Source organism: Protopterus annectens, chromosome 2.part0, assembly GCF_019279795.1.
Source record: "Protopterus annectens isolate FY-2018-M chromosome 2.part0, PAN1.0, whole genome shotgun sequence".
Taxonomy (NCBI): Eukaryota; Metazoa; Chordata; order Ceratodontiformes; family Protopteridae; genus Protopterus; species Protopterus annectens.
The window spans coordinates 1121798173-1121870261 of record NC_056728.1 but is presented as its reverse complement, the minus strand read 5'-3'; positions in this window follow the sequence as shown (position 1 = coordinate 1121870261).

Below are 72089 nucleotides of genomic sequence, written 5' to 3'. Positions count from 1 at the left end.
CTGGTCTTGTATTAAATTTTTTTATCAGTTTGTATGAATTTGATAACATTTTCACTGATGTCGATAAAGTTCTAATTATCGTATTTAAATTATCTAGGTCATGTTCTGTAGGATTTATGAGGTCATACTTAAACATAATTACCTCTCTTAATTGGCGTAAAATTGTAGAATATTTCCAATTAACTTTCAGAATCTTACGTAAATTTGCTAGGGACAAGTCTTTATATTTCAAGATATCCCAGACATTAAAATTTTTTATAAGAGGATAATTTGTTAGGTTAAATGGTGAGTTATCTAACATTATGTTAGGATTTAGATGAAGTGGTTGAAAAAGATGAAAGAACTTATCAAGATTACAGATTTTTATTAACTCCTGAAAAGCTTTGATCTTTTGTTTAAGAAAGATAGAAATTTTAATGGTGCTCTTCATATATAAAGAAATAAATGGGATGGACTCTGGATTTATGTTTTTAGATAGAATGTAATGATACCATATCTTAACCCAGGACGGGAACTGAATACCTTTACTATTATTTAATTTAGAAATGGTTAATAGCTTATTTGCTGAAACAATTAAATAATAAAGGTAGAAATTTGGTAAACCCAAACCACCTTTATCTTTAGGAATTGACAATCTAGAATAAGAGATCCTAACCGATTTAGGGAACCACAAAAATTTAGTTAACTCTTTATTAACTATCTCGAAAAAGGATTTGGGAATTATCTGATCAGAAGAATTGAATTGATACAAAAATTTTGAAAGAATATTCATTTTGATTATTGAAGCTTTTGATAAAAGTGATAAATTTAAATGTTCCCACCTACTCATGTCAGACATTATTGTTATCCAAACTTTATTCATGTTGTTTTGAAAAGAAGATTGATTATTGTGTTCCATGTTAATACCCAAATATTTCACACCAAAAGTAATCTGGGTTTGTGAATCAGAGAACAAGTAAGATTTATGAACCTTATGATTTAAAGGAAAAATATGAGTTTTTAAAGGATTTATAAGATAATTTGAAGCAATAGAGAAACGTTCAATAGAGTTTGTTATTTTACTAAAGTCAGTTATAGGAGTTTGGAAGTATAATACTAGGTCGTCAGCAAAAGCAGAAAAAAAAATTTTTGTATTAAGAATCCTAGGAATCTTATGAAACGTGTTTTGAGTAATAAATAACAGCAATGATTCTAAGTATATATTAAAAAGAAAAGGGGATAAAGGACATCCCTGCCTCGTACCTCTGGTAATCTTTATAGGGGAAGATGTGTAGCCATTAATAAAAAGTCTGGTAAACATATCTTTATATAGAGTTTTTAATAAATTTATAAAGGATATGGGGAAATTGAAGCATGACATAGTCTGAAAAAGAAAATCCCAACACACTCTATCAAAAGCATTTGATGCATCAAGAATCAATGCGTACATTGGGTTAGTATCATTTTTTGTGAGATGGATAATAGATTCCAAAGTCAGGGTGTTATCCCATACATGTCTGTGAGACATAAACCCTGTTTGGTCTTGGGAAATAATTGAAGGAAGAACCTGTTTCAATCTATTGGCCAAAATAGATGATAAAATCTTTATGTCTAAATTAATTAAAGAAATGGGCCTGTAATTAGAAGGGATTGTTTTCTCTTTATTATTTTTCAAAATTAGTATAGTTTTATAGGTGTTCCAATGAAGATCCGATATGTCTTTGGTTTTTATGTGGTTGTACACTTTAAAGAGAAAAGGAACAATTACCAACTTAAAGGATTTGAAGAATTCTAGTGTAAAACCATCTGGACCAGGAGATTTACCAGATTTAAGTCTATCAATTGATTCCGAAATCTCTTGAAGAGTTAGAGGAGCAGAAAGTAAATTTTGTTGATTTTCATTTAACTTGGGAAATTTTAAAGAGCTTAAAAAGCTATTTATATGATTGTTAACCATCAAATTTGATGGTTTAGAGTATAACTCTGTATAGAGTAGTGTAAAAAGATGTATAATTTCCTTGTCTGTGTTATATAATTTATTCTTATGCAGTAAAGATGAAATTTTAGGCCTATCAAAATTATTATAATTATTCTAGCCAAGGTTTTAGAAGGTACTTGAGCCGATTCTGAATATGTAGCTAATAATCTTTGATCTACTATTGAGAGGTTGTTTTGATGGAGTAAAATTAATTCTTCTTGACAATCTATAATTTGCTTTTCGAAAGCAGGATCTTGATTCAGTCTAAATTGGTTTTCGAACGAATGGATTTTAGACTTTAGAAATTCTTCTTTCTTATTATAATGTTTTTTAAGATATGCGGACTTACTAATAAACATTCCTCTTAACCTCGCCTTACAAGCAGCCCATTGAATATCATAAGGAATATCTGTTAAGTCTAGTTCATTTTCCATTTCCTGGATTGTTTCTGTACACCATTTGCATATATCTTTATTTAAAAGTAAATTGTTGTTCAATGTCCAATTGTTTTTTTTAATAATATTTTCAGCATTATGAGTAATGTTTAGTTTTAGTAAAATTCTAGAATGATCCAAAAAGAATCTAGGTTCAATATTAAAATCCAATATATATTTTGAAATAGTATTAAAACCAGAAAAAAATCTAATCTAGACCATGAACGATAACATTTTTAGTAATATGTGTAAATCCCTTTCTTATTTGAGAGTTTTATAAGATGTAATGGGTCTATTAAATTATGTTCCAAAATTAAATCTTCGAGAGCAAGAGATGCCTGATGATTATAAGAAGTGGAACAACTAGTGTGATCAATTTCTGGGTTTATTACGGCATTCCAGTCCCCACCTGCTATAATATAATGGTCTTTATATGAAGTGAGTATATCATATATTTGTAAGATAAAAAATGTTGTTGACTACAAGGACCGTATAAATTTAGAACTAAAAGTGGTTTATCAAGATTATGAATAGTAGTGGTAAAAAGGCACCATCTACCCTCATTGTCATATTTTTCATCAATAATATTCCCTATGAATTTTTGTTTAATAATTATAGCCACTCCCCTAGAATTAGAAGTATCCCCAGAAGCTACTATCTTTTTGATCCATTTTTTATTTTTTTCTTTGTCCCAATCATCCCGGGGAATGTGTGTCTCTTGAATAAAACATATATTTGCTTGTGATTTAAATATCAAATGAAATAATAAAGATTTCTTGGCTTTATTTTGGATTCCTCTTACATTCCAGGAATCAACTATTAAGTAATTTGTCATAAGTGTAGTAAAAGATTGACATTGATTGAATGAAAATATAGTGTATTACCCTGATCGTAATTAAAATAATCCAAAGAAAAAAAAAAACTATTCTGGTCTTGTTTAAATGAAAACTCTCAGTTAAAAACAAACTCAGAAAAATAATAATTTTAAACTTACACACTTCCTTCTTCCTTACCCTAGTGCCTGCCCACCATTCCCCTACTACAGAAGGAAGATCAAAGAGAGACAGAATAGAATTAGTACTTTTGGTTACCAAAAACTTCATACTAGCAGAATAAACTTTAATTAGAGCCCTAAAAAGGGCTAAGACCATATTAATAAAACTAAACATATTTACACATCTGCCAAAATTCAAGATGTCCCACATACTCAATCCCCATTCAGTATATAACCACAGGCTCCTATATTGCAGATAGATATAAAATTTAAATGATTTTCCTCATGTAATTAATATGTATCATTTAGCCTAAATAAGCATATAGTGTGCAATTTGTCATATGAATTACAATAATTATAAAATTATAAGATTGCATTACCAGCATGTATCTTGACTAATTAACTAAAATTTTCATGTGCAATCCAATATAAGACTACATTATCAGATAATAAACATAATAAGGTTATCATTAATACAAATTAAACACCAACCATCAATCTAAAAATATGCTACACCCCACTAAGTTATGATTAACAAAAATATAAGTTAACATTTTATAATAATGTATACTAAAATTTAATATAACATCACAATAAAAAACGCTTACATTAAATAATTTTCATTCCAATTTAAATAAATTGTATATTAATGTGTTAACATGGAATTTTCTAACTAATTATCTAACTAACATAAAGAGAGTGTTTCTAATTTTAGTAAATTAATATAGGGCTAATGACATCTAATCTACAAGATAGAAGAAACCCTGTCTCCAAAGCAACAACTCATGCCATTTTTTAAGTCTATAAAAATTTATATCAGATACTGAAAAACCTAATACCAAAATTTACAACCATGACATCACCTTCTTATGTTAGATGTTAACATCAATTCACCCAATAAAGGCCAATAAAAACAAGCCTGGACTCACTCTGCAGGAAAACCAGCAGATACATAACCAACGAGACCCATACACTTCAATGAGAATGAAGCCACAACTCCCTTTACAATCAAAATAGAACAAAAGATCAAACGCCAATTGTAACACACTGGAACTGATCTGAACCATCAAGCTAGGACACTCAAGAAACAGTACATGCGTCCAGGACTGCTGCAATATCAATTCCCACAGCTGTCACGCCACCCGAAGACCCCTCTTGGCACACTCAGCCTCAATTAGAGGTGATCCTGCACCTATCTATGGCATCGGAAATACACAAACTATAATACATGCAATAGGGAAGACAGCAGAAGCAACGTGGACCACCATCAAAACTATAGCACAGATCAGCAGAATCCCTAAAGAGCGCTGCATACTCTGCATCAATCTCGAACAACACTATACAACTCAAATAATCACTGTTCCTTTAAGCATATAACCACGGAATGAGCAGCATAAACAATAAATCAGACTAACCCGATATCATTAACCAAATGGTAGTGCAGCAAAGTGCACAATATAACAGTATAACCGCATGACACTGCTGACAGACGCTATTGCCAAAAGCGTAACAATTATCACTAAAATGGCCCAAATAATGCTGAGAAGTGAAAGCTTCACAAGAAAAAGGACAAATATAATATTTTGGCAATCGCAACCATACCAGTATAAACCTTGAACACACAAAGTGTTATGATATGGATAAAAGGATAATGTTTTAAACCAATAGAATCTAGTGAACATATATCTTGAGCCAAAATGACAGATTACATTCTACATCAGTCGGAATGATCTCCACATTAAAACACACCAACTGGGGATCATCCGAATGAAATGTAACTTGTTAGACTTGTATCCTGAACAATAAAAAACACCTGTTTACAGCCTTCAGTTTAGAGAAAGCTCTGACCATGTTAAAAACAAATAGCATTACCGCTCCATTCTTGTGAGCGAAATGTGGTTACTTCTGCATTCGTGACGATGCCAGCTGGAGCTTTTGAAAGATAGTCACTGTACATAAGGCTCCCGGCAACATCGTTGATCTTTAGTCAACATTGTAAGTATAGGAGACATATAAAAAAAATAGCAGGCTTGTTTTTGACATGAGGACACAGCACAAACATAAAGCGTAGACTGTAGAACATTAAAGTTATACTAATCAGATGTCCGTAAGTGTTCATCTTTCTTTTTCAGATGATGATGTCACTCTGAAGTCCCGAAGATCCACAGAAGGTGCGTGCATAGACCGGAGATGTAGCTGAGACGAAATTTAATACCCTGACAATCTGTAAAGTCTCGAGGCACATAAAATTTCCCTCCAATCTGCCCACAGACTATTGTAGACAAAAACAATAGGACTATGCAATGTATTTCAGGCTGTTTCCTCGCAAAACACTGTTAGCATAAAAGATTTGTGAAGATACTAAAATACTATAATGGTGACAACTCTAAATGACAATAAAAGCAAATCGACCATATTAAGAAAGTAGCTTGGTTAATCTACTATATAAAGACAGTCACCACTCAATTAAGTATTAAAATAACAAGATATTGAATGAAAGCATACTAATTGAAACATACCACCACTTTTACAGCTGAATATAAAATGTAATATTATGACACAGATTCAGGAAGCTTCTTGAATATTTTAGGGAATATGTCTTTTGCTTCTTTAGGTTCTGTGACCACAAATCTTCTGTCATTATAAGTAAAAGACAGAGTATTTGGATAACTCATACGAAACCTTATCCCTCTTTTAATAAGATCTGCACAATAAGGTGAAAGTTTTTGTCTTTTCATTTTTATTTGTGGAGGTAGATCCTGTGAAAATGACAGTTTATGATTTTTCCAGATAAACTGTTTTCTGCTTTTAGCTGCTTTTAGGATCTGGTGAGTGTCTTGAAAGTTTAGTAACTTAGTATATATGATCCAAGGAGAGGTATAATCCTGACTGGCACGCAATGCTCTGTGCGCTCTTTCTACAATTACAGTTTTTGAAGTTGCCTCACAGTTTAATAAAGCCTCAAAGATCTGTTTAGTCACTGATAATAAATTTTGATTCTCATAAGATTCTGGTAAACCTCTAATAATGATATTATTTCTATGGCTTCTAGCTTCTAAGTCCAGTAATTTAGCTTGGATTTCTGTAATAATCTTATCTTTAGCTTTTATATCTCTTTCCACTGAGTCTGTTCTTATTTCTAAGGCTGTATTTTTACTTTCAATAATGTCCATTCTTTCACTTATTTGTTTTAAAGTTTTACCAAAATCAGTAAATTGTTCAGAGAAACTTTGTATAGCACTTTGAATAGGTTGTAATGCCATTTTTAGTTCATCTAAATGAAAGTTTGAGTCATTTATGTCTTTATTACTTACTTTAGTAGTTTCAGAAGATTGTTTAGTGGTTCTTAGTCTTTTTGAACTAGTATCCTTCTCAGGTGAAAGCATAGAAGAGAATTTGGCCTTTGTTGTCTGTGTCTCCATGGAGTCAGATTTAGCAGCCATGCCCAGAGTAGAGGTGTGAAGTCAGGATAGCTGATTCTGGGAAGAGCCTTCAAGCTGCACGTGCCCAAGACTATTGAAGCCAAAAAATATTCTGAGGTAAAATAATTCCAAAGCTGAAATTTCCGAAGAAATAAATAATCCAGATACGTAGAAAAAATCTAAGAGGAGCTTTTTGTAAAAAAAAAACTGAGGAAAAATATCACTCCAAAGTTGTAAAAAAAAGCCGGATATTACATAACTGTGAGGAGCTCAGTGAATAAGGACTAATCTAGTCGGCAGCCATCTTGGAATCAAGTCAGAAGTGTACTAAGTTGAAGTTGGAGAGGACATTTGATCCTTCTGTGACCAAAGATGCAGTAGTCAGTACTGTAATAGTGATCTAAATGAAGAACATTTACTGTGATTTCACTAATGCATGCAATGTTCACTTTAAGGTATTACAGGACCTTTGCTATTTTATTAATTATGTTGTCTATTTAATACTTACATTGTGTTAGTACTGTAATCTCTCTGAAGGCATTACCTGAAGATATCAGTGCTAATACTATTGTGAATCATTTTATTGCTTCATATTCTGTTAGTCACGGTTTGTTCCTTCCTTTTTCATTACTTATGGAATTGTGACATCTAGGGGTTAAGCTCAAATGAAGAAATCAAATATGAAGCCATACCTCTCAACCTCCTAGAGCATGAAATCTGGACAAAGCCATAAATTAAAGTGGGACCAAGGCCGAAAAATTAGGACAATTTTTAAATATCACTCTTACAAACTTAGAAAGTTGATACAATAGCAGGTTTTACATTAGCATGAATTTTCTGAAGGATATGAAGTCTGAAACTCAAATGTCTGTCATTATTTTTGAACTTCAATCTTTAATGATTTACCACTAATTTGCCAGAAAACCAATTTTATGAAAAATGAACTAAAAAATATGGAGCCAAAATCTGGGCATTCTGGGAAATCTGTACAGCTGAGAGGTATGTGATACAGCCAACATGGTAAGTTTAGTTAAGGTTCATAGGCAGGTACTAGGCTATCTGCCTGAGGGCATTTATAAGCCTAGCCACCGTGTGCCAGCTTTCACCATCCCATTGATTAATTAACTGAGTCTCTAAAAAGAAGAGCCAATGAAGTGATCCCAGGGGTGTATTTTTTGTTACCCATCCACTCGTCAAGGTTTCTCTTGAAGAGTGTTAGTGAGGGGCTCTGCCTAATGTAGTTAGGAATTTTGTTCCAAAGCATCGGGAGTCTCTGTGACAGGAATCTATCCCACCAGCATGTTCTATTTATTGTTGTGGCGAGGTTTAGCTCACTAGAGTGGCTAGCAGTGACTTGGATTTCTTTAGGTGGAACATGTCCATCAATTCTGAGTTGGGCATGGCTTTGTAAGTCAGGCAGAGATCACCTCTGAGTAAGCGATATGCCACTGAGTATAGCTGGAGTTTTTCCAGTCGGGCTGCATAGGTCATATGTTTGAGGCCAGTAATCCTCTTGGTGAGGTACTTTTGTGGTCTTTCCAGCTGTTGGAAGTGTCTTGTGAGGTACATCCCAAACATGTCATTGTATGATGGGTCTGATGAGTGACAGGTAGAGGGGCACTATAACCTCTTTATTTCTAGATGCGAACCCTGTAGTAATTAGATGGGATACATAGAAGGATTTCCTAACCACTTTGGCAATATGATTGTCAAAGGAGAGATTACTATCTACCTGGGTCCCCAGATCTCTTATTACCTCTTCTGTATTAAGGGGGCTGCCACCTATGTGGTAATTTATGGGTGTTTTGATTTTCCCAAATGGGATGACTATGCATTTTTTGACATTTAGCTTGAGACCATGACTTTGACACCAGGTGTCCGTTTCAGTAAGGCCCTGTTGAAGAATGTCCATATCACTCCACTCTACTGGAGGTTTACAGAGGCACCCATCTTCCTGGGAACAGAGTGGACTGAACCTGGATAATTTCACCTCAAACCAGGACAGATTTCAAAGTTTTCTCATCCTTTTCCTCGGTTTTCCTGAAAAGGAAGATCAAAGCTTCCATATCCTCTTCCTCAGACAGTGGTTTAACCATATCTTATTGAAAATGCAGAGGGACAACATGCCAATCCACAGTTAACTTCATGAACCTGTTTCTTCCAAAAATGGGGGTCACGTGTACAGGACCCATAAAGAAAGGAGTTTTCTTCATTGTGATTGTCTCATATACAAGGACCTCCAATACTGAAAATTAACTTTTATTTTACATTTGATGACCGGGATAGTCCGACTGGATGCATGTCCATTTTCAGCGGAGGCCCAGGGAGAAAAGCTCTAAGGGTAAGCAGATACAGTATTACATAATACCAGCATTACATAACACAGACTATCTACAGAGAGATTACATCAGTAAGCAAGTTAAATAAGTTATACAGGTTAGAGTTAATCCCGAGTGTAAATCAGGATTAAATTGAATTACACAGTAAACTGGTTAACAGATTTTTACACATTCTAGAGAGAGTTAGCCAGGCTTGATACAGTGACATAGCCAGTTAAGTGACAAATGTTGTTTGAGTCCATTTTTAAACTGACCTAAGGTGGAAAGTAAGGTAATATCAGATGGAAGAGAGTTCCAGGATCTACTTACAGAGTTTGCAAAGAGAGAGTCACCGGCTGTGTTATTAATTTTGATAGTCTGAATTAGTAATTTGTTAGAGGATCGAAGCGGTCTAGGATTGTTATAGGGGGTGATAATATTTTTAAGTGCAGGAGTATTGTTCGGATTTTATAGGCCATAATCAGTTGGTTATACTGGATTAGGCTGGGTAGTTCAAGCCACCTAAGCTGATTTAGACTGATGGAATAATGTGTCCTAAATGGCAGCCCAGTGGCAAACCTGTCAATGTGGTTGTAGCAAATTGAGAGTTTGTTAAGGGTAGTCTTGTTTAAATTTGAGAGTAGAGGGGACGCATACAGAAGGGTTGAAAGAAGGTGAGAGCGAGCTATGGCAATTTTAGCTGGAGGGGTTAGGAAGGCTTTTATTCTGTAAAATGACCCTAGTTTTTTATTGATGGTTTTGATAGTTTGGTTAACATGTAGGTCGAATTTTAGATTATTATCCATGATGACACCTAATAGTTTTATAGAGGGGTCAGGGGAGATTATCGTGCCATCATTTGAATTTATGGTAAAGGTGAAAGCAGTAGACCTACGTGTTGGTGAAAATAACAGCATTTTAGTTTTTTTGGGATTTAGGATCAGACGACGTTCAGAAACCCAGTTTTCTATTGTATTAAAGATGGTCTGGGTAGCTGACCATAATTCTATTGGAGATGTGGCCGAGCAAATCAGAGTAGAATCATCAGCATATTGGATACAGCTGACTTTTGGGATGACAGTATAAAGGTCTTTAATGAAGATGGAGAACAGCAAGGGCCCTAGTATAGAGCCTTGTGGTACACCAAGGGTGTTAGGTAGAAGGTTAGAGAGTTTGTTCTGCCAGAGGACAGCCTGCTGTTGACCATTCAGGTAGGACTGAAACCATTGAAGGGCTCTAGTATGTAAACAGAATGTTTGCAGGGTGTGGATTAAAAGTTGGTGATCAACCATATCGAATGCCTTGGAAAGATCCAAGAAGAGGGCTGAGGATATATAATTATTGTTGTGATTATGGTTTATTGTATTGGTAAAGGCTAGGAGGGCTGAAGTAGTGCAGTGATGAGGAAGGAAACCATGCTGAGTGTCTGCCATAAGGTGATTCTGGATTAGGTGGTGCATGAGTGGTCTATGAATACATTTTTCTATAATCTTTGTAAGTGGAGAGAGTATAGCTATTGGCCTATAACTGGAGAATTCAGTAGAGCTGCCTTCTTTGTGAAGTGGGATTACATAGGATATTTTCCAGATGGTGGGAATTTTAGCTTCTACTATGGTTCGATTGATTAGTATTGAGATGGGGTAAGCAATAGCATCAGCTGATTTTTGTAGGTACTCAGCAGGGAGTTGATTAGCAGAAAGTGTAGTGGGTTTTAATTTTTTGATCAAGGTACGGATAAGTGAAGTGGTGACTGGTTGGAAGATGAACGCGGGTAGGATTCTAGGGGTGCTACTTTCAGGACCAGGGGAGCTAGGAGGTAGTTGGCTAGCTAGGGCTTGAATTGTCTCAGTAAAGAATCAGTTAAAACTGTCAGAAACATCTTCAGGGGTTTTATCAATAGTAGCAGCAGGGATTGGGGTTGAAGTTTGTCCAGGATGTAGTAGATTATTTAAACCTGCCCAAAACTTCTGAGGGTTATTTTGATTTACTGTCTGTAAATTACAGTAGTATTGTTTTTTGTGTTGTAAAATGGATTTTTTAGTTTCGTTCCTGGATTGCCTGTATTTAATGTGATCTTGGGGGTCTTTAGAAGAATGCCATAAAGCCCATGCTTTATTTCTAAGGGTAATTTTGAGTTTAGATTCTTTAGAAAGCCATGGTGCAGTTTTTGCCTTTGTTCTCTTTGAACGAACAGGTGCAAGCAAATCAAGGATCTCAAGGAATTTGTTGTTAAAGTATGCTACTGCTTCCTCTAAGGGGAGGTGTTTTAGAATAGACCAATTACATGAGCTTAGTTCTTGTTGGAATTTGGCAGGGTCAAAGTTTATATTGTTTTTAACCTTTCTGAGTAAGGGTTGTTGGGAATTAATGGCTTTGTGCTTAATTACATAGGTGAGAAGGTGATCGCTTAGGCCATCGGGGGGGGGGGTACCAGAGGTGTACAGTTGGGGGTGACTATTTATGAGTACCCAGTCAAGTATGCTTTCTTTTTGGTTGGATTTACCTATCCTGGTAGGGGTGGATATGATTTGTGTAAATGCATGCAGGTTAATATGGGTGGTTGGGGATTCTGAGGAACAGATGCCCCAGTCTATGTTAAAGTCTCCAAGTAGAAGGGTTTCTTGGGGGTAGTGAGATGATAGCCAGTGCAGGATATCTTCAAGTGTAGATATATTGTTACCAGGGGGTATGTGCATACAGATGATATTAATGCATTTATTTTTAAGTTGCAATTTGGTGGCAAGAATCTCCAAGTTATTAATCTGAGATGGTTGTATTACATCTATGGTGACATTCAACTCAGATTTATAGAGTACAGATACCCCACCTCCCTTCCTCGAAGCACTATCCAGCCTGTGTATGTTGTACCCAGGTGGTAACACTTCATTGTCTGTAGTGTTAGGTTTTAACCAGGTTTCAGATAAACAGAGAATCTCAGGGGAGTGGACATCCAGAAGTGCATGCAATTCATGTACCTTGTTATTAATGCTTCTAATATTGAGATGGCAGGCTAGGAGAGAGTTAGTTGGTCTATTAATAGTAGGTTTGTAGCTTAGATTGCAAGTAGAGGGAGTATGTGTATCTGAAGTGGGTGGGCCAGGGTTGGGGTGAATATCACCACCAAGTATTAGATTAAGTCTATACTTGGTGATGAACTTCAGGAATTTGTTTATTAGTTTGTGGTAGTGTTTGGATCTAGAGCTAATGTGCCTGGGGTTGAGATGTTGATAGACTGAACAAGATGTTGGATAGGACCTGGTACTGTAAGTATGGTTGAAGGTGGGAGGATGTACAGCTGGGGTGATAGTAAGGCCTTTTGGGACCTGAAATCCCATGAGAAACTGGTTTTCATACAAATTAAGGAGGTATGGTGCGAACAAGAGGGGTAGTAAAGAGGAGTATATCATTATCTGTGATTCAGCTAGTGAGTTAAGGAACTGTTTTACCTAGTGATGCAACACCAGAAGATAGAGTGGTGAGGTAAAGGTACTGGAAGGGGGATGGGAGATGAAAGCTAATAGGTGCTATTAAAATATAGGAGAAGAATGGGGGTGGGAGGAATTATCCCAGATGAAAGCAGATAGGATCTAGAAAGTGGGGGAGTGGCTATAGTACTATAAATTTAGAGGTACTGGGGGCGTGAGGAAATTGGGGGCAGGGAGGGGAGCAAAGAGAGCCCAAGCGCAGCGAGGGCGAATGTAGCGGGGCTATTGCAGTTTACAAGATTTTCTAAGGTGCCCTAAAGCTATAAGGTAAGTATTATAGTTCTTAATGTAAGAGTCAGTTTACTTAAGTTACAGGGGAAGGAGGCAAACACTCAAGTAGAAAAAAGAGCCCTATGGCTGACCAAAATGGTGACCTGCTTAATTACACAGCACTGGAAGTGAAAGCTTAACAAATGCTTTTTGTGTGCAACCTACTCTGCTTAAATGCTGAGAGAAACTGATTGCAGTCCTGTAGACACTGTTTTGTAGGGAACTGTAGAGTTCAACTATTAAAAGAGAAAAGCAGAGATTCTAGGGTAAGTATGAAGGCAACAACAGGCAGCTATTTTATAATAATACATTCAGAAAGGTTTGATGGTGGGGGGGGGGGGTAAAGTAACACACCAGAATGAACTAAGATTTATAAGCAAGAGAGCAATGCAGTAAATAAACACTTGCCAGATTTTAAAGATATACCAGAAAAATTAAATCAATTGTTTACAATTGTACAACTGGAAAATTGCCAGTAAAAGCACTTCAGGTATAGCTAGCCCAAGTTATTCAAGACATAAAAGCACTTCTTCAATGTGTGTGTGTGTGTGCAATTTAAACATTAAAAACACATTTGAGGGGAACTTTACATAGATACAGCATGATTATTTAATGAAGACTATTTATTGCTACCCGGTCAAGTGATGTGGTACAAGGATCATTTCCAGCCATGGCCTGACCCCACAGGTAAATTAACAACACTGAAATATACATCAGTTAATTAGAATATTGTGATAGCAAACCAATACAAAACATTAATGCTGTACTAGACATACTCAGCAATTTCCTAACCCAACTAGAAACAGGTGTGATATGCAATTACCCAAAGCAAAGGAGACAAGTAAATGTCAACTGAGCTGCAAGTGTCCACTGTGCCTCAGTGCTCAAGACAGTACATGCAGGAAGCATTGCTAGATCATGCAAGTTGTCCAAGGATGTAATTTCATGTGCAGGAGGGCAATTTTGCTTAGATACTAAGCAGAACATGCATATCCTATGTCTGGACTGTCTTGGAAGATTTAAATGGCATGAAAGAATACACAGCATTGTCCATAAACCCAGCCACTTAAGTCTTCTCCAACTTCAAGTCAATTGAAAGGAGTATGTTCCTCAATCCACAGAATGAACACTGCTCCTCCATTAAAACACTTGCGTGACTGCTCATGTCTAGATGTGATCATGTTAGGAGTACTCATAAATGAAAGGGTAAAGGCTAGCCCAGAACTGATGCAGAAGGGATAAAACTCTGACCACACAACAGATGGCCCGTGTTTAATTGACAGCATAGTAAGCTGGAATAGCCAGGCAGGAAGTGATGGGAGTGAGGTGGTTCAACCTGCTGCCCAGCCCAGCACCCACACAGGAATATATCTTTCAGAATATTGGTAAAAGAGGGTCTAGGCTGCACAGTGAGACAGGGGTTTTAGACATGATCCCCTGCCAAGAAACACAGAGTAGCATTACACGCCACCATGGAAGAGGGTTAAGGCAGTTAGGGAACACCCCCAAATGAATGACAGCCTGCTCCCAATTCCAGACTCTTAAGACTCTGAGCTGTGTAGTGGAATGAATAGGCTGTTGGACGTCTACCTCAATCCAAGAAGAAATGGGCCAGCTGTCAACCCAGAGGAATGAATACATTATTAGGGTTGGGAGAGGGACCTGAGGGCGGTCACTCTTGTGACAGAAAAAGAAATTGGGATTAACACTCTGGAATGTACTCCTCAAGCTTTTAATGTTTCTCGGTGATACATGTGAGAATGATCACTAATGAATGAGAGAGAGAGCTCATAACTCAAGGGGAAGAAGGCTACTTTGTGAGCAAACTTGGGGGAGGGGGGTACACTAATTCATATCTAGCCTCCGGATCTCTTAACCTATCCTACTTGTTTATCACTCACCTCACATTGGGCAAAGGACCCTTCTGATACTTGGACAATGCTTCACTTTATGCTCCTTCCCGAGGCAGTGAAATCACTATGACTATGAGTCCTATCTAGTAATGCTATAACCTCAGGAACACTTAATTTATGCATTTTATACATCACACACGGATTAATATCAAAACTACGTAAGTAGTAGAAAAGAACTGAGGACATCAAGGGTTAAATGGGACTTCCCAGACTACCATATGAAATCATGACTTGAAGAAGCCAGAGTAACACACAAGCATGACACCTATTGAGATTTAAGAAATGTGCCAAGTGGGGGATATTAGCAGACACAAAACTGCAGCAGTTAACCACTGCAAAAGTCCTTCAAAGTCAGATCAAGAAATTGCGAATATTTCCTGATGGTGTCAATACAATTCCTAAAAAGACATTTAAGAGAAAGGGGTTCACAGAATAAAGACATTTTTGCTAAGCTTCTTGTCCAAAGAATATTCAGTCGCTACAAATAAATGGATGATTCTACCATCTGATACATTTATTCTAAAAGAGATTTATAAGCTGACCCTGTTTTTGCACTTTTTCTGTGAAATCTCCAAGATACGGGCAGAGAATGCCTTGCATATACAGTTTACTTCCAATGAAAACAGAAATCAAAGCAAGTGATACCCTGATAGACCTGAAAGCTCTTCCTCTTCCTACAGGAAGAAAACTGAAGTCCTGTTCCATAAACAGGTCACCTAGTCTGTGACTTCATGAGTCAGGTGAGGATTATAAACGCTATAAAGGGGACCGTGCTTTAAGGACACTCCCTCCAGCAGCTACTGAAAGACTATCAAAAGGAAGATATGCAATTCCCATCAATATTACTGAATGAGGAGTATCTATCAAGCAGATGCATGTATATCATCTTAATCGGATTTAACTTGGAGTTGCTAAGTCAGCTGGTCAATAAACCTACTGTGGATTTGCAGTGCTATACCAAGCCTACCAAGCTGTAGAATAAAGTCATATCAAATGCTTACAGTCAACAGGGTCTTATGAAACCATTCTTCCTGAATATCCCACCTTTTCTTCATAACTTAATGGGTCAAAGATCCAAGCTTAACAAAATGGAAGAGAGAGAGCACCCTGGTCTTTATTTTTATTTATTTATTTATTTTTTTTTTTGAGGGAAAACCTCTTGACAGGAGCCAGCCAGCATGACATGAATTCTGGAGCACTGACAGAGGTTCCCATTCCATTCAAAAACTTAGCAAGCAATGCTGTTTTCAAGGAAACTAGTAAAAACTGGTGGAAACTCTGACAAAAGTCTTTCCAGGCACCCAAAGCAAATAGAAAATTATCCATGCATGTTTCCATGGCCAGTTTATATTGCAGATGTTTTAAAAGTACCTGCAACTAACCATCCTAGAATTAATCATACTTGTCTGTTCAAAGCAGAAACAGAAGAGATGCTAATCAGGGAAGCCTGACCACCGGACTGCTTAACATGGCCTAGGGGAGAAATTTAAGGTAAGTGAGGCATGACACAGTAGCTTATGAAATGAAGGTCAGAGCCCCTTTTTGGCAAAAATGATTACTGGGGAGGTGACAAGACAGTCCAACCCCAATTTTAGTCTAATTGAAATCCTTGGAAAAGTTAGGACTACAATATTTCACAGGTATACAAAGAACTCTTGCCCTGTTATCTTAGACAGCAGACTAGACTTCTACTAAAAACACCTCAGGAACATCCTTGATTAGAGAATCCATCATTGGGAAATGCAGAAACTCTTGTTGACACTAACCAAGACTTGGAAATAAGTAATCTAACCTAGGTACATGGCCCATTCAAGTTAAAAGATTTGTGAGAATTTGGCAAGAGTGAAAATAAGAAACTGTGTGTGTGTGTGTGTGTGTGTGTGTGTGTATACACACTTGCACGCATGTATGTGCATGTGTGTATGTGTGTCAGAGAGACAGACTGAGGTGGAGGAGCGATAGGACCATACCACTCTAACTTCCTCATCCTATGTTTAAGTAGTGTATTAAACAAGTATACCTCCAACTATTAATCTACATCCTTTACCAACATATACTCCCACTCTCCCCTGATCTAACCCTCCCAAAAAGCTCTTATTCTATCTGGGCCAAATGGGGAGCTACAGACATGTTCAAACCTTCCAACGGTAGAAAAGGTCTCCAGACTGGACTGGTAATTCCTCTCCTCACCACTAGCTCTCAGTAGATTTGTGGCTAAAGCCTTGTATTCTGCCCAAAAAGGTAACCTTGAGATGTACTGGTTTTAACTGGGTAAAGTACAGATCTCCAGCTAACCTGTGTCTGCTTTACAATACAATCTTAGAACTTCTTCATGATGTTCTGTGTTCTCTCTGGTAAGCATCTATAGATCAGATTCTAACCTAGACCCTGTCCAGAACAGTGAAATGCCCACCAGTATCAGCACTGGTGCTCAATGGTTAGTTGCAAATCTGGCATGTGACACTGAAGAAATAAATATATGAAAGTTGGAAGTAGGAAAACAAATCTTTTCTAGCCTTAGATGGCTGAAATGAGCAGTGAAAAGCAGCATTATAAAATAATGGGTCTGGCTGCATTCACTAGTCCCCTGTAGTCATTTCTCCAGGAACACATATGAGGGATCTCATTTCATAACTACCACAGCATCACTCTTCAGCAATCATAAACTTATCCTAAGAGGAGACACTTGGCACAAAGAAGATAAAAACGATCTTCGTGATTGCTAGGAATAATTCAAGGGGAAAGAGAGGTTGCTGTGAACATTCTGCTTCTCAAGCTAACAATGGTAGAGACAAATTAGCCTTCTGATTTGTGTCAAATGAAACACCAATTTTCCTTCAGATAAAAGTAATCATTCATTCTACAGTAATGCTACAGTATGAAGAGAACATCTTTTCTACCAATGATGTGAGAAAATACATAAGAAACCATGGTAAGTGCCACTTGTAGAAGGGTTATATCTGGCTTGAGGTGAGATGTACTAAGTGATCACTTGTCCCTGTAACATTCTATAAATATATATTTAATCAGAGCAGTCAAGTATCACCAAAACGTTCCTGTCCATACGGAAACCCTTTTCTGGTAGCGAAGAGAATGGTACAAATTATACCAAAGATAACTGGACCTAAAACCTAGGCCTGTACCAGAAAGCTAAACTTGCATCATACAGATCAACTCTAATACATTTATGCAAAGACTTGCAAAAATAGACAGCTGCTGTATGAAGTGAGAAAATGAATGCCTGAACCCTATACCACTCATGGTATTTAATATCCTCATCCATTATTCACACAAACTAAGGTATCCTTTCTTCAGGTCTCAGTGCAGGCAACTATCGGATTAGCACAGAACATTGTTTCACTATCCACCAATGTTCCCTACCTGAGCAAGATGATCATTCGAACATCTACTGTTATGGTAAGTTTATTTACACAACTGTACTATGTTTATATTTAGTACTGCTGCAGTAGCCTTAGGTATACGAGTAGATTACCCTAGCCTAGAACATTTGGGAGGTGGAAGGGGAAGGGTCCAGGATGCCCTGGAGAATGGTCCTAGCAAAGGCTGATCTAGACCTAGAGAAGGAAGAAAACCTGTAGTATTTCATAAAATCAAAAACAGAGCACCAAATTACTGCTTCTACAATGCTTCTAGAATCCAACCCTTTCTAAAAAGCCACAGATGAAGCCAAAGGCTGGGTTAAGTGAGCCTTGGCCCTGCCTGGAATAGTCCTATTGCAGTGAAAACAACAGAAGGTAATAGACTGAGACAACACCTTGGAAACAGTCTGTTTGGACGCAGGTTGTCCTTTCTTCTTACCTTCACAAGAAATGAGCAACTGACATGGAGATCTGAAAGATTTTTTTCTGACAAGATGGTATCCACGTTGTCTGTTGACATCCAAGGTATGGAGTATCCATTTTTACTCATTTTTTTGGGTTCAGGAAAGAAAACTGAGAGGTGGATAATTTGGTTTAAAGTAAGCTTGGATACTATGTTAGCCAAAAAATAATTAGCTCTCAAAGAAACCATGCCTCTGTGGAAAATGACATAGAGATGACTCACCATAAGAGCTTGCAACTTCAGGCACTTCTTGTAAAGGTCACAGCAATCAATAAAACAGTTTTCTATGTTAAGAACCTCAAGTCAGTCTGATGAGCTGATTCAAATGAATCAAATGTTAGCTTCTCTCAAGGAGGAGCCACTGGTTTTCTTGGCGGTCTTTTATGCAAAATCCCTTTCAAAAACATTTTCACATGAGAACATGGTGAAAGAGGGTGATTCATGATATTGTAAAACCAAAGAAACACTAGCCCTGAATGAGCAATATTTATGCTGCTGGCACCACTAGAAAAACCTTTCCATTAGCTAATATATGATTTTTATTAGAAGGCTTTCTTGCATCCATTAATACCTGCTGCATGTCCTCAGCAAACAGGTGCCTAAAGGGAATTAAAGCTATCATCCAGGCAGTCAGTTGAAGTTGATTGGGGTCAGGGTGTATCAAATACTTTCTGTGCTTGTGTGAGTAGATTCATTCCATGAGGAACTTGTTTTAATGGCCCCTGTCCATTTCCAAAGAAAGGAGAACCACTATTCCCTGGGCCAGAAGGGAGTCACCACAATGATGTTTTTTTTTTTGGGGGGAGGGTCTTTCTGAATCTTCAGAAGTACACTGGATATCAGCGAATGAATGAAAAAGCATACAGAACTTTCCTGTCCAAGGAAAGGAAATGGCTTCTGTCTTCCAGGCCTTCTTGCACCGAGTCCTGCAGCAGAAGTTCTGCTTGAGAAATTACCCACAGATGGATAAAACCATAGAAGACCCACCCAAAACTAGTTTCCATTTTTGAGGGCCTGCCTTTGTCCTGCTCATCTTGTCTGCCACACAGTATTGCTCCAACAAGATGTAGGATGCCTTTAGAGTGAGATTGTGCTGCAACGCTATATCCCAAGCTAACAAGGTTAGTCCACAATAGGGGTAAGATCTGGTTCCCCTTGCTTGTTGATATACCTTATAACTATGGTATTGTCTGTAACAGCTTGAAGAGCTCCACAGGACCAGAGATGATTCACAGAGTTGAGTGCCTTGATTAGAGCAAGCATCTCTTAAATGTATGTGCTTGTATCTGTCTTTGTTGTCCCAGATACCTTGCACTTTATCCCTCTTGATGCTGCTCCCCAAGCAAAGTCAGAAGTGCGTGTGGTGACTGACTGCTTTGGAGAATGGGATTTAGGGATATTTGCTGTCACAAACAAGTGAGTTCTCTTCAGACAAATCTCAGAACTGGGATTTGAAAAGAAAATAGGTGTTGTTGATAGGACCAAAGAGACTTCAGAGACTGTTGTATCTTTTTCATGTGGAGTCTTGTTAGGAGTATCATGAGAATCAAAGATGTCATGAGACACGAAATCCTGAGGTGAGGTATTCCTTGAAGAACAAAATTCTGAGTGAAAACCTTTGAAACAGATCGTGACATAGATCTATTTTTTCTTGTGAAAGAAAAGCACTTTGAACTGAGGTGTCTAGCGTATACCCAGAAATTAAATCCTGTGTGTTGCTGTCAAAAAAGACTTCTGAATTTTCTCTTGAAATCCTACCTTATGCAACAGATCTCTCGCCCATGAGAAAGACTCCTACCACTTTGAAAAATCCTCTGCAAAGATAAGTAAAGTAATGCCTTTCGGCTCTTCCCGGTTAGGGGTCGCCACAGCGGAACTCCGGTGTGCTAATGATTGACAGTGGATTTTTACGGTGCCAAGTTGCCAGCCCGATGCCCGACCTTCAAAGAAGGCACAGCCATTCACACTCGCACCTACCTGCATGTCTTTAACATTACACGACCGCAGGGAGGATATGCAGACTCCACAGAGAAGGCGCTCCAGCCGAGAATTGAACGGGAGAACCTCTTGCTGTGAGGCGACAATGCTAACCGCTGCACCACTGCGGCCTTTCCCCTCTGCAAAGATAAGTTGTCTAAATATCAAAAAATGGGGATATCCAGTAACCTGCAATGAGCTACCTCTGGAGCTAAACACATTGTGAACACTCTTGGTGCAATGGATAGTCCAAAGGGTTAGGCAGAGAACTGATAACGTGTGCTACAGACACACAAAATCTTAAGAAATGTCTGAAATATGGATGAATAGGGATGTGACAAGCATATTTTAAGTCTTAAATGAGGAAGAAGAGGTTAACAGGTTGTGAAGTGACAGCAGTTTGAACTTGTGCACTATCACAAATTGGTTTAGGAAAGAAAGATCCAGAACTGGTCTACAGGCATTTTTTTCCTTTAGCACCAAAAACATACTTGAATAAAAACATTTCCCAAAATGGGAAGGAAGAACTGGTAATATTACTCCCTCAGGCAACATATGTTGAAGGAGAGGTGGAAATCGAGGAGTCTGCTGGATTAGGGATTACTCCCTGAAATGAAGGAATTTCCTCCCACTACCATCTGTGACCTAGGTGAATGATCTGCAGAACCAATATTTTCTGAAAATATCTATTTCCAAAGAATGAAATGGAGATTCAGACTTTCTGATGGGGACAAGGGACTGCCAGGGTGGGAGGGGATGGGGGAGCATGGACCCTTAAACAATAATTACTTGTTAGACTGTCTTTTGTTTTGGGATTGTTCCTGCCTTCTGTTTGGAACCCCCTCACCATTGTTTCTTAAATGTCTATTTGCCAGCATTTTGCCGAAACTATTTTATTTCTTACCAAAACTGGATGAGGTGGTAGAGCACCACTTGGAAAATTTGGAAAAACAGGGTTGAAAAATCTGAGATATTTGGTTTCCCCTCTCATCAATTTTTTTGGTAATCTCTACAGCAGAGGGATCAAAACTAAACCTCTGTTGAAAGGAAAATTTAAAATCTCATTTTCACATCTTATGGGAGGTTCTGAGAATGCAGCCAGGCACAATTCCTCAAAACAGTACCAGTAGCCATAGCCCTGGAAGTAGTATCAAGAGTCATACACACACTTTAAATGATAAGTTGTGACCTGTGAAATGGAAGAAACTAAACCATGTAAAGCAGATTTTTCTTCACAAGAAGAAACTGCAGGCAAAACATACACTTTCACAATTAGTCATAATGAACTTTAACATATGATCCCAATTCAAAATTCTAAAAATCAGTTTCATTTTCCTCATACTTAATTATTTTACTATCCTTGTCAGAAATTGTAGCAAGCAGTTTGCTACAGTTTAAAATAAATATATTTTTTTCTTTTTTTGTTTACAAAACAAGAGGAAGTAGGGCCTGGGACAGGACACAAAAACAGAATCCTGACTATCTGGGGCAGGAGGGAGTGGGGGCACATGATGTACCTGGTCACCTTGTTGGAGTGCTAGTAGAAAGAGCAGACTTTTTTTGCTCTTCACTTAAAGACTAAAGGTGGTGTGGAGTTAATTTGTGGAACCAGCATAGGGCACTGTTGGAGCCAGCTATGCCTCTGTTTTGAGCCCTTCCTTCCCCATGTATTTCTTCCTAAATTCCTACAAATGATGCAGGCAGCACCTGAGATACTGAAGCATGTTCAATGTGCAACCAGCTCACTTAATTCTAGTTTCTGCTCCTGTAAAAACTAATGGACAGTCAGGGAGCTCTTCAAAACCACTTTCAAAAGTAAATATGAGTTCATTCTAAGACACCCTATCCCAGTGAAAGGCCATATATGTCTGTCTTCACAAAACAGCCTGAAGCTCAAAGATACTAGAAGCAGAGATAATGCCACAAGGAAAATGTTTTTCACGGTAAAAATTTAAATGCTACTGTGTACAGTGATAAAACTCAGACAATGACCTAGACAACCTATTTATGATTATCAGCACAGATGCTGGAACAGCCCAGGAGGGGAAGATGTGGGTGAACAGCTGATAGTGACTAACCCATCCTGGGGGGAGGGGATAGCCCATCTTGCTGCTTGGCTAACACTTAAAGGAGTGTGATGTGTATAGCTGCAGTCTCTTTGCCTCGCAGGGAAATGGACAGGTTGCCAATAGTCCCAGTCTGAGAAACAAATGTGCCAAATAGCTCTCACCTTCACTGAATGAATAGGCCAGGCTTTCACTTCTAATGAGGGAACAAATGGCTCAACTAGGTATGAGGAACTGTGGGAAAGAAGCTAAAGTAGTAGCATGATGGAAACTTCAATATTGCCAAGTTTGCTGACTCAGACAGAGGATGGCATAGTCCATCAGCCATAAAGTTCAGGCCCCACAGAACTGAGTTTCTTCAAAGGATGATGATGATGAAGTTAGACCACAGAGATGTATTCCTTTAGGCCATAACACAGAGATGACATATGCACCCTGATCATGGAATCACTGAGGCCCAGGTCATACAGGTGTCTGACGTACATCAGTATCATCCACAACTTAGCCAAAATGGACAGTGTAGGGCACTGCTCTACTAAGACAGAAAACTATTTCCAGCTACAGGCACAGATGTGTACAGAGCTTCCTTACAGATCAGATGAGCTAGAGGACACAGGCATGCACACTTGGCAAGATCAAGGAGTCTACATCAGAAAACAGTTCAAGATGTTGGACTATTTGTCACTCCAACCATGGGGGATGCACCCTTGACCTCCACTTGGGAATTTTCTTTTTTTTTTTTTTTTTTTTTTTTTTTTAAATATCATGATTTTTTTTTCTAAATATCATGAGGGCCTTACCACTAGAAACCATTTCCTTTTCAGCTACCAGGAGGTAACAGAGTTTTGGTCTTTCTTGCTTGAAGTCTGACATGTGTGAGGTATGGAATAACTGGGATTACATACAAGAATTTTCTGTGCCACAGAAAAAGAGGAAATGAATCCAAGCAGATGAAAGTGAGGCGAAACTCCTCTGAATGACAAAAAGGTTGAACTCCAGAGTGACTCACCTCTTAAGGCCCCAAAACCCATCAGAGACTGTGAATCTGCCACTCCATGAAAGAACTGGACGTGGCTCAGCACACCCACTGGCTCATTGACAGACGTGAAACACTTGATAATGCAGTGCTCTGGTCTACAGCTCACTATCAGATGAGTACTGTCTCCCTCCAAAGCTGGTACAACTTTGTCTCTCCTTGCTTCTTCAGATATCACACACACTTTCACAAAAATAGGCAAGGCTCCAAAAGTTTTCTTTTCCTCCACAGGCCTTTACTGCAAGTAGTACTGCTCATAAGCTCCAAATGACTGATATACATCCCCCCTACTTAAAAGTGTAACCACATTCACTATATCCTGTGGGAGCATAGATGAACTCCTCAGTCCGTAAGAAATTCATTTTGTTGTCAGGATCTATGCTGGGCTTGGATGCCAAAGAGAAGGCTTAACAGAAGGTTGGTGGGGAAAGTTATCACTCCTAGGCCTCATGACAAAGATACACCAGAGGCATGTCTGAGAATGCTTGATGGCCTTGTAACAACTGATACCTCACAGTCTGCCGGAACACCAGCATCAAAATGATGCCATAAAGATTGTGGCCACAAGTCAGTTAAGTCCATTAGGCACAGAAAATTCTGAGTATGGACTTAGCCATTGCATAACCCGTGTTAGCCAAGGCCATGTCCTCCTGCAATCTCTGCAGTAGAAGTAACAAACTGAAGAGTGCCCAGCTCTGCTGAAAAAGGCTTTTCTCTAAGAAGGAGTCAGGACTACTAATACCATGCCAGCAACCACATAATGGCTACTTCTAAGAGGTCCCTTGGACAGGGCAACCAACAGCAAGTCATCCTAATATCGCAACACCTACAGATTCTTCTCCTACAAGACTTTGGCTACCACAGCTGAAGAATTGACAATGAAAGCTCATCTAGCAACATTTACACGAAGTGATTCCAACATAGACTGAGCCAAAGTAATCTACTGTGTGAATCCCAAATATTGAAATGCCAAAAGGCATCCAATATGTACAGCAACACGATCCAGGTGCAAAGTGAAGGCTAAGCTATGATCCCCTGTAATATGACCATAGGAAAATAAGACATACAAGAAAGGAAAATAGGCATAATGCACATGGGGGGGGGGGGGTGAAATCACAGAAATACAGAGCAGGCTGGAAATGGTGAAAGATGGAATGGACAAGAGAAGAAAGTAAATCTCCTGTATCTACTCTGATACCAGGACAACAACTGCAGCCTACACAAAAAGTAGTGTGTCCACCTAACCAAAGAGATTCGCTACAGTGAACTAATCTGTCACAGGAACCCCTTTTGGAAAAGGACTGGTGAGCTATAGAACTAACCAAGAAACCTCTTACAATATTCTTTTAAGTTGGGACAGTCTCAAAGAGTTGTGTCCCCATCCCAAAGGCCATCTCAGGCCAGAGTCAAGACTACGGCAGAACAGTTTGCAGAACTGCCATCTTGAGCAAACAACCATGCACCAGACAGTGCAATATTATGCTACAACAAACAGACTTCCTATATTAGAGTTGAGGAGACTAGTAAAGGTGTCCACAAAGGTGAGAGCACGATTCCTCTTCAGGAGGTCACTGCTCACTTCTGGGCAGGCTGGCTTAAAAACGTGGCATTCACACCCTTGTTCTTGAGCTCTTCTTAAGGGGTGGAGAATATCAGCCACACTATCCTTTTGCAACTACCTGCCTGAGGCCTATGGCACTTTTCAAAAGTGGCGGCACAGTCAAAAATTAGAGTGGAATACATAGCACTCTGCTGTAGAAGCCATGGACAGAGTCCCAAGTATGTCCTCCTTAGAACCAGACTCAGAGAGGTTATCAGCCCTTTCCAGTACCTTCATATGAGAGGGAAAGTTGGACAGGTGAGATGAAAAGTTGAGGGCCTTAAGCCTCAGCACAGCAAAGGAGTACACTTATTTGCCACAACTGTTCAAAGACCTACACTCCTCTAGGAACATGCCAGGGTGGTAAAATGCTGTAGTACCTGGAACCTAAGCTAGACTGAGATCACACAAGCATGAGCAATGGCATAGTTAGTGAATTCCTCTATCCACTTAAGTGGAAATTTGTAAAGGGTATCTGCCTTCATAGGGGCAGAAGGGATATAGCCAGGATAGGAATGGATAGCAAGCCTACTGACCAGCTTCAGGGAGAGATAATGAAGGACTCCAAGGACAACTTCCCAATAAAATCTGTCCAGCATTTCTGGAGAGATTGGGAGGGAGAGGAGTTTGAGGCCAATTCAAACTTCCTCATAAATCTGAGCATCCCTCCAAATAAAAAAGTTATCCAGTGCAGAGGAGGATGTCACCACAGGATCTGTCAAATTCTTGAAGGAGCCACAGTGTGATGGTGTACTATGCCACCAACTATATACAACAGTAAGATCACATATGGAACTGTTAGATGTGCAAGTAACTGACTGTTGCCAAAAGCAAGGGACTGGGAAATGGCAGTCAATCGCACATCAATAGTGGAAGGAACATATTGAGGAGATGCTCTCACCAGTCCAGGCATACAAAAGCCTCTAAGTTTTCTAAAAGTACAATCCTGCTAATTTTAGCTCAAGGTCCCTCCACATTTCAAACAACTGTTTGATGTCTAGTCCTAAGATGTGAGCCTGAATGTGGGACAACCCAATAAACCCTCTTGAGCTGGGACCTGCTGGCCTGTCTGAGGCTGAAGGCTATACCAAGAAGACCAACCTCTGTATTACTAATCTGTGACCAAATGACTCAAGGGACAGATCCATAGTATTAAGTCAAATGACACAGGCTCCATCTGATAAACTGGGGACAATGTGTCACAACAGCACTGGGACATATCCTCCTCAAGAACAGAAGCCACGGACACACATACTCATTCTCTTCACCTTCCACAGAAGCAGGGGATAATTTAGTGCTCACATTTTATCTAGAGAAAGGCAAATTCATCATTGTCAAGGGACACTCAGCTGGACACCAGACTTACTTCCAGGACAGTCAAGTCTAATCCTGTTTTTTTAAGTGTTTGCGCTTGTAACAATGCTCCAACTTCTGCCTGGAGTTGCAAGAATGACCATCTTGACAGTCCCTACAGGAAGAGCTCTTCTGAAGACTGACATATGTTCCGTAATAAAGCAGCCCAACAACTTCTCTGTTCCTCATTTCTGAGTACCTGGTAGAACCTCTGGCACTTAGCCATGCTCCTTTCCATGTACTACAGGTATTGCCGAATATCAGTTCAAGATGGTAATTTGCAGGACAAATAGCCACTTATGTTGGTGTTTAGGTATGCTAACACAGCACTGTGCCAGTGATAGTGAGGATCAAGATCTTAAGTATAAGAGCATTAACAAACTGGCGAGTTTGGGGAATGAGCACTTAAAGTGCACTACATCAAGGCACGTGTTGATACTGAAGAGCAGAATGCCCAAATGTGGGATTTTACTCAAAAACGTGCTGAATTCTGAGTGGTAGAGAAGATGTAACCAAGCAAGGGCCCATGAAGTAAGTTCCCACATGTTAGCTCTATGAATATAAATCTGCAGGAAAGCCCTAATTTACCTGATCTACCTGGTAACATAAAAGACTCTCCAAAGCAGTCTGGATCACAATAAGTTTGAAATCTTTAACTTATTGTCTCCTATAGGAACCAAAAGTTAAAACAACTTCCTGATAAATAATGTTTAGTTTTACCAAGTGAAAGAACAGGTTATGTAATTTTTCTCAACAAAGCCTACCAATTGACTGTTGGGTTTTTTCTGTGCAACTACATCCATGGGGAGATTCTGAGAAAAATAAAAAAAGAAGTTATGTACTCACCATAACATTCCATGTGAGTTGCTCATCTCGCCTTCATTCTTACTGATGGGTTTGGAGCTGATCCTCAGCTCTGACTCGGCCAAATGTTAAAGCTCGAGGTCTTCAACTAGCTTGTGGCCTACTCCATATCCCACAATGCATTGATGCTTCCCTCAGATCTTGTTTGCTGCCAACTAACTGACTAGAAAAGCCCCCCCCCCCCAAAAAAAAAAAATAGTATCCAAGGATACACTAGATAAGTGCTAAAGGCAACCCAACTTGTTTCAACTCCTCAGTCCACAAGACACTGGTAGGGGGTAGGAGGGTGGGACATAAGAATGAAGGTGAGATGAACAACTCGCATGGAATGTTATGGGGAGTACATAACTTCCTTATGTGAAGTTGTTCTCTCTCGTCTTTATTCTTACTGATCCCAAACACCATCTTTCTCGGGTGGTTCACGGGAGTATATTCCTCAGGACAGTGGAACCAAAGGAGGCCCTGTCTCTTGAGGCCTTGTCCAATTTGTAATGATTGATAAAGGTATAAGGTCTAGACCATGTAACTGCTGCACAAATAAAATCTATTGGTCGTTTGACCAGAAAGGCTGAAGATGTGGAAACAGCTCTAGTTGAATGGGCCTTTATTTTTTTATGTAATGGTGAATGGACAGAATCGTATGTAAAAGAAATATGATCTGATAACCATTTTAACAAGGTGTTTTTTACCACTGGAGTACCTTTCTCTTGAGTCTGAAAATGAAACAAAGAGCTGTTCTGATTTTCTAAAGTCGTTAGTCCTGTGTAAATAGAATCAGAGCTGCCTGTGGACATCCAACTTGTGCAGTGTATGTTCCATCTTCTTAGAATAATTAGGGGGAAAAAAAACTGGTAATTCTATAGTCTGGTTGAGATTTGTCTCTGAACACACCCTAGGTAAAAAAAAAAAGATGGATTTGTCCTGAGAGAAACTCTGTCATTATGAAATATTAAATATGGAAGTTTTATGGACAAAGAGTGTAACTCTGAAACCCTCTGAGCTGATGTAATAGCTACTAGGAAAATGGTTTTCCATGATAGATATTTCAGGTCACAAGATGAGGCCAGTTCAAATGTGAGTAAAATGGTATGAGAAAGGACAAAATTTAGATTACATAGTGTGACTCAGGACCAAATAGGAGAGGTGTGCCCTTAAAAAAGGCTTTGGAGAGTCTGTGGGACATATTAGACCCTTGATCACCAAGGTGAAAGTTAGAGATTGCCGCTAACTGAACCCTAATGGTTGTGGCAGCTGCTCCTTCATTGAAATGTTTGGTCAAAAACTCTAAAATGGATGAAATTAAAGCTAGATATGGGTCAATATTGTTTTGAGACGCCCATATAGAAAACCTCTTCCATTTACTAAGGTATAGCTTCCTGGTGGATGACTTATGTAAGGATATTATAATGTGCTGAGCTGCAGCTGAGAGATTTTGAAACCTGGCTATTCTGGGAACTGGAGCAGCCAAGCTGTCAATTTGAGGGTGTGAAGTGTGGTATGAAGCGACCCTAATGAATGAGTCAGAAAATCTGGAACTGGGTCCAGGATCCAAGGTTCTTCCAATAGATGAGGCTGAAGAAAGGGGAACCAGATCTGACAAGGCCAGTAAGGGGCTATTAGAATAATGGCCCTTCCCAGAGCCTTTGCTTTCTGTAAAACTTTGGGTATCAGTGGAAAAGATGGAAATACATAAAGGAGACCTGGGGGCCAACTGTGTACAAGCGCGTCCCTTGGGGAGTCTCCTGTAGGGGAGATTAGGGCAAAATAGCTGCTGCATTTTGTGTTCATTTGGGTTGCAAAGAGGTAGCAGCAAGGCTGGTCCCATCTGCGGAATATCCTTCTCACCACTTCTTGTTTCAGGGACCACTCGTGAGGCAATAGAATTGCTCTGCTCAATTTGTCTGCTATCACTTTGGACTTCCCCGGGATGTGTATTGCTATCAGAAAGCGCTGGGTGGAAGTTGCCCATTGCCATACTCTCAGGGCCTCTCAACACAGGGGGTAAGATCTGGTCCTTCTTTGATTATGTACCAGACCACTGACATGCTGCCCGTCTGAACTGCAATAGTTCCTAGAGGAAGGGAGTCTTGAAAGGACTGCAACGCTAGAAGTACTGCTCTCATCTCTAGGACATTGGTATGCAGATAAGCCTCATGTTGTTTCCGCATGTCTTGGGCTGTTCTTCCCTGATAATGTACCCCCCCATCAGGGAGGTGTCCATAGTCACAGTGGCAATGGAAGCAGGTAGAACAAAGGGGGCGACCTATTGTTACTTGATGAGATGTCTGCCACCAGCGAAGGTTGTTCTTGCATGAGTGTTATCAGGATTTGATGAGACATTGGAAGTTCCTGAAAGGACCATTGTGTGAACAGAAGCCATTGTAGTATACACTTGTGCATTCAACCTAAAGGAATTGTAATGAGTGCTGCCGCTATTGTCCCCAATAATTTGAACACCATTGAAGCTGGGGCTTTTTCTTTTGCTAGAAGAATTAGGACCTGTTTTCGTAAAACACAAACCCTTTCCGTTGGAAGTTTTACTGCCATGGAAATGGTATCTATATCTGCTCCTATAAAGGCGGTATGTTTGGATGGTGATAAGGCAGATTTTTCTGAGATTATGGTAATCCCCAACTGACTGCAGAGATTTAAGGTTGTGTCCCTTACTAGTATGAGTTGATGCCTGGTGGTGGCAGTGAGGAGCCAGTTGTCTTGATATGGAAACACCTGGAATCCTAAACATCTCAGGTGAGCCGTGACTACTGCCATGCATTTAGTGAACACTCTGGGGGCTGTAGTGAGACCAAACGGCAGAGCTCAAAACTGGTAGTGACTGGCTCCCAGCCGAAAGTGCAGATGATCTATGGATGGCCTGGCCATTTTGATGTGATAGTACGCATCCTGGAGATCTATCGGGCACATCCAATTGTCTTTCTCAAGAAAGGGAAGTATCAACTGTAGTGTGACCATCTGAAACTTTGTCTTTTTGACAGATTTTAGTCTGCTGAGGTCCAAAATGGGTCTCCAGTCCCCCATTTTCTTTGGAACTAAAAATAACTTTGAGTAAGTTCCGGATCCTCTCTGGCCTGCCAGGACTGGTTGGACGACTCTTTTTTCTAGCAACCTTTGAATCTCTATGGTTGCTTGTTCCTTGTGATTGGGTGGAATGTCCGGGATTTTTCTTACACGGGGTGGTGGGGTGGCAAAGGGAATGGAGTATCCTCTGGATATTATGCTTTGTACCCAGTGATCTTTTATTATGTTCTGCCAGGCATCTGGGTACAGAGATAAACATCCCCCAACTGCCTCCAGAGATGGACAGGCGGACCTCCTTTCAGGAGCGGTGATGTGGCTTTCCAAAGAACTGATCTCTGTCGCCCTGATTCTCAGACCCCCTCTGCCATGTGGGTGGCGTCTTCCATTATTACCTCCTCCTCTGCCTCTGGGGGGGGGGGTTCACCACGAGTGTCCTTTAAAGCTCCTTCAGTTTTACAGAACCAATTCTTCCCTACCTACAGACCTTTGGGGTAAAGTCTGGTAGGGGTGGAAAAATGGACTCCAACAGCAGACAGAGTCTTTCCATCCAGCTCACTCCTGGTAAGTGTTTTCTTCACTTTGGGTCTAAACAGGGAGGAGCCATCGAAAGGGGTGTTCACAAAGGATGACTTAAGGGGCTCCGCAAAGGAACATAAGTGCATCCAGGAATGTCTCCTAAGAGCAATTCCTGTACCCGCTGCCCTGCTCATTCCATCAGCTTCATACAAAATCAGATGCATGGAAGAGTTTACAAGGGAATTTAGGGTAGCAAGCTTGGAAGTTACTTCATCTGAAACTCCTGCAGCTACTGCACCCTGTAGAGTATCTCCCAGCTCTTTAAGGAGATCTCTGTGCAGTCTAGTAAAATGCATGAGAGAGTTCAGGGATCAAAGAGCAAAGGCCGCTGAACTAAACATACGCTTACCATATTTGTCCATAATCCTAGAATCTCTGTTAGGAGTATGAACAGAAGTAGAGGTCTCGGGGGGGGAGGGGGGAGTCATAAATTTGTTAGGCCTCCAAGGGAGAGGTTCCATGGTATCCGGGGACTTCCATACTTTTTGAGAGATGAGTTCCATCAGCTCATCAGAAGGAGGAGACACCCAAGAAGTGGAGGGTTGAGACACAAAAGCCTTTAGGAGAACTGACTCATCATCCGTAGGGTTAATGGCCTTCCAGCCACCCCTCTGTTTGAGAATTTCCAAGATATCTCCAAACAAAATATCATCAGAGGAAGACCATGGGGACCATTCTGACTCATCCAAGTCAGTATCTGATGTGACAGATTCCTGTGGAGAGTGCAGATGCTTCCTCTTGCAAAGTCTCTTCCTGGGAACCTCCTCAGTCGGAGCTTCTGGTGAGGTCTCAGAAGGGAAGGGTTCACACAATGGGGTGACCTGAGGCTCTGGGTCTCTACACTTTTGAACAACCAATGAAGAAGAGGTAGACAGAGGCACTTTGGGGGAGGAGGTTGCCGGTTCTGATGATGTGGGAGCTCGAGGGGACAACACTCTCCTCATGGCATCAAAAGCTCCCCAGCTCCAGTGAGAGGAAACACCTGGATCCGAAGAAGCAGGTGATCTCCCAGCACCAAAGCAGAGGGATCTGAGCCTGAGGTAGGAGACAAGCTCAACTGTGTGGAAGCCCCGAGAGGTAGAGTTGGAACCAAGAAGTCGGTTTGACTATCCTCCCCAAACCCGACCAGTGACTGTTGGCTCCTAGACTCCGCGATCGGCACCGAGGAAGTCAGAGTAGTTGGAACCAAAAGGCCTGGAGCAGGTTTCAGCTCCTGTGGATCCACAATCATCATCTCCAAACACTCTGGCTCCAAAACTTCGAGTCGGGTCAGAGGAGGAACAGAAGTAATGGACTGGGTCTTAGTCGGGCCCGAAGCCCCAAAGGTCGGCCCCGATAAAATCTTAGCTAGTGCCAGTGTCTGCAGCAGCATCTGCCCCACCCAATCCACATCCTTATCAGAGAGCCTTGAGGACCAAGAAGAGGCTATGGAAGAAGCCACTGACTGTAAAATAGTAGACTTAAAGGTAGGAGATACCGGGGACCGGCTCCTACCAACAAGCACAACTGTCGGCTCCAAAACATGTGGTGCCAAGGTAGATGGGCTGTCCAATTTTTTTGGAGTCGTCGAGCTTGTCTTCGGCTCAGATCCAGAAGACTTGGAAGATTTAGAATGCTTGTCTTGGGTTTTACCCTTATCTAATGGGCCCTGAAAAGAAGACTTGACCAGTCCTCTCACTATCAGTTTACTTTTTCTCTCATGAAGCACCCTAGTACTAAATGAGTGGCATATGGAGCAATTTTCTTGGAGGTGAACCTCCCCCAAACAATATATACAATCCAAGGGTCTATCAGTGATGGACATCTTTTGCCCACACTTAGAGCAGTTTTTGAAACCAGACTTAGATTTCTCCTGAAACATATTAACAATCCTACAACAAACAATCACACTATAACCAGTCCTTAAAGCCTTCTAATTTAAAAGGCTGTATTGTAAAGAAGTAGCCCTAAACAAAAAAAAATCAGCCTTACAAAAAACTATATCTAAGCTTTCTTATACTACTAACAAGAAACACACCACACACACACATATATTTGTATATAAAAGGCTATAACTATCAACTTGAATAAATGGGAAAAGGGAGTTAAACTAGGCCTAATAAAAAAAAAACTGCCATAAATAGAAAGAGAGGAAAGTATGTTATTCACTAAACTAACTAACTCGGTTAAACTAACCTCTAACTAGTATATAAAGGATGAAATATTTAGAAAAAAGTATTAAACTTGAGAAAAATACTTATATTCACTGACTAGAGCTGGTGAAATGCCTGATGTGTTGCAGCAGCAAATGAGATTTGAGGGAAGCACCAGTGCATCATGGGGTAGGGAGCAGGCCACAAACTGGTTGAAGACCTCAAACTTTAGCATTTGGCCGAGTCAGAGGCGAGGATCGTCTCTGAACCCATCAGTGAGAATGAAGGTGAGACAGAACTTCACATAGAAGCATTGTCTAAAAAAGACTGCTGTGGATAGACTTAAGTCAAAAAAGAAATCAAATGTATGATGATAGGTGAGGATAGGACTTGCCACTCCACCCTATCCCAAAGGATTAGTGTGGATGGTCCATTTCTTTCTTTCGCCAGTGGGGACTGCCATACTGATAGGAGTTTGATTTTTCAGTCCATCTTTACCCCACAATGAAAATAAAATTGCCAAAGATTCCAAAGACAACCACAAGGCATTCTATAACTATGTCAAGAATCTAAATGGCAATGCGCAGATCTGCTCTGAGCTACAACAGAATGGCATTAAATATACTGATCCCAAGTATGTTGCCAATATCCTGGCAGATCAATTCAGTGCCAACTTCACCCCCCTCTCACCCCCTAAATGGCCCATCTCAATACCGGAAGATTGCCATATTCCGGTAATAATGGCCACACAGGCAAAAAAGCACTCTCCAAAGCTAAGAATACAGCATCCATGGGACCAGATGACATCCCGGGCTGTATACTACATGGACTACAAAATGAACTGGCACCTCACCTAATTGTCATGTTTGATCATAGCCTCATTTCAGGCATCGTGCCCACCGAGTGGCACACAGCTACAGTTATCCCACTCCACAAGGGGGTATCCACCTTGGATCCCAGGAACTACCGCCCCATCAGTTTGACGAGCCTGATCTGCAAGGCCATGGAACGTATCATCATAGAACTTATCAACAAAGACATTGGCAACCTTCAAACACTGGATCCCACCCAGTTTGGGTACGTGAAGGGCCGATCTTGTCTCCTGAACCTGATTGACTTCTTCAAATCAGTCTCTAGAGCCATGGACGAGGGTAAGGCGGTCCACACAGCCTATCTGGACCTTGGCAAGGCCTTTGACACCATCTCCCACTCTGGAATCATAGATAGACTTACTAAGCTGGGCATTAATCCCTACATCACTCGATGGGTTGCCAACTGGCTTACTGACAGAACCCACACTGTAAAAGTAGCCGACTCCAAATCCAGCTCCAGACAAGTGACAAGTGGAGTACTTCAGGGTTCAGTCCTGGGACTGCTCTTGTTTGCCATCTACTTCTCTGAAGTACAGGCCAACACAAAGGGACTCTGGCTAACAAAGTTCACAGATGACTCCAAACTGGGAGCCATTACTGAATCCACAAATGATATGGATACTCTACAAAAGGGCCTTACAGAAACAGATGCTTGGTGCCAGAGCCATGGGCTCAAGCTCAATGCCAAGAAATGTATAGTTATCCCCTTTAGGAAAAAGTATGTAACCATGAATTACCACATAGGTGGCAGTACACTAAACACCGAAAATGTGATAAAAGATCTAGGGACACAGGTGGACAGTGGTCTGACCTTCGATAACCACATCACCACAAAAGTCAGGAAATCCTTCTATGTGGCACACCTCATCACTACGGGCTTTTCATCCAGAAAAAAGGAGGTCATTGTCCCACTGTACTCATCCCTCATTAGACCCATTATAGACTACAATGCCCCATTTGGTATGTACCTCTCAAGACATCTGCAACAACTGGAAAGGCCGCAGAAATACCTCACTAAAATAATCATAGGCTTAAAGCAGATGCCCTACACTGACCACCTTAAAAAACTCCAGCTATACTCTGTCGCATATCGTCTACTCAGAGGTGATCTCTGCTTAACATACAAAGCCATGTCAAACCCAGAGCTGTTGGACATGCTACACTTAAAGAAATCCCAATCCCTCAGAGCCACACGCTCCAGGGATCTAAACCTTGTCATCACAATAAACAAAACATGCTGGAGGGATAGATTCTTGACCCAGAGACTCCCCAGACTCTGGCATAGACTGCCCATACATGTCAAGCAGAGTGCCTCTTTGGCCCTCTTCAAAAGGAACCTTGACGATTGGATAGGAGAAAGGAAATTCACCCCAGGGATCATGTCAGTCGCCCTGCTAGACAGGGTTTCAGGGAAGTAAATAGTGCAGTAAGAAATAGCCTGGGAATTGTTACGGCTAGGCTTGTATAGGCCATAGGGCTGATAGCCTAGTACCAACCTATGAACAAAGCACTTTTTTATCTTCATAATAGGATGTACCCTAGAGACACTAAATTAGGTTTATTTCTGCATTCACTTGCTTATGACAGTGATGTGAGTCAATGAGTTACATGGCTGTATCTTTCAAATGTGACTATTTTTTTATTGACTTACTCTAATCTGTTCCAGCTATAAATTGGTGTAAACATTTTATGCACTTTTAAATCTTACTCCAGACAAGTTTACTAAAGTTCAAGTTTTCTGTTTTTTGTGACTTACTCAAAACTGTAGCTCAACCAAGTTAGCACACCTTCTGCTCTGTCATAGTAAGGCACCAGGGGCATTTATCCACGTATATTGTTTATAATCCAGCCATCACTTTATCAACATTATCAGGTTACAGGGCAATGAAAAAGTGTCTCTGTGAAATTATTCAGGTTCAGTCACCTAACTAAAACACTTCTCCAAACTACTGATCAGCTATCCAGATTGGACCACGGGTCAAGATGCCATCCCTGCTACTACAGTTTCTTTGTATTTGTGTATGAGCTATTTCACAGGATTATAGTTGTGTGCAATGTACCCTTATATTCTGCATTCTGTGTTTTTATCATACATGAACTTCTTTTTTGCAAAGTCATGACTGAAAAAGGGCCCTAACAGTTCAGCTAATTTGTCAGTAAAATAAATTAATAGATTTATCACTAGTACTTTATGTAAGCAAGCACTAGTATTTTGTAAATTGGTGTTGATTTCTTCTGCCTCTATCCCCTACACAGTCTTCAAAAATAAAAGAGGCATTTACCCTTTGAAAATCCATACTGATCATTTGAGTACACCAAACATAACCTCAAATGAATGCCTTACAAGTCTTTTGCCACATTTAGAACTAGGTCACACAATGGAAGCTAACACTTAATGAGGCAGTTCTACCAGTTGGATCCATGGCCTCAAATATGCACCATGCTCACAAGGTCTTCACTGATTTAAAACTGGCATTTGATGTAGTGAAGCAATCAATTCTACTCAGTGAAGTTGGTTACTGTCTCTCAGATAGTAATGCAATGGTTCTGAATTAACTAACATAAACCAATAAAAAAGACCAAACAAACTTGTAAATCCAAAAAAGATGCTCCAAAGAGACCGAGTAAGCTCAAAAACTGGAACGCAATTTTATTAAATAAGACAGCGTTTTCGCTTCGGTAAATACAGAAGCTTCATCAGCACTTAAAGAGCACAAGCTCGCTGAATTTAAAACCTTATACAGTGACTCATAATGATGTCACTTCCTTAAACGTATGCAATTAGATATGTTTAAAACAGAATTAAGAAGTAAACATAAAAAGTATATATATATATATATACTGTATAAAAATGTAACAAGCAGCTTGCAACAACCAGCTAATAACGGTCAAAAAGACTGGCTATATAATGCCAAGTTGGTATACAAATCAATAAGAAACATGATTAAAATAACTATAAACAATTACAATGCAAACTACATAACATGCCTATCCAAAAAAACCTAAATGTGTGTCATATTTTACTAATAGAAGACACATACAATCCAAACTGCAGCTTTATTCCAAAAGTACAGTTGCGTACATTGCACTTTCCATAATGCTAGCTGTTCAAACTCCTCAGTGTTGCAGTAGCCTAAACCAATTTGAGTTGTATTCTGCCCAGGAAATAAGTCAAGTCTTCAGAAGGTTCTGGTTCACCTGAACGCATTCTCCCAGGCTGCTGTCTCTCAAGATCCACAGGGAGAAAACAGCAGCCTGGCCATCAATTTCTTAAGGACTTTATTGCCCCCCCCCCCCCCAAAAAAAAGGAGACAGCCTACTCATCCTAAAATCCAAAAGTGTTTGAAATACATACCTTTAATGTCAAACACTATATACAGAAGAGGTGGATGGAGGGAGGGTATGGCTACTGCAACAGTGAGAAATTTGAACATCTACTCTTATTTTAAATGCAACTTACACAACTGTACTATGTTCATCATTTTCACTACAGCAGTAGTCTAAAGCTATTGGGGTAGATTATTACAGCATATTCATCCTGACAGGAGGAAGGATTAGGATCCAGGTGCCCCTACAGTATTATCTGAGCAAAAGCTGTCCTGAACCTGGAAAAGATTTCAGTTTGCAATATTTTGTTAAATTATGTACAGAGGACCAATTAGCTGTCTCTAGAATGCTTCCAGAGTCCAAACCTTTCTTGTATGCCATCTATGAAGATAAGGCTCTAGATAGAATGTACTTTGATTCTGTCTGGAATAGATTTGCCATGGTAGGAACAAAAAGCAGTAGCAAGAGAGACAGACATCTTGAAATAATCTGTATTGCTATGGGTTGACCTATGTCCCATCATAGGAGATAAAAAGTTATTTTCTTACCATAATGACATAGTCCATGGTCATGGCGGCTTGGGGAGAGGATAGAATGAAAGGAAATCCTATAGATACATGGGGAGATTCCAGCCACAACTGTTTTAACAGTCCTACAATTCTTTGTTGGGGACACTTAAAACATGGGCTGTTTTCTGATGACCACTGAATCACCAGAGTCCACTGAAGAACCTGTACATAGTATCTGGCTAAGGGAACTAGTGTGATGGAAGCTGCCATGGAACACAGGAAACTAATTATTTTTGCTGGTGGCTTCTGATGAGATAAAACAGTTACAGCTTGTTGTTGAAATGATGTGATCCTTGTCCAGGGGACCTCTATATCAAAGGTATAGAGTATCCTTTCTCCCTCATTTTTAGGTTCAGAAAAGAAAACGGGGAGATGGATAGTCTGACAAAGTGAACATGGATACAATTTTAAGCAAAAAAAGAAGGATTAGTTCTCAAAGAAACATGTCCCTGTGGAAAATGAGATAAGGTTGACTTACCATAACAGCTTTCAACTTAGAACAATCAGGAAAATTGATTTCCATGTTAAGAACCTCAAGTCTGCCAAATTAGCTGGCTCAAATGGAGCAAGTGTAAACATCTCTAACAAAAATTTTAAGATCCCAAGGAGTAGCCAGGGGGGTTCTAGGCTGCCTCCTATGGAATACCCCCTTTCAAGAACATTTTGACATGGGACTGTATTGAAAGAGGAGGATCCATGGGCAGACATGCTGAAATGGGCAATAAGTGAATGTGGTTAAAGGAATAAGAAAGGGAATAGGGTAGTAACTTACACCAAAATTGTAAAACTGAGAACAACTAGCCCTGAAAGGATGCTGGTTATGTTGTTGGTATCAACTACAAAACCTTTTCTATTTGCTAATATATGATTTTATGGTAGCAGGCTTTTTTGCCTCCATTAGGACTCCATCATCCAGGCAGTCAACTGAAGATGACTGATGTCAGGGTGTATCAATCATCCCTGGTCTGGTGTGAGTAGATCCAGTCTGTGAGGAAGCTTATGGTAATTTCCCCTGGCAATTTCCAAAAGAATGGAGGAACCATGGTCACTTGGGCTAGAAGGGAATCACCACAATGATCTTGGGGGATTCCTTCTGAATCTTCAGAAGTAACTTGGCTATTAGTAGTGGAAAGAGTAGAAAGGCATACAGGACCATTCCTGTCCAAAGAAATGGCATCTGTCTTCCAGGCCTTTTTACGTGGAGTTCTAGAGCAGAATTTTGCCAGTTGATCATTTAAAGAGGAGGTGAAGAAGCCTACTTGAGGAAATACCCACAGATAGAGCAAATCTTGTAAGACCCTCTGATCTAACTTCCATTCGTGAGGGCCTTCTTTGGTCTTGCCCAGCTTGTCTGCCATGCAGTTTTGCTCTGACAGAATGTACAATGCCTATCGAGTGAGACTGCTGTAAAGCTACATCCCAAGTTAATATGGCTAGTCTTCAAAGGGGGTACAATCTGGTTCCCCCTTGTTTGTTGATGTAACAAATTACTGTGGTATTGTCTGTAATCACTTGAACAGGTCCCGGGGACTACAAATGGCTGAGAGGACAGACTGCCTTGATCAAGGCAAGCCTCTCCTTGATATTTATCTGCTTGTGTCTGTCCTTGGTGGTCCACCTCCCTTGCACATTTATCCCTCCAGAAACTGCTGCTCAAAGTCTGAAGCATCTGCGGTGACTGCTTTGGAACTGGGAGGGAGAAGGGGAGACTTGAATTTAAGGATATCTGCTGTCTCCATCAAAAGATTTCTATTCTGACAAACCCCAGCACTAAGATCTGAAAATATAAAAGGTGTTGATACTGGGACCAAAGAGATTTCGAATACCACTGTATCTTTCTCATATGGAGTCTTGCCAGGAGTACAATGACAATCATAAATGCCACAAGATCTAAAATCCTGAGGTATTCCATCGCAGTAACTGTAGTCTGGATGACCTTAGAAATACACCTACATAAAGATATATATTTTTTTCTTATGGAAGAAAAGCTCTTTGAACTGAGGTGTCTAGTTGACATCCCATGAACACAACCCTGTGTGAGGGAGTCAAGAAAGATTTTTGAATGTTTTACTGGAATCTCAGTTTGTGCAAAAGATTTCTCACCCAAGAGTGAGATTCCTTACACAAGCCAACCACTGACCCTTAAATGCTTCAGAGGAACAAACTCTTCAGTGGCAGTAAAGCTCTGAAGGGCTTTGCATACAAACTTGTCTTTTAGTCGGCTCAGCTTGAGCTGCCTGACAGTGTGGACATGCTGAAGCTTTGGCAGGACATAATCCATATATCTAAGGCTACAGCAGGATATAATCCATATATCTAAGGCTACAGCAGCAGTGATCAGTATGAAGATGGACTCCTGGATTCGCAGCTGGCCTTAGGCATAGGCAAACTAGGAAACCGCCTAGGGCGCCATAAAGGCAGGCCTTATAAAGGACGCAAATTGTTATTTTATTTTTTTATTTTAATTAATTTAGTTAGTCCATTCTTTCTTCTCAGTGCCTGCTCGAGGGCACAGGAACCACAGAGCAAAGGGGGTGGTGAGCGCCCCCCCCCCCCCACTTTTACAGCATCGTGGTATTAGCGTCTTCTCCATTAAGGAGAATCATGCATGCACATGCCAACGTGGAAGTAAATACATTTTGCAGGCATGCGAAATGTAAACTAGCAATTTTGTTGACACGGATCAAGTCCGTGTGTGCTTGTTTGGCCATTCGGTTAAGAAAGAAGGTAAGTGTGTGTGTGTAATTTTAAATTATTCACTTCTGTATGCATGAGAAAGTCTGTGTGTGTATATGGAATTTAAGTTAGTATGGAGAAGCTGTGGTCTGTGCAGTGCAGTTTGGTTCTTGGTGGATGCATGCTTGCTACATTGGGAATGAGGGATTTAAGATAGAAGTGTGAGAATTCAGGGAAATTAGTTTGAAGGTGCTTAATATGACTTTTATTCTGTGAAAGATTGGTAGCCAGTGTGCTTTAGTGAGCACATTGCACTGGCATTCTGGCTTGGTAGCCATTCTAATGAATCTGCAAATACTGTTGGCATGAAAGATTTCTCTTTGAAGCTGTCACTACAAGAAAGGAGTCAATATAAAGGTTGTTAAGGAAATACTCCCTTCCCAATATCATTCCTTCCTTCAGGGAAGAGAAAGTGGAGTGAGATATCTCATCTCAAAAACAGATGGAAGTTGATTTTGTTTTTGGTGCAGAAAGCTAAGATGCTGCTCTATAGAAATTACAAGGTATCCAAAGTGTTGTGCCATTTCTATGGTATTAGGTTGTTGGTTATCTGCCATTCCCATATACATTGTTGAGTTTGTGTCTTGCCCTAAATTACATTGATTAGTGTTTCTGGTGTGCTGAGAGAAAGAATTGCATTAGGTCTTCTTGGAGATGGCGCCTTATTACACAATTGTGGTGGTAGGACCTGTAAATTACTATAATGGCTGCATGTAGGATGATAGAAATATGGGGGGAGTTCTCCAGGGAGTTAGTCAATAAAGAAAATAGATGTGGAGAAACTCCTGCGCCTTGTGGTACTCCTGTAGTCAGTGGAGTGGGTGATGATTTAGAGTTCTGTATTTTGGCATAAAAAAGTTTATTAGGAAGTTTTTGAACTAAGAAAGAGGTTGATTGTTTACTCATGCATTGCCCTGATTGTATGCAGCATGTTGCTCAGATTTCTTGTGCCAAGAGGTTGAGAGGTATGGATGCATGGTATGTCATGCCCCTAGTTGCCAATTATTTGGTACATTTTAAGGGTGTCCTCCTTTGTATAAGATGCCTAGTAACTATGAAGTGTTGTCAGTTTCTCAGTCATTTCCTGTTGCAATATTACCGGTTTACCAATTGTTTTCTTCAATGTAATGTAGGCAATTGATTCTTTAAGGGCAGCAGGCACTGAATTTGTAGATGAAACATTGAGCTGTAAAGTTGTTTGCCAGTAGCAACCTCTTCATTAGTTATAGGTTTTTTAATGTGGAATTATTCAGATGATTTTACTTCTGCAGAGATTGTGCATATTGAGTGATTTTGGTGGATTGTAATGACAGAACTCAGAGTGCACTTTTATGTTGAAATTTTATGAAATAGGTTGTTTTGTCATTATTCGTTTATATATCTTGTTTCATTGTTTATTAAAAGAATGTTTAAAACTACAAATTTAAAACACATTCTAACAAGTGGTGATGTATTATACAAGGAATATAATCATGAAAGTGAATCAAAGAACAAATACATGTATGTAAGGCCCTAAAAAAATGTGTGCAAGGAGCCTGTTTTAAAAATAGTCCAATGGTAAACTTAATCCTCCAGTGGCCTGATGCATTTTCTATGAATGTGGGTTTCATGCTGTTTCAATGAATGCAAGTTTCAAGGACAGAGAAGTTTACTGCTCATGTAAGTCTGTTTTCATTGGGGGGCTGTGTTTAACAAATTGCTATATGTTTTGTGCTATTTTATTTCAATACCTGCAATATGCACACTGATAGGTTTGAACAGTGTTTATGGCAACTGGTGAGAAACAGCCAAGTAATGGAACACTGGAATGGTTGGAGGTAGGGGGGTGCTGCAGGACGGGCTGTTCGGTGGGAGGGTGATTGTCACCTTAGAACTACAAACTATATCTTAAACTATTTATTGTGTTCATTACTTATAGGAATAAAGTACAGCAGAGTTTTGATTTTGGGAGAAATGTCCCCCTCATTCCATCAGCCAACAGGTTGATCGCTGTACAACAGCATCATTTTCGCCTAGCAAAGATGGCATCAGCCTTCCAGACCGGCAGCAGAAAGTCATAAAATAGAAGGGCTTGCTGCATGAACATGATTTTATTGGATGCTTAATAACGTCTATGCCCCTAGAATCTGTACAACCGCTGATCTCAAGACCAGTAAATGACATGCTTCTTTCTCCCTGGTAAAATCAGTGATTTCAAAAGTGATGCAAACAAGTTGCAAGTTAAAGAAGACAGAGATAAAACAGATTAATGAAATGCATTCTATCTATACTTTTATATATTACAACTTCAGTGGTAGCAGTGTTTTTTGTCGTTATAATTTTATGGTTTAGGAAGCATGTAACTTTCTGTATATTGTCTCTGTAGGACAAGTCATGTTCTGGGGAAATATGCATTGATTGTTTTAGTGTGAAATCAGAAAATAAATGGATGGATGTTCAAAGGGATGTGATGAAATGTGAAATCAGATGTGAGCTGATATAAGTATGCCTTTTCAGCCTTCTCTACAAACGTTAAGCTACTTTAGAATCATTATATTTGACATTTGAAAGCTGTAACAAATAGTTGAGAATAGCATTTTATCTAAGGCAGACAGCATGAGAGGCATTACCAGATTTAAATACCAAGTAGCGTACATCTGGAGTTGTCAGTATATTGGTATGTTATATCCTGTGTAGTGCGTTCCCTCCCCTTTTTTATATTTTCAGGATTTTGGGATAGTAGCCAGCCAGTCTGTATAGCGATCACCTCAAAACTCTTGACAACTTTGTCTTTAGGGGGAAATTATTCCCGCAGTAATCAAAAGCATTTTGATCTGGAAGAACAAGTTGTCTAATCAAGAAAAGATGCGCTTCCTTCTTTTACCCCCAACCGGTAGTCTGGAGCCCCAGTTTAGGATGTGAATGAGGTGCGCAGTATTAGCACATACCCTTATCATCTGGTGGTTTCATGGGAATCCACATTTTTTTTTTTTTTTTTTGTGATGGAGGGTCTCTGACTTAAAGATTTCCTGCTCCTTCATCTGCCTATTGGAGGAAGGGCAGCATACCTCCCTAGCCAGAAAACGTAGGTAGCATGCTACCAGCCAGGGTACATTAACGTGGCCTTACAAAACAATGCTATTAACTTATATTCTATCACTGTCTTTGGCTAACAGTGCTAATATATTACAAGTGTCCTTGATTTATTTCTGGCTTTGTTCCTGATTTGTAGCGGTGCACTTTCTTAAGATGGTAAAGTGGGTTGATGATATGTTTGAACTAATGAAAAGGTTAAAAATGTTTGCACAACTGAGTGTTTTTGTTGAACTTGAATCTTACTGTAATGGCTGCAGCTATTTGTTGTTTTGTTGCATTTACTATGTATTCCTGCAGTCAGATTTGGCATGAAATGGCTGAAACAAAGGAATTTAATTTTATTAAAGCCTAACAGCAGTAGTCATGTAATGTGCGACGGAACAGATTCTGCTTTGATTTTGTGATGTATTTGATTTTTTACTGCAGATTAATAGAATGTTAAATCATATTTGCTAGCAACATAAGCATTGCTAGTGCAGCTTTTTGAAGGAGTGTTTGTGATGATTTGACCTTCAGATTTTGTCAAAAATGCTATATTTAACTCTTGCTCATTTTTTGCTGTTTTGTGATGGGCAATGCAGTTTTACTTGTTTTCTAATGATACATTTTTGAGTTTGAGTTTCTTTAGTGTGAATTTTTGGTGTATCAGATCAGTGTTAGTTTTTATTATTATTTAATCCTTACTTCGCTGCTGAAAATATATAATATGCTGAAATTAAAAGACAATGGCTGGGATTAAAAAAAAAAAAACAATCACCAGCAATGTATCAGTGCCCAATGGTACAACATGGCATAATGTGATTTAGAGAGACGATGAGGCTGCATGCAGTGATCTCATTAGAATGTCTATGAATTACAGGTAATTATGCCAGTGTCCCTTCTGCCAACAGTACAATTGTGCACACACTGAAAGGCATCCAGACAACTGATAGCAGATTTGATTTCTATAAATATATTTGAATAAGATTAATTTCAGTGAATCATATTTACCTCAACTAAATTAAAAACACTTGGAGACATTTAGACAGAGATCATAATCAAGTTAGTATTCCCAATTTTACATAAAGAACTTAATATAGAATAACAACACGAAATTCACACAAGTTTTACAAAATAAATTAAATCCTTGTAGTATGACTGATTTTTCATGCATTTAAACATTGAAAGAACTGGAGTGGCTTTTGTGGGAGTGACCCATCTGTGGCCGTGATTCAAATAGGGGTGTTCTCCTTGAGTATGGTGTGGGTGGAGCTTAAGGGGCACCAGAGCGGTACTTCATCTAGGGCGCCGTTTCAGCTAAGGCTGGCCCTGCCTGGATTGGTAATGAATGGTGATTGGTGATGGTGATGGTAATGAATATATTGGGCAACTGATTTCTGTGCTTTCTTGTTGCTGCTAAACTGACGCAATTGCTTGTGGATCAGTGAAACTTTGTTGCAATATTAGTCTAATTTTTTTTAAATCCTAGACTCTGTACAAACAGCCTACTTCCAAATGCTACTACCATACAACTTTATTTTTCATATTAAAGATGCAAAACATTGTATGCGGAATAGCGTGACCCTGGTTAGCATTTCTTCTCCCTATACATGCTATAGCTTGCTTACTTGTTCTATTTAGCTACCATATACTTGAAACTGTTTTTAGGGCAGTGCAATGTACTATTAACCTAAGGATTGTTGTCTAGGTCAGTGCAATGTATTATTAATGTAAGGATCATGCTTTTTCTCCTAGTCACTGTGTTATTTAAGGCATGAAACACTGTTCAATCATTGTTTGCTATAGTTCTATTTCTGGTGATGAGCTAACACAAAATATCTATTATTAGGTAACTTTTCTTCTCACGGCTCCCACCCTGAAAGGCTCGCATAATCAGAAGGAATGCATCCAGTTGGGCATACTTAAAAATGGACAACCACATTGGTCTTCCCTAAATAACGAACCTAATTAAGGTTACTATTTTTTTTCTAAAACATTTCTGCTTAAACTGTTTAAATCAGCCATACTGGGTCAACAGCCCTAACCTTCCCAGCCCTTAAATAAGACAGCAAATCCTAAGAAAGTTCCACTAAATTGTACTGTTAAAGTTGCTTTTTGTGTTTAAAAACAGAACATAGATAAGAATATAAAGCAAGAAAAAGCCACTGACTTTAATCACAGGCTCTGAAGGCTCCTCTGGTGTGGCTAGGCCCTGCTCTGTGCTCGCTCCATGCCACTTCCTGCCCCCTATTCCCAACCACCCCAATACCTCTAAATTTATAACCCCTCAGCCACACCCCTCCCCTCCTCCACCAACCATTAACACGATTTCTTTCATAATCCCACCCCTACCACTATCTCCTCACCTACTATTACACCTAGATTGCCCATCTACCAGGAGTATAATCCCCCCATTGTCTCTGATACCCACTAATTCAGATCAGAATGTTGACGAGGAGAAAATAATATTAATCAGTACTTTACTAACCCTGGTTCTAGAAAATAATGTGTTTGTAGGAGTACAACATACATATAGACAGGCACAGGGGGTGGCCATGGGCACTCCCTGTGCCAATACTTATGCCAATATGGTCCTTTGGTATTGGGAAAAGGCTATGATTTTTAATGAACCAGAATGGATGCAACATATACATTTATATACACGTTTTTTGGACGATATTTTCTTTTTGTGGAAGGATGATGTTACATCTTTGGATGGTTTTTTAGACTATCTACACTTCACTACTACATTCCTGAAGTTTACTAAGAAATGTTCAACCACAAATATTGATTTTTTAGATGTATGTATATCACAAAATGAAGCTGGCTTTTCATCAAGCCTATATAGGAAGGAGTGCTGGAAAAATACTATGCTTTGTTTCGATAGCATGCACCCCCGATATATGTTTTCAAATATTGTTCAGGGCCAGATTGGCAGAATTTCCAGATTGAATCTGGATGATAAGATGTTTGAATGTGAAATGGTTAATTTGAAGAACAACTTTTAGAAAGGGGCTATAGAGGAGAACTGGTTAATAGAGTGGTTGATACCAATCACACAAAAGAGATAATAGATTTAAGCCATGGCTTAAATGTAATAAAGGGAAATAAGAACCACTAATACCACACACAAACTTAATGAACCAAGGGTATTGTTTACATATAGTAGTAATATAGGAGACATCAGGGATATTGTCAACAGAAACTGGAATATTTTGAGGGGAGATAACAAGTTAAGAAATATAGTGGGGGCTTATCCACAATTTGGTTATAGGAGAAACAAGAATCTAAAAGATATCCTTTGTAAAGAGAAAACAGTAACCCAAACTTGTATCCTAAAAGAAAAAATTGGCAGTGTCCCATGTGGATATTGTAAAGCATGCCAATTTATAAATAAAGATTACACCTTTACACATCCAGTCAGTGGACATGTCTTTAATTTCAAAGCAAAAGCCACCTGTAGGACAAGTAATTTAGTTTACATAGTGGAGTGCACTGAATGCATATGTTTTTATGTTGGCAAAACCAACAATATGTTTAAGGTAAGAATATTGCAACATATGTCTTCAATTAGGAATAAAGATGCACATAATGCTTTATATAAGCATATTGAGACCCACCCCACACAATTTTAAATTCAAAGCAGTGGTTAATGTTGTCATGAACAATGGGGGGGGTGATGTTAAACTATTAACTGAATCTATGGAGTCCAAATGGATTTTGGAATTGATGGCCCACAGAACTCCGGGCTTAAATGACTGTGTACCTTTAAAACCAGCCTTGCAGAAAAGGCGGGCTTTTTACTAACTTTCATTGGTTGACATGTATTTTAAATATCAGGAATTGTTTTTAGTATGTGATCTGATGAAGGGTTTTAACTCGAAAGCGCTCGTCAGTGGATATTTATTTTGTTGGAGTTTCTTACCAGTTTTGGGATACAACTTTCTGTGCATTTTAATAAAGCAGTGGAACATCCAGCGGAGTCTCACCTTTTCTTTCATTATAAGAATATAAAGCAAGAAAAAGCCACTGACTTTAATCACAGGCTCTGAAGGCTCATCTGGTGTGGCTAGGCCCTGCTCTGTGCTCGCTCCATGCCACTTCCTGCCCCCTATTCCTAACCACCCCAATACCTCTAAATTTATAACCCCTCAGCCACACCCCTCCCCTCTTCCACCAACCATTAACAGGATTTCTTTCATAATCCCACCCCTACCGCTATCTCCTCACCTACTATTACACCTAGATTGCCCATCTACCAGGAGTATAATCCCCCCATTGTCTCTGATACTCACTAATTCTTCAAAAATACCACCTCTACTCTACATCCTGCCTTTGCTAGTCACCCTTTATTCTCTCACCATCTATGAAAACCAATACCATATAGGATTCAATTATCCCAAATGCCTTGCCACCACCCCAATCCTCTCAAACTATTCTGTCTACTCTTCCATGTCCATCGACGCCAACTCCTACACCCCTACTAATGCCCACCTTGTTATACCCAGATGTGTTAATACTAAAACTAAATACTACCAAAAACTGATAAATAAATTTCTAAAGCTCATAGCTAGTTTTCCCCACACCCTTACTATTCATAGGGATATCCATCCCAACCCTGGCCCACCATCCCCAGACAACACCAACTCTAATGTTAACAGCCCAAACACAACACAAAGCCTAAACAGACCCTCAACTCACTACTGACCTGCCACTTAAACATTAGAAACAGCAACAATAAGGTCCATAACCTCCATGCCCTCCTAGCAACCTACTCCCCGATGTACTTTGCCTCACCGAAACATGGTTAAAACAAACTATGCCAAATAATGAAATTCTGCCTCCAGGGTATAATATACTCGAGCTAGATCGTACTACCAGGAAAGGGGGAGGGGTTGCTGTTCTCTATAAAACCACCCTAAATGCTACTCTAGACAACCTTCAACCACCTATTTTTAACAAAGCAGAAATTATGATTTCCAAATTACAAATAAATAAAAAATGTACAAACATAGTATGGTTCTATACTCCCCCAGGTAAAAACTCAGACGCTTGAAGACATCCTCCACTGGCTATCTAATGTCTACTTCTAAGAAACCATTGTTCTAGGGGACCTCAATATAGATTGGAACAGCTGCACTGCAGTGACCCCAACCACCCAAGTAAACCTACATGGGTTTACAGAAACTATATCCTCCCCTATTAGGATCAGCAAGCCTAACAATAAAGAAAGTATCCTACACTGGATACTAATTAACAGCCCCTACCACATTTACAAATCAGGCACTCTCCCTGAATATCTAAGTGATCATTCCTTAATGTATATTATTAGGCATAAAGTTGAATGTCTACATCTACGTGCCTATAAAACAATAAGAAACAACAAAAACTTAAACCTTAATAAATTCTTAGAAGAACTAAAATTATGCAATTGGTCAATTCTAAAAAAACTACCACTAGATGAGGCAGTAACACACTGACAACACATTCCTGGCCATCCTTGACAACCATGCACCTGCACGCTCTATTAGAATTAAAATAAAAGTTGTCCCCTGGCTCACTAAAGATATCAAACTAAAGATCATCCTAGAAACAATGCCTGGAATACCTGGTGCTCCTCTAAAGTCCCACAAGATCAACTGAAATTTTGACAATATAGGAATGCTACAAAAAAATCCATATTACTAGACAAAAAAAAATACTTCTGCCAACTACAGCAGAAACACCATAACAAACCTCAGAGGTTCTGGGCAGGTATTAAACTCCTCCACTCAGGGCAATCCCCAACTCCATCCTCCTCAGCCTCAACCCAAAAAATGCCAGAGTCCATTGCCAATTCCTTCAACAGTTTCTTCACAGAAACCATCCAGGCCCTTGCTAGCAAACTTAAACCCACTTGTCCTAATGCTGAAACCCTTAAACCCAGTGACAATCTCTCCTTTAGCTTCCAAAAAGTTCCTACCACACTCATTAGAGTCCTAATTAAAAAAAAACTCAAACCAACCACCCTTTCAGCTGACCTCCTCCCCGTAGACTAACTGCAAAAAACTGCCGATGTCATAGCATACCCTGTCTCTATTTTGATAAATAGAACCATAACCAAAGCCTCTATCCCCACTATCTGGAAAATATCACGTCATTCCACTCCACAAAGGAGGCAGCTCCATTGAGCTGTCAAACTATAGACCGATAGCTACCTTTCCCCTCTAGCTAAAAATATGAAAAAGTGTATCCATAAACAACTCTTACACTTCGTCATTCAACATACTCTCCTGGCCAACTCCCAGCATGGATTTAGACCACATCACAGTACCAACTTAGCCCTCCTCTCCTTTTCTATCATAAATTCCAACTGTAACAACAACAAACTATTTTCTGCACTGTTTCTCGATATTTCCAAGGCCTTCAACATGGTTAACCATCAGTTACTCTTACTTACCCTAAACAAATTATCCCTAAACAACCATGCTATACAATGGTTTCAATCTTATCTTAGTGGAAGACAGCAGGCTGTACTATGGCAGGACAAAAACTCTCCACCCTTCTCCCAGTTAACCTTGGTGTCTCTCAAGGCTCCATATTAGGTCCCCCTCTTTTCTCCTCCTTTATCAATGACCTTCACACTGTAATCCCAGATGGAACCTGTATACAATATGCCAATGACTCCACCCTGATTTGCTCAGCCTCTACCCCTACAGATCTCCTTACTGTAACCCAGAAAACCTTTAACACAGTGGAGACTTGGCTCTCCAATCAACAGCTGATACTAAACCCCAACAAAACAAAGCTATTGCTCTTCTCCCCTACTTGCAAATCCTCTCAACCTTCGTTTACTATAACATCTAACAATGGGACCATAATCCTACCAGATATGTATACCAAACTCCTGGGTGTTATAATTGACAACAACCTTAAATATGACATGCAAGTTAACCAAACTATTAAAACCATTAATAAAAAAACTTGGCTCCCTATACAAAAATAAACCTTTCCTCAACATTCTAGCTAAGACTGCGATTGCCCGTATCCATCTGTTTTCAACTCTACTCTATGCCTTGCTAATACTCACTAACCTGAATAAAACTGAACTCAGCAAACTCTCTAGCTGCTCCAATCAAATTGCCAGGTTTGCCACAGGAACTCCATGCAGGACACACCACTGTCAAAAATTAAACCTCTTAGGTTGGCTAGAACTCCCCAGGCTAATTCAATATAATCAACTCATTGTAGCATTCAAGGTTATTAACCATCCAGAAAAAAACACCTTCCCTCAAAAACATTATCTATCCCTACAAAAATGCCAGGCCACTTCATTCCACTACAAAACTTTTGGTTCAATCTTAGATAACCTATCTGGAGAATCTTTGCAAATTCAGTAGGCAAAACCTGGAATTCGCTCCCACCTGACCTTACTCTGAACTTCTCACTTAGCCACTTCAAAAAAAAAATCTAACACAGTATTTTAAAACTCACTGGTTATGTTCTTGCTCTAACCCTGACTTTAGCCTCATCTACTACCATATTCCTGCAATTTTTATTCACAGCGATTAACCTCCTACACTAAAAAGTTTGAAATAGAAACTGTAACGTGTGTAGATACTCTGTATATATGTGCAGCTTATATACAGATACACTATATATAAGCTGCACATATAGGTTTCAGAAACATATATGTAAGGACTGGAAATATTATGGAATCAGATAAAGCGAGCCCTGCAACATAGTACCTTGGGCAATATATCTAGTGTGTTGAATAAATGGGAAGAGAATAGGTTACATTTATCATCTAACCTGTTTGCCACAATGGGTAAGAAAACAGAATTATCTTCTTTACCAGCTGTTCAGGAACTGTGTACACAAATTGAGAAGTTGATATTTAAAGAGACTGCAGTTTATTATAATTTACAAAGTATGAAGAGATATCAGGAGTTCAAAATAACACCTCGGGGACTCCGGGCAAGTAAGAGTCCATCTACTCCCTTCAACCTGTCAGAACAGCAAGAACGAGTATTTCATAACAGGTGGATAGCGGCTGCACATCATTGCAGCTGTGAGTGGGTGGCTATATTAGTAGAGAGGGATACTCTCAAAAGACAAACTGAAGGAAGAGACTAAAAAGATATGTGCTGATATTGTTAGAGTTCCAATTCTGCTTTGGAATCCTTTCTGCTAAACTTGAATGAACAGTTGTCTTCATATGAAAAGGACGTGATATGGATTATGACCAAAAACAGGTGTTTGTTCTAACGTCCGAACAACCGAGACGTCAGCAGGTAAGGTTCCAAAAAGATCAGGAAGGGCAGCCTCCACATTCTAACAGTTTTTTCTTAGGAGAGAGTGCGGTGTCTTCCACGGAAGAAGGGGACTTTGAGAACGAGCAGTTTCCAGTACTAACCTAAACCTCATAACAGAGAATACTTTCAAAAAAACATTTCAGGACTCTGCAAGGCCAAGAATGTTAGCAAAAAATGCTCTTGGCATGGACAGGACACCAATAAGGAACAAGGATATGGTTCCCACACAGAGAAGTAAATGGACATATTAACAAGATATTACAAAATGTTTTTGCTGAAAATATATATGTTGTTAATTTGTCTGGATATTCTTTTTTTTTACTAGTTTTGACTAGGGGTTTAAAATGTATCCCCTCTGTTTTACCTAGATTGTATGAGTTAAAAGGAGATTTATTTAGACTAGTACGCAAAATGCATATGACTATTTTAACATCAACAATGTAGAGCAAAAGCAGTTATTTGATGGTACAATGTCAACTAGTGATGATAGCTTTTACTCTTGTGATTCGGACAAGGAAATCAATGCTTACTGCATGTTAGATACCAAGCAGGTTTCTAGCAAAAGTACATTTATTCCACATTTTAAGAAAGAAAGTATACAGCAGTTCTATCATGCACTTAATTTTGTTCTTGAAAAAGAAGTGAATGAATTTAAAAAAAATACCAAAGCATTTAATATGACTAAAAGTGAATGGGGACACATTGAAACAATTAATGATCGGTTAGTATTTAAACCCTCAGATAAAGGAGGGAAATTAGTAGTGATGGAGTCCCATGATTATTTTAAAATGTGTATGGAACATCTCAAAAATGAGAAAGTCTATAGTAGTGTGGATATGGTGATGCATGAACAGGCCAAGAAAGAGCATGAGAGCTTACTACATAAAGGGATATGCTTGAATTTATTTCACAATTACAGATGTTACGAATAAGTTTTCTAGTAAGAACAGTGCTATGGCAAAATTTGTGTGTGTCCCTAAGATACTCAAGGACGTTAAGAATCTGCCGGGATGTCCTATTGTATCACAGAGTGGTTATTTCACTCATAACTTACGATGCTTTTTACATCATTTTCTGTTAAAGGAAGTAATGAAGCTACCCTCATACGTTAAAGATTCTTTTGATTTAATGTGGGAAAAGGACATGTACTTCCAAGTGTTAGATGTAGTTAGCCTCTATACAAATATTCAACATAAATTCACAATAGATTATTTTCTAGGTGATAGTCCTAGAACACAATATGTTAAAAGAATTGATTTATTTTTGTCTGACCAACAACATTTTTGAATTTGATAGCAGCCTATATAAACAAATGCAAGGAACAGCTATGGGGGTAGCCTTCGCTCCCGTGTATGCCATCTCTTTATGGGCTTAGTAGAAAGTACACACATATACAAGTGTTTTCTATAAGAAATATGTAAAGTATTTTAGATTTATAGATCCATCTTATTTTTATCTGCAAAGGTGGATGAAATTAGGTACAGTCGTTTATCAAATTTTTAAACGAAAACAGATTTTTTTGTGAGATATGATGGTTTACAAGAAGGTATAATGGTTAATTATCTGGACATTTCTTTAGAAAGTTTGAAGAGTGGTAACAAAAACCAGTTTGAACAACCTAATTATATGCTTCGAGTTGTCACTCTGTACATACCCTGGAATCTATTCCCTATGGTGAATTTTAAGAATTAGTAGATTATGTAGTGATACACAAGTGTGTGAATTGGAAGCAACTATGTTTCTGAACAGGGGATATAGAGTAAATTTAGTTAGGGATAGTTATTATAAAATAAGAGCAATGGTGTATGTTCCATAAGAGGTAATAACAAGAAAGCAATTATTCTGCTTCAGAAAAAAATCTTTTTATGTTTCAAAATATACTCTATTTTCAGTTAAACAGGAAAAATTACTTAAAGATCATTGGAACATAGTGAGAAGAGAGGTTGTTCCCCTTAGGGATGTTACATTAAGAGTTTCTTACCAGAGGGGATGCAACCTCAACTTTTTTTGGTGCACAGGACCTTTAAGAAACCCTTGGAAAACAGAATAAAAGAAATGGGAATCATAGGTACCAAATCCCGTGGAAGCTGTACCATTTACAGATATGTAGTGGAAACTTTCAATACAATCAATGGAAAAACATTTCAGGTATAAGGCATTTTTACATGCAAAAGTGTTGGTATCATCTATGCTCTCAAGTGAACACATAAGGGATGTCAAAAATAACAAAGTAGTTAGCCCAATAGCAGAACATTTTAATAAGGTGCACCAAGGAGATGTGAAAGATTTACAAGTGACAGTTTTAGAGCAAATTAAAACACAATTTTTGAGTGAAGATAGTGTTAAGTACTTTTTGAGAAAGAAAGAAAATCAATTTTATATTAAAATATGACACACTCCAACCAAAGGGTATGAACAAGGAGTGTAACTGGAAAAGTTTTATATAAAGTGTATATTTTTTAAGATAAATTTTTTTATGTACAATTGATTATATTACTGAATAATTGTTTTATCAATTGAATGATTGCTTGTACTGTTTTTGTATAAAAGAAGTTCATCTAAGAGTGGAATTTACTCTGTAAAGGCTATTTTTCAACCGAGGCACTAAGAGATTTGATTTTTGTGTGCAAATAAACATTTTTTGCTTTGGAGGTATATTGGTTCCTGTTTTTTTTTTTTTTTTTTTTGTGGTGGAATTCAGGTCTCTTTCATTTTGTGGTTTTAATATATGTATATATTTCTGATTATAAACTGCATTCTTCATAGGCTTGAAATGTGAGACTAACTTGCACGTTGATACAATATGCTTGTACATATACTGTAACTTGCCTGTCTTTATCTGTTTGTAAGTTTGGAGCTTTTCTATCTGGGCCTCCACTAAAAATGGACATGTATCCAGTCGAGCTATCCCTGTCAACAAATGTTAAAAATAAATAAATAAATGATACATGTTGTCTTGCAGTACTGGAGAATAGAGCCTAGGTGAAATTGGCTCCAGAGAAAACATAGGTAAAGGGTGGGAGCTAAAACTATTGTATCAGACAAAAGCACTGGCTCCATGGATTTTAATGTTTTAGGAGCCGGAGCCAAAGAAAATGTCTGATCCTGGGACCTCTTTCTTGAGGTTTTTAGGTTTAATCTTGTCCTTATCTATATCTATCTCTGTCCTTTGTATTTTTTTTCTTGAGGTCTGCCAGCTGGATTCTTGGTTGAAGATGGAGAAGCAGCAGCTGATTTCCCAGACACAGAAGGGTGGTTATCTCCTGTGCCCATTGGCCAAAGGCTTCACAAATGGAGTAGCTGATGTCCAGGTGTGAAGGGCCTAAACAATACATGCACTTGTGTGAACTGGAGATTGGTAGCTTGTAAGAACAAGCTACACACTTTTTAAAAAACAAAGGTTTTCTGCCTTTCCAGAGAAAAGTGAATTTTTTTTCACATCCCATGCAAAGGTAGAGAGATGGAGAAAAAAGGGAAGGAAAAGACCAGAAACAAGGACAATGTATTAAATAATAAGTAGTATAAACAACAAGAGAACTGATAATCAAATTCACTTATCTCTGACACAAAAAGCACCGGAGCATCCATAGATCCGTCCTATGCTTGTGGCAGCAAATGAGATCTGGGATAGCTCGTTCTATACACAGGGATTATGAGTAAAGGAAGGAACCTGAAAGAATAGTTGTGTAAAATCTTACCATAACCATAAATGTCCTTCTCTTCTACACGTTGCAGTATTCAACACATGAGGGAGTCCACTGCCGGCTGACTCATGTGTCTGGCCAGTATACAAATAACACTATGGTAGGGTACGTGTGATGTCGCACACAGAACTGGCCCTACATCGGTCATATAATGACATCAAGTATAAAGCAGATATCTGCATGTACCAATCCTCAGATGTGAATGCCTCAGGAAGAGCACCAGCCTGAAAAAAGGTAACACACAACCAGCATAAAGGCAAGCATCAGTGGGAAAGCGGGGGGGGGGGGTACTGCAACACATAGAAAAGAAGGACATCTATGGTTATGATAACATTTTACACACCTACTCTGTCCTTCTGCTCATATGTTGCAGTATTCAACATGAGAGGGGAATACCAAAGCTCATGCATAAGAAGAACTGGGCGGAGGGGGCAGTAGCACGCTCTACAAATCCATGCAGAATAGCTCTTGCAAAACCATCTCTAGACCTAGAAATGCCATCCAACTTGTACTGTTTTGTGAGTGTGTACAGAGGACCAGGTAGCTGCTTCTAATATAGAGCATATGTCTAGCCCTTTGAAAAAAGCACCTGAAGAGAACACAGCTCTGGTGGAATGTGCCCTAACTGGGGAAGCAAGAGTTTTCCCATGGGACACATAAAAGGAAATAGTTTTGGAAATCAAAGTGGAAATAGTCTGCTTGGAAACAGACCTGCCCAGGACCCTAGGGTGATAGGAAATAGTTTTTATTTCCTAACAGGCTTGGTTTTGTCCAAATAAAATCCGAGTTGTCTATGCACATACAAGGTGTGTAGAATCTTCTTACTAGAGGACTGGAGATGGGAAAAAGGTGGAAAGATGAATGGGTTGATTGAATGACAACTCATTTACCTCCTTGGGCATAAAAGAAGTGTTAGTGCATAAGGAAATCATGTCCTTGTGGAAAACAGTAAAGGGGATGAAGCCATCAGTACCTAAAGTTCTGATACCCTGCTAGCCGAGGTGAAGGCCAGTTTTCCAGGTGCAATGCTGCAGAGAATTACTTGCTGGTTCAAAAGGAGCCAGGGTACATTTTTCTAGAACAAAATTTTAATCCCAAGGAGGAACTGGTTTCCTTTGTGGTCTAATATGTAGGAAGCCTTTCAGAAAAAGTTTAACTTCCAGCCTTGAGGCCAAGGGAGGAGTCATAGACAGATATGCTGAGAATGCAGAAAGATGAGCTTTTACTGAAGGGTATGACAATCCACTATTCAATAATTCACACAGGTAAGACAGTACCCACTGGAACATCCACCAGCAGTGGTGGTTGCAGGTCCTTAGAAAGACACCAGATGGAAAACCTTTCCCATTTGGAAACAAAAGACTTCCTAGTATTGGGATTTCTGGCCTCCTGCAGAACTTGTAGCACGTCTTCAAAGAAAAGGTGTCTGAAAAGAATTAAAATCCTATTACCCACAGGGTCAGTTGCAGGGTTGACATTTGATCCCTTGTCCTGTGTGAGTAGGTCCACTCTGAGGTAGCTTGTTTTGATTGCCCTTTGCTAAATGCGTAAGAAGGGAGAACCAATGCAGTTTTGGCCAAAAGGGAGTCACCAACAAGATTTTTGGTTGCTCCTGTTGTATCTTCAACAGGACCTACAGGAGAAGCAGGAAGATGGGGAATGCATAGAGAAACATCCCCTTCTAAGAAAAGGACATGGCGTCCACCTTCCATGCCAGATGTTTGAGTACTCTGGCACAAAACTTTGGAAGTTGTCTGTTCATGGGGGAGGCAAAGAGATCTGCCTGAGGTGTACCCCCAATGATGAACAATGTTCAGAAACACATGTGTGTGTAACATCCATTTGTGGGATTGAGTCAGTGACCTGCTCAATGTGTCTACCACAACACTTTGAGTGGAAGGAACATAAACAGCTTGGAGGGTGAGTTGACTCAGAGAGGCTAACTCCCAAGCTTGGAGAGTCAGTCTGCGCACAGGAGATAAGACTTGTCCGGAACCACTTCAGGGCACCTGGAAGAAAAGGTCTGAAGATTTGTAGAATGAAAATAAGGGCTCTCATCTCTCAAGTTTGTGTTCCCTCTTTTGGGAGGGGGATCACAAGTCTTTTACCTTTCAAGAAGCCAGGGTTGCTCCCTACCCTGTCTGAAGCATCTGTATACAGCTCCTGAGTGGGAAGGGGTGGCTGTAAGACTAAGCCCGGTTTCAAGGTAACTTGTTGAATCCACTAGTTCAGACCCTTTCTTCCCTGCTTGAAAAAGGAAATCACAAACTCCAGTGGCTGAGAGTGTTGCACCCCAATTGACCTGAGATACCACTGGAATTTCCTCATGTGCACCTTGGCTAGTAGTAGTATTGGAATTGTGGATGCCATAAAGCCCAAGAGGCAAAAAAAAAGTACAGTTTTGTACCTACCATAAATGTAGATGTTCGAGGATCCACATTGCTGCAGTCCTAACTATTGGGTAGTCCGCTGTCCAGTCGGCCCGAATACCAAAGTATATGGCTGACGTCGGTCAGGGTGCATTAGACTGACGTCAGTACGTCAGGGTACTAATGCGCATGACCGACGTCATATCCTCAGTCTTTTCTTGCCCCAGATGTCAGAAGACCCTGAAAAGATAAGGCCTAAAATCCAAAAACACCAAACATACCTGCACCAAAAATATGTACAATATATACAAACTCAGCTGAACAAAACCTCACCTACACAACCACCCCTAAACACAGAGGGGAAGGAGGGAGGGTAAATTGGACTGCAGCAATGTGGATCCTCGAACATCTACATTTATGGTAGGTACAAAACTGTACTATGTTCTTCATTCCACATTGCTGCAGTCCTAACTATTGGGTAGAATCCCAAAGCAGAGGTAAGGGAGGCTGGCAAATCATAAAGAAGCAGGAGCTGATAACATGCCTTGCAAAATGGCTGTAGCAAAACCAGCCCTAGACTTAGAGTAGAGAGGAAGGTGGTAATGCTTAGAGAAAGTATGTACTGAACTCCAAGTAGCTGCCTCCAAAATATCCTTAGTTGCCACCCCCCTTAAAAAAGCTGTTGAAGTGGCAGTAGCCCTAGTGGAATGAGGCCTAATCCCAGCTGGAATCTCCTTGCCATGATGGGAATAACAAAATGCAATGCAAAACCCAATCCACCTAGAAATAGTTTGTTTTGACACAGGCTTGCCCTGAGAACTCAAAGCAAAAGAAACAAACAACTGCTGAGACTGCCTAAAATCCTTAGTCCTGCTCAAATAATAACGCAATTGCCTATGTACATCTAAAGTATGCAAAATCTTTTCCCCTTTGTTTTGGGGATCTGCATAAAACGTAGGTAAATGAATAGTTTGGTTTAAAGCCACACTAGAAACCACTTTAGGCATAAAGGAAGGATTTGTACGTAATGATACCCTATCCTTGTGAAAAATCAAAAAAGGCTCAACCGCCATAAGGGCCTGCAACTCAGAAACCCTTCTTGCAGAAGTAATGGCCAACAAAAAAGCAGTCTTCCATGACAAGTATTTCAGTTCAACAGTAGCTGCAGGCTCAAAAGGTTGTAGAGTAAGTTTCTCCAACACAAAATTGAGATCCCAAGCAGGAGTAGGAGCTCTACGTGGGGGTCTTATATTCTTTGCCCCTCTAAGAAATTGCTTGAACAAAGGATGTGAAAACAATGGTGGGTCACAATCATAGTGAGCTGAAATTGCTGCAGCATGAATCTTAATGGAAGAGAAAGACAAACCTTTGTCCAATAACTCAGTAAGATATTGAAGAGCCACACTCAAATTAGGCTCCGAAATCTCCAAATTCTTTGCTGCAGCCCAAAATAAAAATCTCTTCCATTTTTCTGCGTACACTTTCCTTGTACTAGGTCTTCTGGCTTCCATAATCACATTTAAAACTTGTTGAGGAAGTTGAGACCTGCTGTCTTTTAAAACAGAATATGCCAGGCTGTTAGATGAAGAGAGTGAAGCTTGACATTGAGCAGACGACCGTCCTTCTGAGACAACAGATGTGGAATCAAGGGTAAAGGCCATGGGGGCTTCTTTACCAGACTCCTCAGTAATGGGTACCAGTGCTGCCGAGGCCAATCTGGAGCTATCAAAATCATCCTTGGCTTGTCTTGTCTGACCTTTAGAAGCACCTTTGGAAGAAGAGGCAGAGGTGGAAACGCATACACATGATGATTTTTCCAACTGAAAGAAAGAGCATCCACTTTCCAAGCTGTGTGATGAAACCTCTTTGTGCAGAACTTTGGCAGCTGGTGGTTTAGTGGAGAAGCGAACAGATCTATGTCTGGAGTTCCCCAGGACACTGTCAACTTTTGAAATACATGAAGATCCAGTTTCCACTCGTGGGGATCCATGATTTGTCTGCTTAACACATCTGCTAAGGAGTTCTGTGCTCCCGGCAGAAACCTTGCCTGAAGAGTTAGTTGCAAGCTTAGCGCAGTCTCCCATAAAATCATTGCTTGCCTGCACAATGGGTAAGAATGTGTTCCCCCTTGTTTGTTGATGTACCACATGACAGTTGTGTTGTCTGTTAGAATCAACACCTGCCCTGGAAGAAGTAACTTCTTGAAAGCCATTAATGCAAACTGGACTGCTAACATCTCCTTCATGTTGATATGTAGATGCTGTAGTCTGGCAGGCCACTTGTCTTGTATCCACTTTCCATTTAGATGAGCTCCCAAGCAATGTCTGAGGCATCTGTCGTTAGAATTTGACTCGCCTCTGGCCGGGTCACAGAGAGTCCCTTGTTTAGGTGACATTCCTGAGCCCACCACAAAAATTCCTTTCGAATGCAAGGTATTATTTGAATGACAGTGTCCAAATCCTGGCAGTGCTGTGTCCATACATTTTTTGAGATACCATTGCAGCTTCCTCATATGCAGTTTGGCATTGGGAAGCACCAGAATACAAGATGCCATGAACCCTAAGGCTTGAAGGACTGTCCTTGCAGTCAGCCTGGACTGAAGAGATAGTTGATGGAAGTAACTGGAAAGATTCTTTTGTTTGTCCGGGGTTAAAAAGGCCATCTGAGCTGCTGTATTCAGTCTCACACCCAGAAAGCACATGTCTTGAGAGGGTACTAGACTGGACTTTATTTCGTTCACAGAATACCCTAGGCATCTTAGCACTGCTATGACATATTCCAAATGCTGTAGAAGGTTTTCCTTTTCTTGAGCCAGAATCAGGCAATCGTCCAAGTAAGGATAGATTTGAATTCCTTTTAGCCTGAAGTAAGCTATCACTGGAGCCAGAACCTTTGTGAATACTCTGGGCGCAGTAGATAAGCCAAAGGGCAATGCAGAGAACTGATAATGAGAATTTCCAGCTCGAAAACGCAGATACTTTCTGCAACTTAGTCTTATAGGTACATGAAGGTAAGCTTCCTTGAGATCTAAAGTTACCATCCAGTGATCCTTGCCCAGCAGAGGTAAAAGCTGTTGTAACGTCAACATTTTGAACTTGGGAATGTCCAGATAAGTGTTGAGGATAGATAAATCCAAAATTGGTCTCCACGTGTTCCCCTTCTTCGGTACTAGGAACAGGCGAGAATAAAATCCTAGGCCCTTTTCTGGCACAGGAACCGGCTGAATGGCCCCTATTTGGAGCAACTGAGAAATTTGCTTGTGAGCCTCTTGTCTTTGTAGAGGAGGAATGTCTGGCATGCCTTTGAAAGGAGGCAAGGTATGGAAATAAAACCTGTAACCGTGGTGAATGATATCCAGAACCCATTTGTCTTGGGTAAATAAATCCCAATTTTCTTTGAAAAGAGACAGTCTTCCTCCTAGAGGTGCCGCCAGACGAGAAGGTACTGGCAGCTGAAAAGGCAGGTCATTGGGTCTGCTTACGAAAGGACTGACCCCTGCCCTCACTAGAAGTCTGAGCAGGAGAACTCCCTGTCCTAGGCCTAAAAGCCCCTTGAGCTCTGCCCCTACCACGTCTAGACCTACTCCTAGACTGGGAATCATAAGCAGGATAAGTCCATCCCTTAGCAGGCCAATTTCTACTAAACTGGAGGCTGCACCTGCAAAAATCCTTAACAGTTTGCATAGACTTAGCCTTGTCCTCCATCTTCTTTAAAACTGCTTCCACAGGCGAACCAAACAACACATCAGACTGTAAAGGAGCATCCAAAATCCTTGTCTTAACATGCTCAGCCAAGTTCTGATCTCTCAACCAGGCGTGCCTACGAAGAACAGAACCAGTGGCAGCCACCCTGGAAGAGGCCTGCACAGCATCAAAACCACATTGCAAGGAATGCTTACCCACTTGTTCAGACACATGAACTAAATCCTGCAACTCTTTACAGTCAATACCTTCCGCCAGAGCATCCACCTTAGATTTCAACTGTGAAAGAAGATAATTCTGATATTTTAACATGTGAAACTGACAATTCAACGCCCTCATGGCTAAAGTGGAAGAAGTATACACTTTCTTTCCCCATCTATCCAAAGCCCTTGCCTCTTTATCAGGAGGGACAGGATTTTTAACAACTGAGGCCTTTACACCTTTAGGCCCCTGAGAGACAGTTTCCGGGTCTGCCCTAGGACTCTTAAAAAGATACTTATGAGCTTCAGGCACCCTATAATACCTATCCGGTTTAACTGGGGCAGGAGGCAAAGAATCAGGATTCAAGGAAGCCTCTGCAAAACATCTTCCACCACATTCAAAACAGGAGGTATAGCTAAAGGCCTATGCTGGGGTAAAAACAAGAACTCCCTAAGCCTTTTCCTGGAATCAGAGAAATCTTGGCCTTCCCATTTAAAATGCTCCCTCATGGAATGCAAAGTCTCTGAAAATGAAAAATCCTCAGGAGGAGAAGCTGAAGGAGTAGAATCATCCACATCAGAATCAGAACAAGTAGGGAACTCCTGCAAGTCTTCAGTCAAGACTCAGAAGCCTCCGAGCATTGCTCAAAACTCTCAAACTCAGATTCCACCCTAGGCCTCTTATCAGGAGGGGGCATAGAACCCCTTATCATAGTAATCAAATCTTCTGCCATTTTAAGCATATGTTTCTTAGGCAAAGACCCTGAAGCACTAGGAGAAACCCCCACTGAAGCAAAACTTGGCCTGCCCCTTAAGGAAGCCTTGGGAACAGAAGGGGAGGCCCTAACCACCTTAGGAAGTGAGGGAAGAACAGCCACCTGAGAAGCCCCCTCAGCCTGGCCTACTTCCTGAGAGGAAACATCCTGTAACAGTAAAGTCTCTCCCTGAGACTCCAAAGAAACACCTGGCAAAACCTCCGGCTCCACTGAGCCCTCTAAAGAACCGACATCAGGGACTGTCGGTTCTTCCCCTCTAGGCTTTGCTGTTTTGTCCTTGCGCTTTTTAGCCGAAGCCGGCGTCGGAGCATCCGACGGCATTTTATAGTTACAACGCTTCCCAAACACTAACCTAGCACAGTCTAACCTTCTCTTAATAGTGCGTTTGTTAAATCTAGCACAAGAGCGGCATCCAACAACGTCGTGCTCAGGCCCTAAACAAGGTATACACAAAGTATGGTAATCCCTATGAGGTATCTGTTTCCCACAAGAAATACAGTTATTTACTTTTTCTGACATCCGGTTAAATACTGAGGCAAGAAAAAACCAAAATAATCCCCAACGGGGTACTTAGCCAACTTTGATTCGGTCTGAAACTCTGACTTCAGAAACTTTCAGAACGCCAACCTGCACTCGCAAAATTGCTTCTGCATCGGACCATGCGGCAAAAAAGACTGAGGATATGACGTCGGTCATGCGCATTAGTACCCTGACGTACTGACGTCAGTCTAATGCGCCCTGACCGACGTCAGCCATATACTTTGGTATTTGGGCCGACTGGACAGCGGACTACCCAATAGTTAGGACTGCAGCAATGTGGAATGAAGAACATCTCCCTGGCAGTCAGGGATGGAAGAGGCAAGAGGGTCTGGAAATAGGCAGTAAGAGACAGAACCTTTTTGAGGAGTAAGGAAGCGAACATCCTGTCTGTTTGGATTCTGCATCCTAGAAAGATAAAGTCTTGGGAACGAAGCAGGGTAGATTTTTGGTAGTCTATAGTGAATCCCAGACCCTCCAGCAGAGGCACCATGAAGAGCAGATCATCTTGAAGGGTGTCTGGAGAGTGAGCTTAGACAAGAAGATTGTCCAGGTACGAGAACATTTGTATACGCTTTAGTCTGCAAAAGGCTATGACAGGAACTAAGCATGTTGTGAAGACCTTTGGGGTCATAGACAATCCAAAAGGCAAGGCAGAGAATTGAAAAGGAGAGGATGCAACAGCAAAGCGGAGACAGTTCATGAATCAAGGGTGAATGGGAATGAGGAGATAAGCATCCTTGATGTCCAGAGACACATGTAGGCCTGAGGAAGGATGAGGGGAAGTAGAGTGTGCAATGACAGCATGTGAAAGGTGTGAACCTTCAGGAAGGTATTTAGGTGGGATAAGTCTAAGATAGGCCTTCAGGGACCATTATTCCTGGGGACCAGGAACATCCTGGAGTAGAACTCTTTCCTTATCTGTGAAGGTGGCACCTCCTGAATGCTGTGCTGAGAGAGAAGACTGAAAATTACTTGGGGAAAGTAATCCAGCTGTTCTTTAGTGGTTGAGGTATACCCCTAAAGGAAGGTGGGGTTTTCCAAACCATGAAGTATCCTTGAAGGATAATGGAGAGGGTCCAAGGGTCCTGGGTGATCTGTTTCCATGCAGGGAGAGAAAGGGAAAGGCATAAGAGGAGGATTCTGGCTGCCTGGGGGATAGGTATAGGTAGTCACAGCCTATCTGGCTTAGCCAGAAAGGGCTGCTTCTGAGCAGTAGGAGAAGATGTAGAGGACTTGGCTGAAGATTGTCTCCTAGTATCTCATTTTCCCTTGGTAGACTAAGGTCGGGAAGGTTTCCTAACAAAGGGTGTTTTAGAGGGGTAGTTCCTCTGAAATCTTGGAACAGAGGGACACAGAAATGTGCTTTAGGTATTGCAGCTCTTTGCCCTTTTCTTGTAATGACTTGAAGACTTCTGCAGCAGAAGTACCAAACAATGCTTTGCCTTTATATCATCTGACAAGAGCTGTAGTCTGAGCCAGGAGTACCTCCTGAGAACAGGACCAAGGAGCAGCACCTCTGGCTGATGCCTCCACTGCATTATAGCTACACTTAATACAATTGTATGTAACTTGAGCAGAAGAACTCAGTATGGAGCATAACTGAGCTTTTGTAGAGGAATCTGGCAGCTCTGAAATTAACTTACAAGTGTCAGAGAGAATGGATAAGGAATATTTAGCCATATGGGTCTGGCAGTTTATGGTCCTAAATGCCAGAGTTGCAGAAGTATAAACTCTCTTCCCCAACCTCCTCATAACTTTACTCTCCTTGTCTTATGGGAGAAGGGAAGTGGAGGGCAACATCCTGGAGACCTCATCAGCAGACACAAAGTGTGCAGAGGAACATTTAAACTGGAATTTGGAATCCTCTGGCACCTTATAAAACCTCAGGAGGTTGGGAGTCAGGGCACTTAGTTGTGGTTAAGAAAGCATCTAAAAATACTGGCAGTACAGGGGGTATGGATGGGGAAGGGGAATCCATCTGAAGGCCATAACACCTTTTTGAATGTCTGACACCTGTCAGTAATCCCATTTGAAGAACCTCATTTTAACAATGGTTTCCCCAAAGGAAATATCCTCTCCTGGAGAATCCAGAGACCCCCCCAAGAAAAGCATATGATGACGAACTTGAAAACATTCTGTCTGATTTGAAGGCTGAGGACAGATTCTCAGAAAATTAAGCATACCTATCCAGTGTCATCGGTAAACCATGCTATACTACTCTTAGCATCCATTTATCTGAAACATTCTGTTGTCAAAGAGGAAGAATGAGAACCATTTTCTGGGATATAAGTAAATGGGAAGAGGCAAGGGGAAATGAGAGAAAGTACGCTGACAGTCATTCTGAGGTAGAAGCCTGTCCTTTTTTCTAGGATCTCTGCTTTTTGTTGGACCCCTCTTGCTATTTCTTTTTAGATCCCTTTTGTTGGAAGCTTGCTGGGCTTTGCTTGTTTTGCTTTTTGAAAAAAAGAACCAGGGTTCTTGAAAGATTTAGAAAAAGAAGGGTGGAAAAACTTAGCAAATCCCTTGATCAATTTGTCTCTTTCAAACTATTCAAGTAACACAGCAGTAGAAGAACCAAACAAAACCCATGTATCCAAAAAATAATTCAACATTTCTGATTTTTATCTCTGCAGAAAACTATGTACCCAGATAAAATGTCTCATAATAATAGCAGCAGCTGTAGTCCTGAACACAGAGTCCGTGCAATCACATACATGCTCTAAACTCCTTAAAGGATGTGCAAAGACACACAAAGAGTAACAAAGTACATAAAAGTTCTACTTTCCAAGGGTAAGGTGGCAAAAAAGGTCCTCAGACTGTACATACATGCACTTCAATTTATGGAGCCTGCTAGTTCAGGATTTTGAAGGCTAGAGGTGGAGAAAATTCTCTTTCCAACCTGTCAAAGGCTTTACCATCCTTGTCCAAAGGCAAAGTATTAGCAATAACCTGGACCCAATTAGCAGCTGCAGAAGAAGCAGAAATAGCAGGTGGGTTATGCCAGAGTTGAGAAAACAAATACTTGTTATAATTTACAAGAAGTTCCACAGCCTACCTGCCTTCATAGAGACTGAAGATTGACTAACAGGATTATTCCAGCCAGCAGCAAAAACCTCTTCCATGGCTGGCATAATAGGAAGTACAGGTGTAGTAATTAGCAAATTCACTTGTAGCATATCATTGTATTTCTTTAAAGGGGGGGGGGGCATCCTTTCCTCCCACAAAAAAAAAAAAAAACACACACACTAGTCATCCTGGACATAGTTCCAGGAAAAGAAAATCTTTGATAGGAAAAAATGATGAAATACTCTCCTCAGGATCAGAGTCATGTGCTTCTGAGGAAAATACTGACAAAGTCTTGTTCCTGTCATTATCAGAGTCCTCTGATAATCCCACCAATCCAGAAATGTTTTAGGACTCATAATTACTTTTTTCTGCTGTTCCACAGGACTGAAAACCTGGAATAAAGCCTTAACTATGATAAGAAATGTATCTTTATTAACAGAAGCAAGTGTCTTTAGATGAGATATGACTAACATTTTATGTATTTTTTTTCTATGGGCATCTCTAAATGAGGATGACTGAAGGATGGCACTTTAACCCAGGAAACAGGTCTCTTACCCTGGCCAACTTGGGAAGAGCCTCCCGGAGAAACTCCCATACCCAAAGAAAATGGTTCTCCCATGCCTTGTATAAAGACTGGAACAGCCACAAAGGATGTAGCGAACCACTGGACCAGGGTGGTGGACATTACTTCACCACATGGAACCAGGGAAACTTATTGAAAACACTCCTCAGAACTGCATTAACTGTTTATTTCTGTACCTTATTGTACATATAACACACTGTATGCCACTTCACGTGAGGTCTACTAAACTTCATTTATTTTGTAAATACTGCACAATCCACATCACTCTTATGATTGCAAAGCACACTCTAAGATGCATCTATTTCTTTGTGCTGAAGCCCTAATGCACATCTGATCCCTGTTTTTTTGTTCAGCAATATGCATCACAGTATACGATTATTCTCCCAAGTTTCTACTAAGTCAAAGTCAAACTAACATTTATTGTCATTCAGACTCCACAAGTGCAACTGAACAAAATTATGTTACTCCAGGCTCTATGTGCAAACATCTAACATATACAACAATTCACATTACTACATTTAGACATTCTTACTACATAGTATTTACTGTTTTACATGTCAACAGACATTTACCAAGTTAAAGAGATGTGGTATTTATTACACAGAATTCCAAAGCTACTTTTTATTGCACAGGATTCTGTTAGCATTAGTCTAAGGAAACAATATTTACTGCACAAAAATTTCACAGCTGTTACTGCAGAGGATGCTGTTTTAGCATCAATGGACATTGCATGGAAATAAGATTATATTCTGTCAGATTAATTGCACAGTGTATTCAAGACCTACCTAAGGTTATTGCAAGCAAATATGCCTCTCACTCATCATATTACCTACTGTCCCTGATGTCAAGAGAGATACAAGTTGCTATTGCAGTTCGGGAGCCTGACGGCCAGGGGATAGAAGTTTCTGCTAAATCTGGCCGTTTTGCAATGTATGCTATGATAACGCTTCCTAGATGTTAGGTGCAGGAACAGTCCACATGTAGAGTGAGTGCAGTCCATGACTATATTCCTGGCTCTGCTGAGACAAGACTGGTGCAAGTCTTGAATAGATGGAAGAGTGGTCCTGGTAAATATTTCTGTTGCTTTCTTTGGAGGGCCTTGCAGTCTGTGGTGGAGCAGTTGCCATACCAAAATGTAAAACTGTTTGTCAAAATGCTGTCAGTTGTGCTCCTGTAGAAGGTCGTGAGAACAAAGGCTGGTAGATTTGCTCTTCTCAACCTTTGCAGAAAGTGTAGGCATTGCTATGCTTTCTTGACAATGGCATTTGTGTTCACAGACCAAGACAAGTCTTCAGAGACGTGCACCCCAAGAAACTTGGTGCTTTTCACCCTCTCCACTCTTTCCCCATTGACTCAGTGGGGAATGTTTCTTACGGTTTCTTCTGAAATCTACAATTACCTCCTTGGTATTATTCACACAGTGCCAGACTGTTACCACACCAAGATATCAGTTGTCTCACCTCTCTATAGGCTCTTTCCTCCTCATTGTTGATGAGACCCGCAACTGTGGTAACACATGCAAACTTGATTACATGATTGGAGCTGTACTTAGTGTAGTCGTACGGTAGCAGATAAGTACTATATACTAGAAAATTACTACATACTTATCTTATCTTTGCTCAAAGGTCCACGATGTGCTTGCAAGGGGATTTTTGACTAGGACAAATGCACTGGTCAAGTACTGCATATAAAAACAAATAAATATCACTACATGCCACTTACATAGCTTCTTCTGCATCTCCTTTCTCTAAAGCCAAGGAAAAGAAATGAACCATTTCCAGTCTGTTTTTGCAGAGTTTCTAATCACTACAGTTTTATATGACACCTCACACTGTCTGCTTTAAAATGTTTGGCATATTATTTAACCCAGTACAGCAAGCTCTATCAGAATAAGTTAATTGTTTGTAGATGAATGGAGAGCAACACATGTAGTGACAAAAAAAAAAGAGGCACAAATGGTGATGTCCTATGCCTACAACAAAAGGCATTTACAGCCTCAACAGAAAGCACATTTAGCAGCTTTTTGTTAAACAATACCACAAGTTTGTTTTGGTGTCTGCAGTAAACAAAAATTTAAAACGGGTCACTTGGTGAAAAAAGTACAGTTGTGTACACTTACCATAAATGCAGATGTTTGAGTGATGACTGCAACAGTGAATACACATTTGGGTTATCTGCTTGCAGTAGCCCTCAGTCGGCCTGATTAACAAAGTCTTGGGTCCTACGTCGGTTGTTGTCTCCTCTTCCATGACGTCAGGTCTTCCAGGGGTATAAAACATGCAGCCAACGTCATTACATCAGTTTTTCTTGCCCCAGATGTTGGGTGCCCCCCTAATGGGAAGCAATTCAATCTATAAATAGGTTCATAGGTAGGTACTAGGCTATCTGCCCGAAAGGATTTATAAGCCTAGCCAGAATGTGTTGGCTTTCACCACCCCCTTAGATTAGGTCCCCGTGCCTCTGTCCAGCAGGGCCACTGAATTGATCCCCGAGATAAACTTTGTTTCCCATCCACTCATCAAGATTTCTTTTGAAGAGTGTTAATGAGGTGCTTTGCCTAATGTAGATTGGGATCTTGTTCCAAAGCATGGGAAGTCTCTGGGACAGGAATCTATCCCTCCAGCACGTCCTATTTATTGTTTTGGTGAGGTTGAGATCCCTAGAGCGTGTGGCTCGTGGGGATAAGGTTTTCTTTAGGTGGAGCATGTCCATTAATTCTGGGTTGGACATGGCCTTGTATGTCAGGCAGATATCACCTCTGAGTAGGCGGTATGCAACTGAGTACAGCTGTAATTTCTTCAGTCGAGTTGCATAGGGCATCTGTTTGAGGCCAGTGATACTCTTGGTGAGGTACTTCTGAGGTCTTTCCAGCTGTTGCAGGCATCTTGTAAGGTACATCCCAAATGGGGCGTTGTACTCTATGATGGGTCTGATGAGTGATGAATGGACGGGCACAATGACCTCTTTTGATCTGGATGCGAACCCTTTTGTGATTAGGTGGGCCACGTAGAAGGCTTTTCTAACCACTTTGGCAAGGTGATGATCAAAGGTAAGATTACTGTCTACCTGGGTCCCCAGATCCCTTATCATGTCTTCTGTATTTAGGGTACTACCACCTATGTAGTAGTTTGTGGGTATTTTTTTTCCAAAGGGGATGACTATGCACTTTTTGGCATTTAGCTTGAGGCCATGATTTTGACACCAGGTATCCGTCTCCATGAGACCCTTTTGGAGGAAGTCTGTGTTAGCCGGAGAGAGTCAATTATAGCCCCTAGTTTGCAGTCGTCTGCAAACTTGGTCAGCCATAGTCCTCCTTGTGCTTGCCTGTACCTCTGAGAAGTATATGCCGAACAGGAGTGGTCCTAGGACTGAGCCCTATCAATATACAATATTGTATAAATATACAAGGTTATACCTCCAACAAAAAAGCAAATACACCAAAAAGCTTTTAAGTATTGTAAAGGAGAGAAGAGCTATAGCCAAAAGAAGTTAGGGGGCTGGAGGGAAGGTAACTAGGACTGCAACAGTGAATACACTCGAACATCTACATTTATGGTAAGTGTACACAACTGTACTATGTTCTTCGTGTTTCATTGTTGCAGTCATCACATTTGGGTAGATTCCCAAAGCTAAGGATGGGAGAAGGAATTTAGATAGCATTAGGACCAGCTATAAGGCCCTGCAAGACTGCAGTGGCAAAGCCAGCTCTGGATTTAGAGAAAATTGTCAAATGGTAATGCTTGGTGAAAGTATGTACAGAACTCCAGGTGGCAGCTTCTAGGATGTCTCTGGTAGGTACGCCTCTGAGAAAGGCTGTAGAGGTAGATGCAGCCCTGGTTGAGTGGGGACTGATCCCCTGAGGGATAGGTTTTCCATGGTGCTTATAGCAGAAATGAATGCAATGGCCAATCCATTTGGAGATGGTTTGCTTTGAAATATAGCCTTCCTTCTGTCCCTGCAGCAAATGTCATCAACAGTTGTTCAGATTTCCTTTGAGGTTTAATCCTGTCCAAGTAGAATCTAAGTTGTCTGTGCACATCTATGGAGTGCAGTATCCATTCCCCTTTGTTCTGTGGATTAGGAAAGAAGGTTGGCAAATGAATGGACTGATTAAGGGCCACACTGGATACCACATTTGGTATGAAAGAGGGATTGGTCCTAAAGGACACACTGTCCGCATGAAAGATGATGAAAGGCTCCACTGCCACAAGGGCCTGTAATTCAGATACCCTTCTTGCTGAAGTGATTGCTAAAACGAAAGCTGTTTTCCAAGAAAGGAATTTTAAATCTGCAGTAGCAGCTGGCTCGAAAGGAGGAAGGGTGAGTTTCTTCCAATACAAAGTTAAGGTCCCAGGCTGGAGTTGGGAGCTCTCCTGGGTGGTCTTAAATTGCTGGTCCCGCTGAGGAGCTGCTTGAGCAGTAGATGAGAGAAGAGGGGAGGTTCTGTATTATAATGAGCTGAAATGGCTGAGGCGTGAATTTGAATTTGTATTGAGGAAAAAGGCCCTTGTAAAGCATCTCAGTTAAGTACTGTAAAATTTGAGGTAAATTGAGCACTGCTGTGCTCATCTTGAGATTGGTTCCAGACACAGAATCTTTTCCACTTTTCAGCATAAGATGTTCTAGTACTAGGCCTCCTTGCCTCTAAAATTATATCAATCACTGGTTTACTGAGGGATGGTAAAGAAGAGATTAGGTAATTAGCCAGCCAGGCTGCTAGGTTCAGTGTTTGAAGCTGAGGGTGCAGAATCTGGTTCTCCTGCTGAGACAGCAGGGTAGACGTCTGAGGTAGGTGCCATGGGACCAACAGTGACACACTGCACGAGGGGGTACCAGTGTTGGCGTGGCCAGTTTGGTGTAATCAAAATCGTCCTTGGTTTGTCTTGTTTGATCTTTAGTAGTGCTTTGGAGAGCAAAGGCAAAGGAGGAAAGTCATAAACTGTTATGTTTTTCCAGCTGAAGGACAGAGCATCCACGTTCGAAGCTTGTCTGTGAGAAGTCCTTGTGCAAATCTTTCCAATT